We start from the raw sequence: 61608 nt of genomic DNA, 5'->3' as shown, positions 1-61608 counted from the left end.
ACCGAAATGTGAAGTAGGAAGTTGCATAGGCAGCAACAATCTTCAAGTGGCTATATTTTGCCAAGAAAACCTAGAGTTATAATCTGTTTTTCATGCCTTCTTCAAGCATCTGCATAATGAGTCCGATATTCTGGCATGTCCAAAATTCTCTGACAAAAAATTTTACAATGGAAAAATTTTAAGACACTGTTTTGGTAATATTGATGTGTAGTCTTCTGACGTGTAGCAAAGTCTTTCTTCTAAAGTGTATGCATCGATCGCATGGTTTTGACGATAACAAAAACATTAATAGAAACTAAATACAAGACTGCCGTCGGGGAACCAGCGATAATATTGATTGCTATAATAAAATCTTATATTATATGAAACAATTGCGGTTATAAATCGTTTTCGACTCAAAAACGTTTTTGTCCATACTTTTTGGTTGTGTAACTTAAAGGATCGGGATGTTTCCTTCTCCTGCTGCGTTTCCTGCATTAGTTAAATAACCATTTTTAAAGTATCAATAGACATAAATTGCCTTCAGTCGCAGTGTCGAAGTAAAACAGGCGGATGTGTGTCAGCGCAAAAATAATGGGTGATCTCTAAAGAAACTTTTCGCCAAACAAGGAACATAAAGGGTTTTCACAAAAACCGAGGTGACCTAGGCTTAGCTATAAATAGTCTTTGCCAAAAGTAGCCAGGCTGCATGGGTTGGTTCACAGTCGTATATTAAAGCTATTATGCCAGCCCTCAAGCTCTAAATCTCTGTACGATAAACAAAAGCTATGTCCTCATCTTCAAATAAGTTCTTGATCTTTATCAAAGCCGTGAGTGCTCTAATATGCTAATTTGAAGCAAACCATACAGTCTGGCTACATTTCGCAAAGACTGTACACCAAAGACCCAGGAGCTACTGTCAACAACAGCACAGGGGATCTCGCTAACCTGGGACGATCCAGCTTGGGTACCAGCTGCGCGGTATTCATGTGGGCAGGACTTTTGAAACACATTGCTGTAAGTAAATGCGCGGCGCGTCAGTTTATTAGTTTCGTGCCAAGGATTAAGATGGCAACAGTACTTTATTTGTTCGCAGTGCTCATATCTAGCACATTTTTCACTGCCCAGAAAAAACAAACTGCTCTATTTACATATTCTTATTTTGTTATTGCGTACCTATGCCTATGTGTACCCAGTACCATGGCGACGGCCAGTGCTCAAGAAAACACGTAGAAGGGACATCATGTCATGAGGGGTTTGACATGAAGCATTACGGCCATGGTGACAGCTACAAGTACTCATGATAGGCATTAGTTCTTAGCTGTTTGGGCTTAGGTCCGGCGCTTTCTTAGACGGGATACGGGGGATGTTAAAATGACCGCGCTTGGTGTCGCATCTTTCCTGCTCGAGGTATCAGACTGCTCGAAAGTGTCACAACTTCTTAAAGTTTCATAGCCACTTTTGCACAATGCTCACTGAATGAATGCCACTTCGAACATACCAGACCGACCTGGCACAAGCATGACTTTACATGTAAAACGCTGCCCCAAAAATAATATATTTCGATTTTCCTTTTTCCCATTATTCAGTGGGAATAAAACTGTATAAACCTTGTCATTACTCATAGCCCAACAAATGTCTAAAAATTGAAACACTATTCACAGCAGTTGAGCACTTGATCTGCAGATGCGTGTGTGAAAGCGCATATTCTTTGCTAACGGCCAAATATAACAGGTGATGATTGACCGCGAGAAACAAAAGTACTGAGACCAGGAGAACGGTCGTTACGTGCTTACATAGTTCGCTCATTTCTATGCAGGAGCGCGCAAAGTCAGCTTTTGAGAGGTTCACCGCACTACTTACCTCTGAACAATTGAAAGCAGGCTTAGAGCTGCGCGATTGAGAGAGTTAGCTTGGGGCGGACGAACTGGCTGTTCCACTTAAAAGGCATGTGGAGCCTGCGGGCGAAGTAAGCGCGAGCATAAGCCCTCGAGGTGCAGATATTAAAAGGATAACAAAAGAGATAATACTGCACTAAAAGAATTTGGGGTATACCCATGCTCGCGTACAAAAAAGGAAAAAAAGCCGAGTGACGCTCCGCACCACAGAAAAAAAAAACAACAACGAAAACCACAGTTCTTCCAATGTGGGAGTCCGAATCATTAAGCAGCGCAATGTCTGTTCCCACGTGACGCCATCAGAGATAAGGAGGCACAGGCTTGCAGCGGCAAACTCATGGCGGCGTCTTAACGAGCGACAGACACCAGCTGTAAACTGCAGACAGTGAAACTTAGCTGTCAAGGCAAGGTGATAGACGCCATTGGGCACACTGGAGCGGAGATGATGGTTATCCGCGAGAGCAGCACACCGACTTAACTCCTCACTCCATACGGGAGTATCGACCTATTTTACGCATTCAGTCATTGAGGTTCTGCCAAGCAAGAGCTACTGCCTTTGTTTCTCCACCGAGAACCATCCTTGATTGAGAAGTCGGACGCTGACGTGCCCAATTCTATGTGCGCTTTCTGATGAGATTTTGTTTTCCGACTGCGTAATTTTCACTGACACATGGGAGAAGTTGGAGGAGCCTGGTAAAACAGAGCTTTCTGCGTGCAGGCAGTGGGCGTCCAGGCCTTCAAGCAGGTAACCAGGTTAAAGGTGCGAAATCCATGCACGATATACGAGGTGTGCAACATCGTCACTATATTGCCTCGCGATTTGCATAAATAGAGTCCGACCCAGGAAATCAAAATAACCAAGAGCAGGCACAAAGAAAATTTTGCATGGAGCAACAAAATGATGAGTCGCTCTGGCATGCATTGCAGAGCACCAAAAAGGGCAAGGCCGACATGACTCTAGTGGATGGCTCTCTCTATCACACAGATCAAGAACTCGTCGAGAGGGCCCAGGAGTTGGTGCTACCATAGACGCGTCGCAGCACCGTCCTTACCCTTGCGTATTAATCCCTGTGGGATGGTGATCTCTGCTTTCGCAAAACAAAAGAACGCATCAAATATGGTTTTTAGTGGCCGGGAACGGAGGCAGACATATGCGACTACTGTGACCAACATGGATAACCTGCTTGCTCAACGCAATGGATGCGCATTTGCAGATTTAGGCAACATCACACTCTTGAAACAAAATCTCGAAAAGCATGTCGATAACCTACACGCAGTGTTTATTACGCACTACGGAAGGCTCAAGGGCTATACCGGAGAAATATCAGGTGGCACATATTTTCACAAAATTCCTAAAACGCATCATTGGCAGTGGAAAGCATGGTCCCACAAAGCAAGAAGGACTTGAGCGTTATCAATCTGTACAATTACTACCGAATCTATGTCCCCAATTCCACCGCGAAAGCCAGGCCGATGAGGCAGCTCACCGGCAAAAGACAGGAAAATAGAATACCGTGCTCTACTGAGGCCGACGAGGCTTTAAAAAATCTCAAGCGTGCTTTATGCACAGCTATACGATTGACCACACCTCGATCGGGGAAGTCATAAACTTTTTCACTGCCGCATCGTCTGCCACCGTTTGCTTGGCTCGGTTAGCTGAGGACTGGTCGTAAATTCCGATCGCTTTCAAGAGTTACCGGTTCACGACAACGAGGATGAAATGGGCAATGATAGAGCGAGAAGCATTTCGGGCCCATCTGGGGCCTGAAGGAATTTCAAACATAGGTGTTTAGACTCCAGGTAACCGTAGCCACTCACCACAACCCGCTCTCGTACTTTACAAGCGCCGTGGCGCCGGGGGCGAAACTGGCGCTCTGGGCGTTGGTGCTTCGACGCTACAACATGGCCATTCGACATCGACGTAGCAGCCACGCTAACGCTGACGCGCTGTCTCGACTGTGTATTTCCTTCTGGGAGAAATGCTCGTCTGTGACACCATAGTGCCCGCTCGGAGGGTGTGACCGTAGGACTATGTGCGTGACTGTGCCTTGATAACTAGTGGACTTTAAAGAATGACTTTCCTCGCTAGGCATTCGGAAGTGGGGTGTTTACGCGCTCTCACGAGCTTTTGCGTGTTCACAATATGCGCATGCACGTGCCTATGGACGCATAGTTACCGAGTTTTGTGGGTCAATCTGTGAATGGTTTAAGCGAGTGTTGAAGGGGAGGTGTAAGGTTCGCCGCGTCATTATTTTTCTTTATGTTTCTTATTGTTTACTGTGAGAATGTCCGCGAGTTGGACAAAAACCTAGACTTTGGCTATACGGCAATGTACAGCGTTTCCTATAGCAGGTTTATAGAGAGGGAAGCGGGTCATAATAGGAACTGAATGCCCGCATGGGCCATTGAGCGTGGCAGACAGAGGTGTCACACGTTCTTGTTTCTGGGGCTGGCATCCGGTCTGTTTGAAATCCAGAAGGTTGATGTTCAACCCGTCGGTCTTCCCGGATGGAAGGGCTTTAGATACGCGATGTTACACAATCCACTAGTGAATGTGCGAAGGAGAGTTAGCAATTCTGATTTCACTTTCGACAAATTAGAAAGTTCCAAATTGATGGCAGGGGAAGCTCCAGTATATATATTTTAGTTTTATGTTTTAGGGAATATTTTCTCATTTAATCGCATCGCTACCGCACTGCTTTCCAGGGGTCGACTTTTCTGGAGCAAGGGGGGCAGAACTCATGTTCGAAAAGCCGTGGAGAAGGTCCAAGGGGAAGCCCTGAAAGTTTTTCCATGGCACGTCGTTCTTAATACTCTCTGTCTAGTTCGTCCCGAGAAATAATTTGTTTTTTCTCTGTGGAGTTTCTGTAAAGCCCGTAAGTTCGAAGAAGAAGAAGACAACGGAAAAGAAGTTATCTTCAACTTGGTGTATTCCTCGGCGTTAATTAAGATGAATAAAAGGCAAGGTTTGAGGTGTCGAGCATCAGCTGTAGCTATCCGGAGGCATCCGCTTTAGAATCCATGGTGTTGATGGTGATGATGATGGAATCGTTTATTGAAAACCAAAGAGTGCTTGGGTTACGGGAATAGTGGTGGGCTTTCTAGTCCGCTACAGCGTTGGCAAAAGTTGATAATCGTGCTCTTCCGGCCAAGGCTCATTGTTCCTCGAGGTCCGAGGTGGACAACATCGCCTCCCAGCCCTGACACGATGGCTGAATACGTCATTACTGCTATATTCTTGTGAAGCCGATACCTTATGATATAAGTATGAAAACTCGAAGGCAACGACAGAAAACTAACCTGACGTTCAGCAGTAGTTTAAGTAGAACATAATCATGTTATAGAAAGTTAAAGGCAAAGATTGGAGTGTTTGCAATGTTCAAGTGAAGGAGATGGAGCGCACTTTGCGCGAGCTTTTTGCGACCTCGGTACATGCTGAAGCATTACTGGCTAACATTACTGATGTGACGGATGTGGCCTGTTCTCGACAGTCGCTGCCTTATTATATCCTGCTCTGTGGGTGGGGTGAACTCTAACGTTGCTCTGGTTCTACTCAGTCATGAAGCCTCCTTTGTAATCTGCAGACACTGGGCTAATCGCTTTGGATTTTTAACACGATAGCGTTAAAGCCCCATTCTCCAGAAAATCTGTTGCCGGCGTTTTCGACGTTGTGAGCAAAAAATCACGGGCATGGCTCTGGCAGATGGTCTCCAGAGTGCAACCTAGAAGGCAGGTAGGCCACCTAGGTCACGAGACCTTAGGCGTCATTACACCCGGCCGACAGTAGCCGATAGCAGTTAAATTAAAGATTGGTAGCTCGGGAAGAGCAACCTGAGCCGCACAGTTGACGCAGCTGGGAGCACCTGACATCGCTAGGCAGTGGGGCATCGCTTAACCGCTGCCCTATTATGCCACCAGGGGCATAAGAATCCTAATGGGTATATGAAGGTAAAGTGTAGAATGGCCCCTGCATAACCATTCGCTGCATCTAAGCTACTGAATTCGCCTTTCTGGCATGCCGCTGCATAATAAACCTTTCTCTCTTGCACTGAGTTCTAAATAGCACTCTGCATGCATGGTTGTAATATTCCTCATCCGGTTATCAGCAAATCGGTACGGAATAAACATTCTTCTATTGTTCTCTGTCAACGTTTCTAGTGTACTTTTTCTTCCTTGATCATCTTTAACTAAAATATCTGTTCTACCAAAACAGAGACGCGAGAAGGTAAGGCATATTTTTTCACTGCGCAAACACCACCAGTGATTACTGGCCTCATTAGAAAAACACGAATTCAATTAATATTGCCAATTTGTGTTAACCCAATTTCAAAAGCTTGTGGTAAATCTCAAGAATGGAGCAGCTGCCTTCCTACCAATGGAATCGTGCGCAAGCAAGTTCCCGGGAATCACCTGCCTCCTTATTAGAAAGACAGCACCATGCTTTCTTAATATATCAAGGCATGAAAACTATTTGCCAGCAGGCACAGTAATGATGCGGACTATAATTACATGGCGCAGTACAGTTTAAAGCACCTGTCGATATCTGCGCTGTCCATCAGTTTCCACTATGCAGTCAGCGGAGCACTGGTTCCGATAAGGTGCGAAATTATTTAGTGAACAATTGAAAAAACAATGCATGAGCGCAGAGATATTAAAGAAATATTCATACGCTTATAAGCTGGCGAAAGCACAAAGACAGAGTAGCGGAGCGAGGCGCTGATTACTAAGCGAGTCACAAGAAAAGGTATTTATTGCAAATCCTATATTAATAAGATGAAGGAGCGACCACTAGATATAAGGATTCATTGCACACTAGAAAGCCAGTAACGTACTATGTGCGGATTGTGGTCAACTCATCCAAGCCGTGCACATAAAGTGCGGATTGTGTTCCATGATCGTGCGAAGATGTCCCGGTTTCTCATTATAGCATCATTCTTCCATCTTGTAAATAGCTTGGTACTGCGCAGAAACTTTCGTTATGAAGTCCCAAAAAGATGTGCTCTGTCAACGCTGTTAGCCATTCCTCGTATGACGCCTTTCAGAGCATGTATCACGACGAGACCTTTCCCTCTGTTGTCACTGCCGAACGTCGCAGTTTGAGTGCACAATGCTCCTATTCTAAGCGGGGGTTGTTCTGTCTCTCTTTTTTTAGCTATTAGTAAGTGTTAGCACAGCAGAGACTTAAGTTCCAGCTGCTACGAAAACACTGCCGGCTGAAGCGATATGCCCCGCAGGTGTTCGTTTCTATTCTGAATACGACTGCCGACAGCACTTCGCCGGCACATTGGAAAAAGCGGTGCCACGAGGGAAAGATGACTGCCAGCAACCGCCGCAAAGTTGCCTTCTTCACAGCTTCCGCTGCCCTCTTCTTTTTGGGTTGTCACCTGACGATATTGCGAAATGTCAACTGGAAGAAGAGCTGGAGTGAGTGCATTCCTTTTCGCTTGGTGAACGTTTCGCAGAGCGGCAGACTTTCCGTTAGTACGCAAGCTGTAGCTAAGCAGTGTTAAGCCCCAACGCCCCGCGTCGCACGCCTTATTGATTGCAATTTTTTGTAAATGGCAAAACGTTCTATTCCGCTCTCGTTTTGGGCAGGCGTTTAAATTTTAGCCACTTTGGCCTCATGACGGCTGCTTTCGAATAAGAAACGAATGAAAACTAAATATGAAAATTAGTGGTCTTTAATGCGGCCGACGCCGATTATTGCATGAGGTGCACTTAACGGCGTACCCGGTAAACAATAGTGTATGCGGCAACAGGCACGCATCGCCTTCGCTTCGAAAAGAGTAACAAGGAATATTCAGCCCATTCATTTGCCTAAGTTTCCCTCCCATGAAATCAAGGCTACGCGAAAGGCTGGTAGTGAATATCGACCACTCATGTTTGTTTGTTTTTTTACGCGGAAAGAAAAACTTCCAATTCTACAACAACATGAACCTTCGGTTTCGACACAGAAAAATCTTTTTTCATAAGAATCTAAGCGATAATTCGAGGCTGGAAATTCGGCTCTCGCTACGTTTAGAATGTTGGTTTTTGATAAACTGGCTGGTATTTTGAACACTTCGTTAACCAGGCACGTAGTCAGGATATCTTTGAGGGACGGCCCAAAGTAACTTTCTGAAGGAACGGGAGGTGAATTTCATTTCACTAAAGAGGGAGAGGATGTGCGTAGATATGTACCTGTAGTCAGTGATTAGGAATTGTGCTAGAAAGTTAATGGTTAGGAAGCAGTTATTTTCAGTGGCTGAAAAGTTTTCGCGCAAAAGAAATGTCTCCTAGTTGTTCAGTAGAAACTGTTCATCTGAGGAAAAATAAAGAAGATATACCATCGTATGAGATGCAAGGCTGAGCTAGTAATTTTAAATGGACCTTATAATGAATACCTCTGAAGCTGGTAAGAACAGAGTATAAAAATCAGCCTATCCATTTTTGTAATTGTGTGCAGTGTAGTTCGCGACGCATTCGAACTTTAAATGAAATTTCGGCCAATTTCACTGCCTAAAGATGAACAACTTACAAATGAATGACCATTAAGCGTACATGTGAAGGGAAAAAAAAGGTGCTCGTTAGGGCATGCATGACGAAAAGCCAACAACCACCGAAACCAAGGAGCAATTGGGATTCCGTTATTAATTTTGTAGTTTTTATCAATAAGAGGTAAACAAAAGAAGAACAAAAAGCAACCACATGCCGCTGGTGCGATCCGAACCAACGACAACCCAATTTCGTGTACAGTGCACTACCAACTGAGCTACGGCGGTGGTTGTACAAACTGCTGATTTGAAAGGGTGTTTATGTGTGGTGTAAGTGAACCTTGAGTGTTCACCAGCGCCACCCTCACTCAGAGCGGCAGACGTAGAACGCCCGCTATTACCGCGAGTGCGGTAATAGCGGCCTTCGGGTCCAATGCTTTTAATACGTTAGGGCCTTAAGTGCAAGTCGTAACTTGCCCTACTGCACGATACTGCGCGCTTAGCCATGATAAACCATCGCCTAATCTTTAGGTTCTTTTCATCATAACAGCATGATGCTTGACTCCCGCATACAAGCGTTTCGCAAACGCACGGTGCCTTAAAGGGAAGCTGAAACGGTTTTTTGATAATTCGAGGTTATTCAAGAATTCGAATCTATAAAGCTTCTAGATGAACCATGCAAAGCATTTTTGCACCAGCGTTTAAAATGGTGACATAATCGTCGATTAAAACCGCGACGATGTTCAGGCTTCTCCTCATTACGTTGGAGGAGTGCGAGGAAACTCGGCAATGACGTCATTATCGCCGAAACTTCAGATGTCCGCTGCTTACGCCTGCATGCTGCTGTGCGTCGTCAGATGGCGCCAAACAATGCATTGTGAGCGTCACCTTCAATGGCGTCGGTCTTCTTCCATGGAATAACCCTTTATTCGCTGGAAACGTAGTGCTGTCATACGTTACGTCATTATCGGGGCCTCTGCCCATCGCTATACACTTCAGAGAAGCCTGAACACCGACGAAGACTTTATTCGGTCATTACGCCACCATTTGAAATGCTAGAGCAAAACGATTTCGTAGGCTTTACCAGCACATTTCGCACATTCGGCAACCTTAAACTCATAGAATTCTAAAACCGCTTCAGTTGCCCTTTAAGGGCGCTGCTGTCTCTATGACGTGCTCACTACAATAACAGCCAAACCATTTTATTTTGTGATGGATACAGTAATGTGCCGAAATTGTTTTAGAGCGAAGCTCCTTGGCGCCCGTTTCTGCGTATCGCGGCGTCGCCGTCGCCGTTGCCCATTGTAACCAGCAGTGGACACCCTTTAAGCTTCGAAACCAATGGAGCGGGAGCTTGGAAAGAAGAGGGCAAAAGTGGTGAATTGGTTTTTGTGTAAAGGAAATGGCGCACTATCTGTCTCACACATCTGGGTGGATACCTGAACTAGAGGGAAGGCGCATGAGTGCCCTCTTAGAACAGTGGACACCTCAAACGTGCTTTAAGCTATCTGGCGTGGCGGTAGTGACAGATGTGCGTTGCATGCGTTGACATTGACAACGTTGTGCCAGAAATGCGGCGCTAAAGCCATAGGCCTTCGGCGTTCGTTCTGTGCATTGGCGTTGGCGTTGACAACGTTTTACACTCCGATCATTTTAAGTTCTAAGAGGATTCTGGTGTGGGCTAGTTGGTTCATGCTTAATAATCCTGTGTTTTTCGTGTTCCTTCTGTCCTCGTTCCGTAGCGCTGTTGTGAATCATTTTAAGGTCAGGAAATATGCTTAACTGGCTCCCTAGGACAGTGGACGCCTGAATCACGCCTATGGGTACGTGGGGTGATGATAGAGATATGTGGGCTGTATGCGTTAGCGCTGACAACGGTCAGCGAAATCTCGCGATCAACCATTAACTGCCACCTGCCAGGGTGGTAGGGTGGGTGGGAACTTTAATGTAGATATGAAAACAAACAAACAGGAATTCCTTACCAGTCAAGTGGGAGAACAACCCATTCCTCTCGCTCGCAAGGCCTCCCAGGGCTTTGACAACCTCGCGAAATACTTGCATAGAACTCTTCTTTGAGAACCAGGCATTTGTGCAGCAAGTGGAACATATATTTATCTATTTCTCCGATCACAAATCTTCCTTCATGACAATCAAGAACTGTTCGCGGAGTGTTTCTTGAGGAAGGAATATGTGTAAAAAATAACAAATTGTGTGTAATTGTACACAGATGTCTTCCTCGAATTCGTTGCCTCAATCTATCGAAAAGCTGGAACAGCTGATGTGCTGCTCTGAAATTTCGCATTAGGAAGTAACGTAATCGTCGGCAATTTTTTTCAGTACTTTCATATATGTACCAGCTCTACATTATTAATTCGTCTTCGAAGTGGATAGAGGGTGGGTAACGTAAAACTTGTTATTCAACCGTATGAATTTAATTGCACGGCCTACCTGAGGGAAAACAAAACTCGATGTTTCCTATTTGCCTGTGGTTAAGTACATTCCAGCAAGCCTACGTTTGCACTACGCAGCTGTCATGAAAAATAGGCTGGATGCGGCTTACAGATACACAATACTTTTTTTTGCTAGTTAGAAAAATTAGGCGTTGATTAAAATAAACCATTTTACTTTCAGGTATTGCAAGGAGCACAGGTGGGCTCTCATACTTCAACCACAAGTGGTACAACGAAAGCGTCATTAAAGGCAAGTGTACCAAACGCTGCCTGAAGTCCGCAGCTCCACCTTAACGCCATAGAGTGTGTGCTAACGCAAATGTCGCCAGTATTGCGAATTAAAAATGCTTCTACTATCTCCCTGACAGTTCGATTCTTCTGTAGAAAGATATTGTTCCGTGATGCAATCCTTAACACCCTTCCTGAGCCCAATGTGAGGGGTAGAGTAGGTTGATGGTTTGTGACGTTTAACATCCCGAAGCGACTAAGGCTTGGCGGGATGCCGTTGTGGAGGACTCCGGAAAATTTCGAACATCGTTAGTTATAATGCTCGAGATAGCATAAAGTAGTCTTTCCCCACAGAGTATTGAACTGGCAAATCTATGAAATTTAATCAGTAAGCGCAAGGTAGCCGACATCAAAAAATTTAATATGGGGAGAATCGAGCGTGCTCTAAAGTAGGGAGGTAGCTCAAAAGCGATGAAGAGGAAAGTAGGCATCAAACGTCTGTTGCTTGAGGACTGACTTCCGGTTTGTCCTTTTTCTTGTTCCAAGCACTATGACGAATTGTTCTACCAATTACCACCGGACGTGAGATCACCGGTGTGCTGCCGGAAGAATAAAATAATCTTCATTTCTGAGGCGATCACGAAATTTTTAAAACCAAAATCCTAGTTTCCAGTGATGAAGGCCTAATATTAAGTTTCGTACGGGCTACGGGTGGGCACACATAAGGGTTAGGAGCGTGTTGGGCGCTCGATCCTGACTGTCTCTTCGGTTCAGGGGGGGGGGGGGTAGAATCGCGGACGACCTGAATGCTGGTAATAGGTTGCTCACTTACCACCAGGTTGAAGTCACCAATTACAGGACGGATTGCGAAGCTGGGGTGCGAATGACCGAACTAATGCATATCTGCATATCGCGGTCCAAGCAGTTTTCCTGAAGAAATCGATCCGTGGGGACATGAGTGATGTCAGCCAGCGAAGGGGTCGGAAAGCGACACTAGGCAGTGGTCTGACACGTAGAGAGCGGTGGCGGCGGCCCCAAAGATGTGTGGCCGCTGGCCCAAGTTCACCGGTATCCGTAACACCCCATAAGCCCCGTAACGAGCTCCGCAGCCCGACAATACCCTCGAGCGGACCTTTCTACTCCGCAGCTAAGCCACTGTTTCTCCCCACTATCTTGAACTGTCTTCTTTGTCCTGTCGCTAGCTGTTTCTCGTCTTAATCATTTGTGTAGTGTTTTTTATCGCAAGCTGTGTTTTAAATTCATTATCCCTGTTCTTCTTCCTCATATATTAACGCGTATGTTGCGATCGTAGCTGTGATCTTATAGATTGTCTCGTGCCTGACCAAGTGACGGTATTTAAAAGTGTTTTTTACTGAAATCGTCTCCGCCTTATGCCTCCGGCGATCGGCGAATCAGACTTGGCCTCTGTTGCCGGTCACCAGTCCGAACTTGCTCTTTCGCACGCAGGGTGGCGAAGTTTGCCGCTCCACCCCTTCCAAACTTACAGGCAGTGCAGCGGTGAACAGTTAGGCCAATTAGTTATAATTTAGACGCGAACCAAGCTTCAAGCCACCCAAAATATCCTGCCATAATGTAAATAAGCACTTGAATTCTTATCAGGCAATTCCACTACCCCGCAAACTGTATGGAAGTCGCACTTGTTGAGTCATTGCACAATCATTGATAAATGGCCGTGATACGGGTAGAATTTGCTAATGAGGGCCATAAACTGATAATCCTATGAAGGATTCCCTGCGATGCTTCCTCAGAAAGCACTGCCATACAAATAAATAAAAAAAGGCAGGAGAATGTGTGCTGAAACTTGTGCTCGATTCGTTGTAGAGATAGCGCTATGTGGCCCCTGACGTACACCTCAAATATAAGTGGTTCGCTCGGTCCCGGTCTACAAAGCCTCCCTCCTCGGGTAGCTCTATCCCCTGAATATGTGGCTGTTAAACCTTCCGATCAGTATCAACAGGGTGCTTTCACACGACCTTGTGTTACGAGCGCAATGGAGCACTGTGACCTCAGGCGTCTGTGAATGATGTTGTGACACCGCGCAAAGAATCCTTTGTATTGGGACTATGCGCCAGCGTCAGTAAAGGTGCGACAACGTGAGGTAAAAAGTATCTAAAAGCGCACACCGTTATTTGTCCGGAAAGTGGTAGAAACGATCATGGCTTCGATAAATTACGCTGCCTAAAACCCAAAGGCGCGGAAAACACGCCTCGGTACTCTTGACTTCGCCCGAGGGCACGTTCATCCCCCTGCTTTGCAGTTATTGAGAATGTGCACACAAAATTCTTCTAGGCGTATTGAGTCCGTGTGGGTATCGGCTTACTCTGGCAATCCCGAAATTAAGGCCGCCGATAAGACAGCCCTAGGACTTATTTGCCTGGCAAATGGCGACCCCAGCCGGGATTTCTCGATGAAACGGGCGCACACATTCTCAGAACTCACAGAACAAGCACGCCTTGCCCGTCGACTCTACCTCCCTCCTCACTCCCGCCTATCACACTCCCAACAAATCTCCTCCGCAGGGACAGCCCACCATCGGAACATAGGAGGAATGGGAGGCCCTCCTTGAGTCGTAAGACCCGGACACGCAACTTCAGTGTGTGAATAGGGGTGCGAGTGCCATGACCCTGCGTGGCCTGGACACATGCGCGTAATGTGAGGGCTGTGCGGGTAGCCCTAAGGTCTTGAAAGGTACAAAATCGCTTGCTAATAAAGTTTTTTCATCCATCGGCAGTCTCGTTGGTGTGGCACTTGCAACAGTCATCTGCGTTCGAGAAGAACGCCCTGAAGCCCTTGTATCGGTTTGAAAGGTACAGTGAAGAGAGCTCTATTAATATTTTTTTTTATAGCAAAATCCGATAGTTCGGCATTTCATGGCTTTGTTGCGACTTGGCCGGCAGCGAAAGATGCATTTATTTCTATGAAATTTGGATTCGAAGTTGAAAAAGTTTTTCCCGCCGCTCTGATTCAAACTTGGGATTCTCTTATCACGACACAGGACTAAGTGACGTCAAACATGACGTGCACATGACGCAACTCAGACTCCGTGATTTCTGTCAGCCAGCAGAGCGGCCTAGCCGCAGCCGAAATGAAAGCTACCGCCGGCCGCACGTTGAAGGCATCTATCGGCTATTGCGGCCGTCGTTACCGTCGCTTCGTTTACATTTGCACCGGCGTTTTGCCAGCGTTACGATGGATCCCGTTCTCGAAGTCGTCAACGAAGTTATCGCAAATAGACACCTTTAGCATACCATGTACCTTGTAACCGTTAGCGGAATACCGGGAGGCCGCCTACCGCCGGTGAGCAGGCGCTGAATGGTCCCGATGCTGCAGGCGCTCGCGTAGCTGCCGGGTACGTGGCGCCATCTGGTGACCTCAAGGAGATTTGCGCATGCATTGGCTGCGCCTCAGTGATTCATGGCTTCTCGTGTCCCAGTGCAAGGGTTCTAGCAACACTGTTTTGTCCTATGATGTCATCCCGCTTGTACTTGCGAGTTTGGCCTGTGGCGGCGATACCTGTATTTTGGTTCTTGTTCTATTCTACGTTGCAAAAGCTTTGTTCTCAATATGAGTGGCGTTTTTGTAATCAGGAGGTGGTATTCTGTCGATACAAGCCAACTTCAATTTCTCCTCAGTGTCCCTTTAAAGAATCACATTGGCCATTGGCATTGCAAAACTGTAATGCACTTTTAATATTGGTATTTATATCTGCAATTGTGCAGCTGCAAAGTCCCTGCAAAAGGCTAGGAATGCACGTATTGCAAAGGCTGACACATGCAGCATTTAAGTAGACATGCAATTATTTATCTCCTTAATTATTTATACGTTTCCATTTCATTTCTTTCCAGGACTGGTGAACATGGGCAACCATAACATATGGTTTCTTGAAACTTCCTACCGGCGGAACCTCACCCCCAGAGAGGCCTGCAGCATCGAGTCCGCCTGCCGGTACAACAGCGGCCACACAGTGAATCTTCTCACGATGGGAAACATCACTAACGCCAGCTGCCCGTATTACAAAATCCTCTCCAGGCTGCATAACTTCCAATCAGCGCAGCTTAACGTTAGAGAAGAGCTTGCAGAAACTCCCCTGGCTGGCTTGTACGCCAGAGGAACAGTTCATAAAAGTCCTTTCAAGACCACGCACCTCAGTGACTTCCTTCGTTATGCAGTGCTCTGGAAACGCGGCGGCGTCTATCTGGATACTGACGTGATCGTTATGAAGCCATTGGCAGGGATAAGAAACAGTTTAGTATACCAGTCCGATAAGCGGCAAGGCGAGGTTAACAACGCTGTACTATTCTTTAGCGCACGCCATCCAGTTCTTGGAGCGATCATGGAGACGTGCGCGCTCGTCTATAATCCCTATGTGTGGGCCACGTGTGGTCCAGAGCTAGCGTCGAAGCTTCCTTTGGACCCCTGGTTGTCTCAGCGCGTCAATTTCCTCGGCAGGTCGACGTTCATGCCGGTTTCGTACAGCCAGTGGCGCGACTTGTTTTTTCCCAGTGCGGCATCGACGGTCTTAAAAGCGATAAACGGCAGCTACGGCGTTCACTTGTGGAACAAGCTGAGTAAAGGACAGCCTGTTGTGCTCGGATCTGGTTGCATGATGGAAGTCTTGGCAAAGACCCATTGTCCAAGAGTATACAGACTGGCATCCCGTAGGCCGTATTTCTAAACGAAATGTTACATACCAATGTTTCACTTCTATGAAGCTAAAATCCCTCCAATCGTTTTACCTGTATATTCTCCGAACGGTGAGGAAAACCTGCTGTTGATAAGATCGTCCGGATTGCTTCCGGCAGGATGGGTGATGCAAAAGGCTGAAGCGAACCCGATAAATGCTTTTGCACGTATATTTAGCAGTCGCGATGGCAAAAGACGATTTACTACTGGAGAAGTAGTGAGAGTTCACTCTGAAATCTTGTTTCGATATGCGGCCAAGCGAGAAAGACTTCCGTTGTCCTATGTGGCATGGTCTTGATTTGAACAGCGAAGGTATTGTTGATTTGTTTTCCTCTCCCTTGTATCTCATATACAATACAGTGCGTTACAAAGCATTGTAGTGAATCGTTTGCAAGGCCCTGGTCATGAAAGCTTATCTTCTGCTTTTTATTTTGTCGTTTGTTAGTGACCATTCAGTAAAACGGAGTACAGCTAGGGAAGATGTTGACTCGGATTGCTGTATGGAGACGTGCTCCTTCGAGGAGTGTTCAATTTCCCATGCGATGGAAGTTCAATGCTTTCGGCGACATATCTCTACCCCTTTTGTTCGAAGCCGCATGACGGAAGTAATTGAACTGATTAATGAAACAACGCGTACGTTGAGCCATTCCTAAATCGGGAGCACGAAATTTAGCCTAAAATTATAGCTATGCGTCCAACACGATGCCATTTTGCAAATTTGGGCTGCACGTACTGTTCAGCGATGTTCTCCATTATCTTCACAAATTCTTTTAAATGAACAGCAAACAGTCGGGGTATCGCACATGACTTTTCTGTGCCACATAATTAGCGAAACTGTTTCAGAATATAGCCTGTTCGTTGGACAAAAGATATTTTGCTCATTGCTTGTTTTTCGATCTCAAGAATGCATTCGGCATGCAACTAATACTTGATTATGAGATACGTTCTCGTGCGTCAACATTGATCATAAATTAATAGCTTGGATCAAGGTTCTGTTGATATTAAATATTTACAAAGGATGACGATTAGTGCTCAGATGTTAGAAGTTGACACCTTGCTCGTCTATCAAGGGCCAGTTGTGAGGCATCTTTTGTTTTTATTTTTTGGAGGACATGACCATATCAGTGCTGAGCAGAAATTGATGGTATACGAGAATGCTTGTGCGCGTTTTATTCGAGACTGACTAGGTTCTTAAACTAAATATTTTAAAACTTACGTGCAAAGCCGGTATTCATCGCAACCAATATTTGTTTTTCCTGCAGATGATTGAAAAGGAATTACACATGAAAATTAGAAGAAATGGAATGCAGAACCGATGCGCTGAAAATGTTACGCTTCCCAGAAAAAAAACGAAATAATGGATTAGGTAATCCCAGGGAGTAATGGATTTTATGTCATCATGAAACTTCAACAAAAACATGAGCGAAACACTGTGCGACCAAACGCTGAAGCTAGTGTATGCCAATAAGGTATACACGCCTCTGTGCAGCACCACTCAGACCAGAGAACTGAATAATAGCGAAACGAAATTTGCGATTAATACAATTGGCTTACAAAACAACAGCAAAGCAGTGACAGTCCTACATTCTTAACTGCATGGTCTTTGAAAGACAGAACCTTTTTTGTGGAGAACACATTTCTTGTTACTCATATTGGTTGTTACTTCCATTGGTAAGGCGATCCATACTTTTGTGCTGTGATACAGGAACTGCTGTTGGCCGTATGTGTTTCTGGTAACTGTTAAATTAAAGTATAGGTCAGTGGCATTTCTAGTACTACGAGAAGGAATCACAAACATACTGAGTAATAAAGAGTGATTCTAACGAATACATTAATGAATTGACTAAAAAGGCGACTTTCATTTTGGGGCATAACGTGAAAAGTATTTTCACCTTACAAATAAGTGACTGCATAATAGTAACGGACCTGAAAACGTAATTATTCTCACCACTGGGTCGAAATATATTTTAAATGTATAAGCCAATGATTCGCACCAGTACATGATAGAAAAACGAAAAATAGAGATGTAAATTTTTAATACAGAAAGATCAAAACATGCCCTCGCCTTTAAGACACCATAGCACGCTCACACTAGCTTAGAAAATGTTGTATAATGTGTAGCTTCCAGTTGAATTTACTGCCTAGTGTACTGTCCAGAGACCTCTCATCAAGATATATTTGTAGAGGTTCACTATGGTGTACGTTTAATGCTGGAAACCAAGATAAAACGCGAATCAATTCTGTAATAAAAGTGTGCATTATACCACGTATTCATTAGCCTTTTAAAAATAGTGCGGCATAATCAGCGTACTTACATGACTGCTTCGGCAGACGCAAGACTTGAGGGGAAATCTTTAACATGTAGTGAAAATAAAATAGTTCCGAGAACGGATCCGTGAGGCGCACCGATTATAACAGAACAAACTAAAGACATAAGCAATTAATTCTAACGTACCGCTGTCGGTTACATAGGTAGCTAGAAAACAAGACCAGAGCATTGTCCCTGAATCCATTTTATTCAAGTTTCTTTAGGAGTATCGAATGAATAACTGTGTCGAAAGCCCTCTTGAGGTCTCGAAATTTTACTATGGCAACTTTATCACTGTGAAGTAATGCATTTATATTTCGTAACAAATCCTGCTGATAACGAGGAGTGACAGTTTCAGACGGCGTGGTGAGATTGAGTGAGAATGTTCTTTGGATTAAGGTACTCTTCTAATTGAATTAAGTGCAGTATTATTGACAAGCAGAGCCGGAATTGGTCAATAGTTGCCAGATTCTTTAACATCACCACTTTTATATATAGGATATACTTTTGCAGCCTTCAGCAGCTTGGTCTATGCACCATGCTCTATACCACAATTGAATACGGCTGGCTGCAAGCACAGGACAGAGCAGGTCGTTATTCCTTAGGGCCTTAAAGGTGCACTGAAGAGGAATCTGAACTCGTCTTTTTGCCGCGGGAACTCAATCTTCACGTTCCGAGCATTCTTAGAAACATCGATTTATTGCCCTGTGTGACTGATTTTCCTAATTAAATCGAATTAACATCCGGCTCCCGCCTTTTTTTTCTCTCTCGTACGGTGGGCGGAGTCGACCAACGCGTGGAGTGCCTTTCAGCCAGTCCCGCGGCGGCTTGCCGCTCTGCCATCGGCGGAGTAATACGTAGTAGTCCATAGAAGCAAATAGTCCGCGCGTATTTTTGTTTCTGCGGGCTTATTTCGCGGCTATATTATCTGCGAATGAAACTATTTATTCACGGAAACCTAAAAAGAAAATAAAGCGAAAGCAAAGCCTCCACGGAGCTGGCTGCAAGGCACTCCACGCGTTGGTCGACTCCGCCTACCGTACGAGGGAGAATTAAAAAAAAAAAAGGCGGGAGCCGGACGTTAATTCGATTTAATAAGAAAAATCAGCCACACAGGGCAATAAATCGAAGTTTCTGAGAATGCTCAGAACGTGTAGATCGAGTTTCGGCGGCAAAAAGACGAGTTCAGATTCCTCTTCAGTGCACCTTTAGTACCACCGTGCGAACTCGCTTTGGTGGCAGTTATATGAGCTAATATGTTTTGCACTGTAGTAACTTTGATATGTTTATGGCTAAACGTTCAACGTATTAACGGGCGAACAACATCGCATGTCTCATGAAGTTTACAGTGAGCTAGTCCTAGTGTAATGTTGTAAAGATATGTTTTGAAAATATCAGCGTCTTCAGCGGCAATCCGGTCAGGAGTAATGTGTCTTTTTTCTGTGCTGTAATGAAATTATTCATGTTTTCCTATATCTTTTAGTGCTACCAGGAGCTCTTTTTGCCAACGGTTTCTTGAGATCTTCTTCCCTTTCTCAATCATTACGATGACCTAATATCTGGAGTTAGAAATCCACTCTACTTAATGTGAATTTTTTTTTGCTCTTTCCGCTTGACGTGCCGTTTATTCTTTTCCTTACTGGAGCTGAGCATCTTCTTTGTCTTCCATGCAAATAGCAGTTCATCATACTTCTCATAATTTTATGTAATGCACTCAGAAATCACAGTGCACACAGTATTCACAAAATTATCGCATTCGGTATTATTACTGAAATTGAATATATCTGTGGAATTTATTTTACACTTATTGTCACAATGCAGCAATAATTATTTCGTATTTTACATACAATGGCTCTTTCCATCTGTTTTAGTGATGGCTGTTTTCATCCTCATGTTAAAATGTAAAGAAAGGAGACTGATCTGTTTTACGTGTACTGTACACACCTGAAAAGACATTTTTGTTGTATAGGATATGTTCAACGATGGTGGCCGAGGTTATCGCAATTCTCCTCGGTACTCATATTTTATTTCCTTTCTTTTGTGATTCTAATAAAAGTGCGTAATTATAACTAGGTGCGGATACGTGTCTTTGTTAAAGGAAACGGTAATTTGTACAGATTGTTCGTTTCTGTCGTACAAAGCGCAAAAAAATGGTCCCCATATTACTGCAAAACATTGCAAAGTTGAACTCCTTGATCGGTATATTAAGCCTACTTCCATGCACTAGACAGTGTCATATAAGGTTATTCAATGCTATTAATTACTTATCACTTGTGGCATTTTAGTGAAGGTCAATTCCTGACTAATATATAGAGCGTATATAAAGGAACGCTTGCACCATGTGGCGGCATGTTTCTTAGGTTAGAGAGGAACTTTTAGCTCACGGGTCACGACGCCGACGGCGTCGTCGGATTTCCTGCGACACGAGCTCCCTAGCCCTTTCGCGTTAGAAGTGGTCGAGGGCACCGTGGTCGAGGGCTCGAGGCAGGACTGAACCGCTCTCTCTTGGGTCCGGAGCCGAGCGCACTACCCCAGGAATATGGAAGAGCATGGCTTGAGTGCGATGAAAGGTGGCTTTGTGCGAGCGCCTCTCACCAATGTCTAGTCTACAGAGCAGCCAACAATACCCACTTCCTTAAGATGTCCAGTCAGCGTCACTAATTAATGTCGCCAAATAACAAATCCTCTGCGTGCAAAGAATCGAAAGCAGCTTGACGTCTGGCAGTGGCGCTGGCATGCAGCGGCCACCGGAACTACGAACCCGGCAGGGTACGCCGCAGCGCCAAGAGAAGGCGCGCGATATGGGGCCGCCTTAAAGTCCCTCAATGAAGCCGCCTGGCCGGTGGCGGGGGTTAAAACTTTTATTCAGCGAAACGAGATAAGGAGGCAGAAATGGCCCTTTACATAGGTGCAGTCCTTATTCCAGGGCCCGCTAGACGAGGCCGCTACTCACGCCCGTTGAACAAGCGCCCTTTGAGACTACCCACGAGCAGTTCAGCAGGGCTGCCTCCCATGCCTCTCGGGAAGGAGATTCGTTTGGTGGAAGGGAAGGATTCTCCTGACAGGCCCAAACCATGTGGAAATTATCGGACACATCTCTACAGCGAAAGCAGTGCCCTTCAATGTTGGGGTCAAAATGTTTCGCTATTTCAGGACACAACAAAGTGTTGGTCTGCAGATGCCGCAGAGTTCGCTCATCGGCTCTACTCAGGCCCTTAGCAGGGACCCGGAAAAGCCGATGGCGTTCTCAATAGTACTCTAGAATTTCCCTGAACCGCAGAACCAGTTGCCCAATCTTTGTGCCAGGGGAGCCTGGATGAGGTGCCCGGTAGGTATGCGCTCCAGCGACTGCGTCCGCCGCCCCGTTACCTATAATGCCCCGATAGCCCGGAGTCCACCTGCCAGATTAATTGCACAGCGTTTCGCCCCAGGTATTTAGCGCAGAGGGGTCCTCGCATGCTACCGCGTTCACATCACACTGCTGCTAAAAATGCGCTTTCAAAGATATTTTTATCTATCTCTCTTGGGGAGCGTGGTCACTGTGCAACCGCTATAGATATTTATCAGAGCACATAGATATCTTTTCTAGCGCCTGGTTACCCAGTGCATCCAGGAATGCCTGGGTTTCAACTGTGTAAAAACCTGTCTCCTGATTTATAAAGGCGCACTACCAATTTTTAAAAATAGAAGTTTTGAGGAAAACAAACTTTTCCGTTATATCGAAGTTACGTTAATTGACACCAGTGTTCGCCAAAACGTCCAAAACAAGCGAATCGTGTTTGCTTGTAACGTGGTTAACGAAATTCTAATAGTTAACGTTTTAGGTATTATCGATAGGCACCCGGTTGCAATCAGAGGTGTCTAACCGGCCGTGAGTAATAGACATATCATTTTTCAGAGCTTCAAAAACGCGATTACCCTCGTCGATGTGGATCAACTGATTTGGGCCATATCTTGCGCCATTCGATAACAGCATGCCTTCGGTGTTCCCGAGGTGACGTCAATCAAATCGCAATACTGCGTGACGCGCGCACGACAAGACGTTCTCTGCTCCGCCCGCACCGAAGAAGCGAAGGACCAAAGGAGCAAGGAACGGGGAGCAGCACAGCACGGGAGGGGCAGAGATTGTCGCGTGGTACGTCCATCGGGGAGTAACGCGATTGGTTTGACATCATTTTGCGCCCTGCGGCTCGCACGCGGCTCTCAAATGACGCAAGAAATGGTGGAAATTATGGTTGAGCCACACCACCTAGGGTACTCGCGTTTTCGCGATTCTCAATACTGTAATCGCTATCGCTAACGGCCGACTATAAATCTCTGACTGCAAGCGGGCGTTTATCGGTAATAGTTAGAAATAACCTATTCGAATTCACTTATTGACTTTCCACGTTAACATAATTCACGTTTTTTTATGACACTCGCCTACACTGGCATTACTATGCCTCAAAAAGCTTCTCTTCACCTCAGAAACCCTATTATTAAAAACTAGTTGCGTGCTTCACCTGAAACGCCTGGTATATATAGAATGTATATATCTGGCCCTTCTATCTGTCTCCAGATTGACGGTGAGTATATGGTTGATTGTCGAGTAGCCTTTACGAAAGCCAACCTAAATCTTTGGTTGACTTTACTCCAAGCTTGATCTAATTCAGCTAGCGATTATCCAAGCACCTTGCAAACAACGGGCCGTAAGCGGAGCGGTCCGTAGTTTTTCAAGTCATTTACGTCCCCTTAATAACAGACTAAAAGGACGTTAGCGTCCTCCAAGATTCCGTTACGCTCGAGGTCATGAGACACTACGTATACAGGGTGGCAAGTCTACCTAGCAAGTGTCCCCATAGTTCATCAATAAATCTGCAGTTGCATGATCGTTACAAACATTGCATTCCCTATTCTTTACCTACTCTTTCGTTGCAGACTGGATGTCCAATTCGTCCACACCCCTGGTGTCATCATTAGCATACGGATTAATTCGGCTACGGTTGAGATCTTCGCAGCATTCTTCGGCTATTTTAACTATCTTATCCATATCAATATTATCATTGCCCTCATTGTTTCTTGGGGCGTACATCTGATCTTTGCCAATAATTAGTCTCAGCTTGACAGCTTGTAGACTGCCTCCCTTATTCCAAGCCTCTTTGTTCCTCCCCATATTATACCTCCTTATGTCGTTTACCTTACGCTTATTTATTGCACAGCTTTGACAGTCATGCCAGCTGCATCCAAACTATGCGGTGAGAGACTTTCATAATTTGGCGTTTATTGATCAGGACTTCTATTTCTTGAGAGGGCCTGCCAGCATCGTAATTGGCTATCATGCCACCCACTTTTATGGCGCGCTCCTTTCAGATATTTGTAAGGTTTCATTCATGTGCTGAAAATGTCGCCCGTTAAAGCGCATTATTGCTTGCCGTCTTTCGCGCTTAAAATCTAGGCCGATTCGAGACTTAACCATCCTATGGCCAATTCATCTCACCTTTGCTGAGCCCCTCCACATCCTGTACTATGCCAGGATACGACCACTTTGTGAAGTCTTTCAAATTTACTCTCATCGTTCAGGCTTTTCCAAGAGCAGTTGCTGCCCTCCCATTTGTGGGAAAAAGGGAAAATTGTCGGTCAGTTATTTAGTCCGGTGAGCTCTACTATTTAAGCCCACGAGCTATACTCCTCGAACCTGTGCCGTAGTCTTCCACTGCCAGGTCGCTTACCTGTCAAGTCGGACGTCAGGACAGCGCACTGCGTTTCTTTGTTTACTCTACTCCCCGGCATGCGCTCTTTCTGGCCACACAATTTCAGATTTTTCCCATGCGCAGCCTCAGAGTGGTTTGCACTGCACCGGCTACACGAATGGCATTTTCCAATATTCCAAAAACTGATATAGATACCTATTGCAGTGGGTTAGGAGATTCTCGGTGAATAAGGAACCTAAGAGTAAAAGTTGAAAAGTTAAAAAGTTAAAACTTCACTGTTCAGTATTAAGTAACCAGCCTGCCAGTCAGCACGTCTTAGGTGCATAATGACGCGCGCACCCCTGACAATGCTATGGCGAAAAAAGCGGTCTTCAAACTCAGAAAGCCCATCATTAAAAATTGCCTACCGCTTAGCTCAAACACCCTGTATGCTTCATCTTAACTCCTAATTCATTAAGCTCAATGACATCCCATTCAATACCCACTAGTCCCTCCAACATTACTGCTAAGCTTCCCTCAATGGTAAGGTTCTAGAGTTAAACGATACAAGGTTCAGTTTTCAATGGTGGCTGCAGCAGCGTTTCTATGGCTCCTTCCGGCTACGCTGACGTGCGGAAACGAGAGACACACTTGTTGTCGAAAAAATGAGATTGAAAATTGCACATTTATCTCCCCGCCCTTCGATTCAAATTCGGGCTGTCAAGACCAAAGAATCTTTTGTGGGCACTGATTGAGAATGTATGGAGTTTTTTTCATAGCCTAAAATAATCCTGCACGTCACCCAAGTTTGTTTGCGAAGCCCACCAATGCGGGCGTTACCTGTGGTCAGTTTTTAATTTTTCTCAGCATAAAAAGCACCGTTTTCATTGACAGTAGTATCCTTCTCATTAGAATACGGTAATTTATCGCTAGAGGCTGACTACAGCAGCAGTTCTCATCCACGGATGTATGGTAAGCTGGTCGTTTTTGTTTGGTGTTACTCAGCATTTGTCGCTGTCTTCGCTGACATCAAATTCACGTCCCGCCGCTCAATTTTTAGAATCCACCACTCGAAAGATGACACCTCGGTTAAGTGCCGCCAAGAGGAGCCGCCGACCGTCGACATGCATGACTCGCCCTGCGGCTAAGTGGCCGGCAGATGTTCCTTTTAAGCATAAATGCTTCTAGCAGCCCTTCTGCGCCAACTCAAGGGGACACCATCCGAACCTGAAGAAGAACATTATGCCAGACTTGTGAGCCACATTCCGAAGTTTCCCGTCCGACTGAGGCGGACAGAAAATTTTACTATGCCCACAGTCCTGAGCGAGATTCGGAACAGGGCCGCCGCAAACAGAGGAGCTTCGTTTTCCGGTGCCCTACCCGCGCGCCATCCTCTCAAATGGTTTTTATGTACCCTGCATGGAAGAAAAGAAAAACCTGACTTCCCCTCATCATGTCTTACGTACTTAACCAGGCCACATCTTGCGAGCTGCAAATACCCAAACGCGTCAAGGAAGGCCAACCATTCAGGAGGTTGACGTTGCGCAGCAAATATTCAACAAGAAACACTGCTTTCTGAGGAGACGTGTACCTCGCTGTATGCACTAGTTCTGCGTGTCAATCCATCATGCCGTCCTTGCACAGGCTAAACAAGGAGCACAAAAAGGTGACTCGGAATCACTGAGTCTTCCGTTACAAGCAGGAATCTTATAGTCTATGTTGTGATCTCCACGTCCTTCATATGAGTCCTGTGAAGAATGTCCACAAAGATGTCATCATCACGACAGAAGAAAAGACAGCGATCAATAGTTTTTTATTGCTGCCACAGGCGGCGACTGTCTGACCATAGGGCAAACTTCCTTTTAGTGCGAAGCGATGTCTTGGCAAATATGGTCGATCGGCTAAGTTTATTATGTTTTTGCTTCTATTCATTATCAGTACGCTGAACTCTCGTTAATACAGCTTTGTCACGAAAACTTAGGCAAGCCTTCTGGTACACTAGCACAGGATGTAAAAACTCGACAAAACTCTCCGTCATCTGCTTTCGGGAGAGGCTGTATATGAATGCCAAGGTAAAGCGAACAGTGCCGAAATCGAATGCGTCAGCAGCTTATTTAAAAAACAAAACTTCCCAAAGCTCCCTGAAAACTATCTCCTTTCATTCCAAAGAAAAGCGGCGCATGAAAAATTACTCCTCTGTTAAATACAGCTACCCGGGAGAGGCGATTTCACGTTTTGGAAAAGGAAATTCATGGAACATATTCGTGCATACACACGTGCGCAAGGTCACCTCTACCAAACACTAGAAGGGATGAAGGAATTGTCTCAACGCATTGACTCCCGTTGAGAGCGCCACACATAGGCGGTAAAATTTGTACCCAGCACGTGACACTTCTCTCACGTCGATCAGCCGAATTTTCGGCCGATCGAAGCCTGCATTTCACGCTTCACCAGCAAGATTTGCGAATTCATTTGGACCGACTATTACGTATCATATCTAGGGAAACCGCGAGGTAATGTTAGTGATTCAAATTCACAGCTTATATCACCACAATGATTTCGCTTTGTACTCCATTCGCTGAACGAAATCCCTCTGATTTACCAAGTACTGAAATAGCGCCCGACATTTCACATAACCTTCTAATTACATTCAATGCCTTCACCACAATCATTTTGAAAAAATGACGGCGATTCCACCTGCATGGGCCAAAATCATTATTTCACATTCAGGTAGTAAGAAGCCACGAAAAGCTTAGAGATTATGCTGCTGAGACATTGGGGCTGGAGATATGAAGCGAATAACAAAGGTGATAGGGGGGAGTCCTGTCGTAGAGGTGATTTAAGACAAGCAGGTTTGAGAAGCTCTTTTTTACCATCAGCCTGATAATGGCCTAGTAATATAGTGATATGCTTCTAAGGAATGCATCACCATTGTTTGTACGCTTCAAGACTGCAAAGAAGGACTCATAGCAAACGTTATCAAAAGGCTTCGCCAGACCCATCTCAATGAATGCAACTTGCCTGGCCTTATCTGCTACTATCACCAGCATCAAGCGTGTCATTGATCTAGGTTTGTATGATACGTTTCTAGATACCAGAGGCCTGATGCGACCCTGTTAAGGGCACTGCCACAAGCTGCAGACAGGAAGAAAGCACCTTTACCTTCGCAAATATCTTGAAGACCACATTACATAAGGATTCTGCATGACATCCTTAGCTGTAGGCTGTCCTGTGTATCCATGCGGTAAGACCAAAATAATAAGTGCTGAAAATTGACTTTGTTATTTCTGTTTGGCCAGTAACCAATGCCTTTCTTTACGCCTTGTGTGGCATGCGACTGCAATTAACCTTTATGTTGGAGGCTTCAGAGGTAACATGGACTTGCTGCCTAGCAAGCTTACAAGACACGAGATAGCTGTTCCTTCCAAGTGAAATTTGTTTTACCGTGAGGTCATTTTCCATGTGTTTTATTTCAGCATTTTCTATTTTTATGTCCTTAGTAGCAGGTATCTTTTATTTAGACAGTAAAATGTTTCACTTATAATTCAAGCAATTTTATTCTCTTCTTTTTCACTGAGAACAGCGATTGAATAGATAACCAACAACATTTTTTCTTTTTATTTCTCCACAAGGAATGGAGAATATTACGTGTTGTTCTACTATAATTGCGTTGAATTAAGGATGTTTGACCTCATAAAAGTTTTATCTCACCGCAGGAATAGCAGAAATATATCCTGCAGGCAAAATTAAAGGCATGTTACGAAGAGCCCACGCTTGATGTCTCAAGAGCGATAGGAATCGAAGAAAATGCAAATGACATGCAAGTTTGAGAGAACAAATATATTTATTCATGGTGTGATAGCAAACCGGCTGCTGTGCTGTCTCTTGCCGCTCTTACCTGACATTTGGCCTGTACCAGCAAATTGACGCATGAGATGACAAAGCAGTTTCTGTTCCGCTCTTGATGTACAAATGTTTTTTTTTTGAAAAGAAACCGCTATGTCAACTTATACACCAATCACTTGGTACCCAGATCTCTGCTCAGCGCAAACATGCCTACAATATGCAGACAACAGGTCAAATGTGAGGTAAGAGCGGCAAGAGACAGCACAGCAACACACATCCTCATTACCAACATTCATTGTCCCAAGCGCGCAATACATTTTTATTTTCTCGACATTGAGTTCTTATCGCTTGTGAGACATCGAGCGTGGCTCTTTGTAAGGTGTCTTTTCCTTAATAGCGTCGTGGCTCTTCGTAAAGTGTATTTCGCTTAACATCATTCCATTACCGCAGACTCACAAAGGCTGAAACACTTTTCCAGGCCCCCCTTAGCCTATCACTCGCATTACATTGCAGCAGCTACAAAACATTTAGAACACTTATATACAGCAAAGCTTGGTATCACCTAAAAGTCTACAAAACGTCTAGGGGAACGTCGTCTAACTGGTAGGCAGCGTTTAATTAGCCTAAGCTGCAGAAGTCTTGGACTGTGGGCGGCTATATAACAGCTTAACTTATTTTAGATGCCAGAACGCCTTGGTGTAGTAGACTTTCAGATTGCTGCTACCACTTTTTGTTTTGTGGCTATGCTGCGTTAAACAGCGAAAGCAGCCTGGGGCGCTAAGCACCAGGCCCAGCATGACAAAGAAAAGCCGCTGTGTGTGGCAGCACTTCAAGCACGAAAAGCGGCAAATGAAGGTAAGCACGCTGTCAAAGTACGAAAACTGGCTTATCGCAGAGGCTGCTCAAATCGCGAAAGCAGCCACAGACACTATGTGCGTAGGCTTAATCAGAAATCAGAAGCGGGCAAAGATGGTGCTCGCGCTGCATTCAGTAAGCTTGGCCGATCCCCGAGTGCGGTTACCCCCATCTGGGAAGCATCCTAGAAGGCGGTATGCTGCAAAGAAGACCGTAGATTGTTTAAGACGATGCCTCTGAAGTGCACGGCCGGTGCGGTGTGGCTCCTTGCTTACCTTCTAATACAATGAAAACTAAACATTTTTACAGATTTGCCTGCCTGGTTGGGCTTGAGCACTCATAATAAACTCTTTTACATCTCCAACAAAAAACTTTCCCTTGAAACCCTAAGTTTCGGAGCCGGCTCGGCTCTAATGCGAAAGGCGCGAAAGGTGCGGGTTATGCGGGTTAGTGATGCTAAAGGCGCGGTTCGGGGTGGTAGGGGAATGGAGAGGCGTTAAGGCTGTGAGTCCCGTTGTCGGACGGCGGTGAGGCGATCAATGGCGACTTTTCTTCTTTGAGCTGCAGAGCGAAGTCCCTGCGCATGTACTTCAGGCAGGTTACCCTTTGTGGTGTTGATATTGTTTGGGGTAGTTTGGATGCGGCAGGATTCGAGTAAGAGCCTTTTTTGGTTTCTATTCCGAGAATGCTGGTTTCGGTTTGGTTTATGAGGTTTACCGTCCCAAAGCGACTCAGAATATGAGGGACGCCATAGTGAAGGGTTCCGGAAATTTAGACCACCTGGGGTTCTTTAACGTGCACTGACCTCGCACAGCCCACAGGCCTCTAGAATTTTGCCTCCATCGAAATTCGACCGCCGCGGCCAACATACAACCCGCGTCTATCGGGTCAGTAGCCGAGCACCATAACCACAGAGCCACCGTGGCGCCCAGAATGAATGCTGGTTTCTTCGAAGTTGATTCTTTGGTCTCATTCTTCGGAATGTTCGACTACAGGACTGCGCTTTCTTTCGAAGTTGGGGTCGTTGTTTATACTAGTTGGGGTCGTTGTTTATATGAACTAATACTAGCAGTAGATTTGAACATTGATTTGAGCAGAACTTCTGCGCCACAGGTGGAATTTCGCAGATTGCTTGACGCAAATGGATTTTCCAATGTTATACATAACCCAACGCGCATTCAGGACCTTTCCTCGACGTTAATTGATGTCTTCATAACAAACATTCATGACTCAAAGCTTATATCGGGTGTTGTAGGCGCACATATAAGTGATCACTTACCGATATTCTTGATGACCACTCACTCGACTCACACGCTAGAATTACAAGAAAATATTCCTGTAAGAGTAAGAGACATAAATGATTTCACTCTAGATACTTTTCGTTGCAATATAGCAAAGGCCGACTGGTCAGATATTTTGAGCATAAAGGACCCTGAAGCTGCTTACAGCTGCTTTCACACAAAATTTGTCAGTATTTGTGATGAGCATTTTTTGTATAAATCATTCAAACCGTCACGCAGAGCAAAAAAAACCGTGGATCACAAGGAACTGCATAAAAGAAATGCACAGGAAAAGTAAATTGTACCAAGTGTTTGTAAAGAATAAAAACGATAACACGCTCAAAGAGTTCAAAGCACAAAGAAACAAAGTAAACAGCCTACTGCGCTACGAAAAAAGAAGGTATTTCCACAAATTATTCAATAGTGAAGTAATGAAAAAACCTGACCTCGTTTGGCAGCACCTTAATCGCGTTCTCAATCGTAGCCCTGAATGTGCAAGCAAAACACACTCGATTACTTTAGAAGGCGAAGTAATATCAAACGCACGTTTGGCCAATTCATTCAATGAATATTTTCTATCGCTATCAAGCAGTACTAATCATTCAAGCTGCGTGCAATATTTAGGTGCAGGGACGAGCGACAGTGCGTTTTTAGCGCCAACTAATACAAATGAAGTCTTCAGCACTTTCATGTCAGTCAAAAACAGCAACTGCTGTGACGTTGACGGGCTTCAAATACTACCGGTCAAACATGTCTTAGACCTCATCTCTCCTGTACTCGAACATATTTTTAACCTCGTTTTTCAGCATGGCATTTTTCCGAAACAGTTGCAGCTTGGAAAGGTAACAGTTTTGCACAAAGGCGGTGACTAAAACGAACTCACAAATTACAGGCCTATTTCAATTTTACCAGTTTTTTCAAAAGGTCTGGAAAAAATAATCGATTCTCGCGTAATGTCATTCGCAACAAAACATAAACTAATCACAGATGCGCAATTTGGGTTTATGAAAGGGCTGTCTATCGAGACGGCACTTTTGACACAGACGGAAATAATATTAGACGCTTTCGAGCGAGAAATGTGCGCATTAGGCATATTTATAGATTATTCTAAGGCCTTCGACACCATTAACCACAATACACTGTTATTAAAGTTGCAACATTATGGCTTCCGTGGCGTTTTTCTTCAGTTGCTAAAATCCTATCTTCAATACCGCCGCCAGCAAGTTGTTATCATTAATCATTTGTCTGATGTACGAGCAGTTGACGCAGGAGTACCTCAGGGAAGTATTTTGGGGCATCTGCTGTTTTCTTTTTACATCAATGATCTGGTAAACATTGACAACACAGCAAAATTCATCATATACGCTGATGATACCAGCATACTTTTAATAGGGTCTGATGCCGAGCTTCTTATCTCACGCGCAAATGTACTTCTAAATAAACTACATTCCTGGAGTATCGTTAATTCGCTTGCCATAAACAACAGTAAAACAAAAGCTGTTTTTTTCAGGCCGAAAAACCGTAACATAGACACGCAAGCCATACTCCATCTTGGCACTGCAAATATTCAGATAGCGTCGCAAGTTAAATGTCTTGGTATTCTGTTCGAAACAAATATGTCCTGGAATGCTCACATAGATGCAGTTGCAACTAAAATTTGTCGCATTACAGGGATCCTGGGCAAATTACGATATTTTGCTCCTGTTTGCATTAAACGCCTTATTTTCAGTGCCCTTTTTACTTCACATATTAACTACTGTCACCTAGTGTGGGATACAACTACTTTGTCAAATATTACTAAACTTCACCTCCTACAAAAAAAGGCAATTCGTATAGTTGCAAACGCTGCATACGATAGTCACACTGCTCCTTTCTTCGGGGAACTAAACATTATCGCACTTCCTGACATTTATAAAACATGGCTCCTTAAGCGTTATTCTAACGGAATTAAACAGAATAAAAACATTTTAGGCGGCATAGCAAACGTCGCACCTAAACGAAAAACACGGAATACCCGCAGTACTGAACTGTGGGAAATACCTCGAGCCCGCACTAACTATGGTTACCAGATGATACATAATATGCTCCCGTCGCTTCTAAACAAACGAGTTGTTTCCTAGCCAATACTGTTTTTTTTTTGTAAATATGTCATGGCCACAATAATTGCACTTCCTACCTTTTTCTGTATTGCACGGTACATTGTATACTTCATTAAACATTCTCCTAATCTTGTAAATGTCTTTGCTTGTGTCTCGATCTTGTGCCACATCCTCCCATGTCTGATGCGTTGTGTTTCTATTCTAGTTTTGTTGCCAATGCCATGGTTTTAGGGGTCGTGAACCCCGTCAAGCCCAGTTAGAGGCTTTTCGTTCACGGTCCTCAGCATCTGTAATGTTGATGTTGGAATAAAATGATGATGATGATGATGTTGCTGAATTCTTTCTTTTAGATTTTTGGTTTCGCCGAAGTAGCTTGCATCGCAGTCGGCGCAAGGAGTTTTGTAGATAATGCCTTGGGCTCTTTCTCTCAGTGGCTGGTCTTTGGGAACAGGCAGGCAAAGCCCAACAGTGTTTGTAAGTTCGTGCACAACCAGTAACCCCCTCTTGAATTAGAAGAGGCGCGTGAATCCTTGCTCCACTCTGGGTGATTCCCCTCGTATTTGGACCGATCAGCAAGTACCATTGTTTGTGAAAGCTCGAAGGCGGCCGGTGCGTATTCATTCGCTTGTTTAATTTGTTGCGTTTAAATCCGAGGTTATACGTCGCCTAGGCAGTCTTTCGCGTATTGAAAAACTCGGGCGACTTTGAAAACTGCTGGTCGAGCTATAAGTGAGCGGTGATTCCTTCTCATCTTGGAGCGTTAAAAATTCAGCAAATTGTGTGAAATTGTCAATGTTTGCTTGCATTGAAACCTGACTTTACTCAATTTTCAATATTTTTGGTGACCTCAGTAGCTTCTAAACGCAAAACAGCAGTAGTGTTCTGAAAGATAACTAAGTGTATATTTTTTCCTTACCCATTCAGATATGGCGTCTTGCAAAATTAGGAGTTCCCTTATGCACTAACATCTGCTAATAGTTGGAAGCTTGTTCTCTCTTACCAGCTTCGGTATATATTTCGCAAAACATAAATATGGTACTTCGCGTAGTTTCTTCAGGCGGCGCTGTACAAGCCATACCTGCAACGACCGCAGGATGCTTCTTGAATGTCTACACGTACGGCCATCATATGCGAAAAAATTCATTTCGGAACACACACGATAATGAGCCTTTTGCGACTTTGGATAGGCAGTGAGCGAAAGCTTAGTAAATTTACCTAATATTAACGCGAAACACGTCATTTGTACCATATGAAGCAGTCTCGTTCAGAATCCCGCCGCACTGCCTTTCTTGGTTAATTGCTAGTCTCCAGTGGATGGAAGGCCTGTTGCGTTTTTTTTTTTTTTTTACACTACCATGAGCCGATGCCTGCTTGCTCTCGGGCCGAGAGATCGCCCACAACCACATTTTTTAACCGAACGAAAGAACGAACTCTGGGAAGCGCTAATCAGTTAGAAATTGTGTAGAAATGTTGCGGAGAACGGACGCTGCTGGGGCTCTCCGAGATTACTCAATGTACGGAAGCGGCTCCTCGAAAGATGAACCATCAGTTGTCCGGATGTCGCCAGCCCTGTAAGATAATGTACCCCCGACAACGTGTACGCCGAGAATGACGCTGTTCGCCGCGAACATGACCGGCGGACTCAGTGTAACACGGGCGGAGGCGCAGCGGAATTCTAACAAGCTTGCAGCCAACGTGAGTAGGACGCCTCCTCTGAAGACTTCGCAGAGCCTTTCCGGTCAGGCAAGCTTCGTAAACGCGGGCCGATGTATAGTATCTATTAAGGTGCATGATTTTTTTGCCGAAATTTTTGTACTGCTGTCTCTGTTGCCTGCCGCCGGCTTCCAGGCCTCGTCAGGCTGTTGCTACACCTTTTTGCCTCGGAGACCGTCAACGGTGTGAAATGTTGAAATTAAGGATGACTTTAATTGAACAGAATTAATTTCGATGCGCCTTGAAATTTGCCTCCGACGGCGGCTAATTTCGCTTTCTGAGGCTGGAAGCCATTCCCTTTGCTTGGAGAATGTGTTGCCGCTTCGAAGACCGGGTGCCTTCGGATGTTGCGGGCGTGAAACTTGTATTGATGTGACTTGTATTTTCCTCCTTTCACGCCTGTCTTTGCACTGTCGCTACAACTTGACCTTGTAGTTCGGAAACCGGCATAAATTGTTTGGGAGGTGGTGTGAGAGCCATGCAGCGCGTTGTTTTGTTTGCGCTCGTTGTCTAAGCTGTCCGGAGCTAAGCTCCCAAATAATGAGTCGCAAACGGCTGCATTAAGGCACTCGGGATGGCTATTAATGGGGCCCTAAAGGAAAACTTCAAGCTTTGCAGGACAGATATATTATTCTTCGAGATTACTACCACCGTTTTTTCTGCGTCGAAAAGTCGCCGCGTAACTCAATATATCTCAAATGAAACTCTCGAAATTCTTGCACATTAAAAGCGCCCAAGAAAAATGAGCATGGCGTCACTTCTATGAGGCATTAGCCATGGTGCTCTCCGAAAGGCACCCGCCAGTGGAATCCGCCGTCACGGCGGCAAGTAAGTGCAGGACGCTTCAGCACACCCCATTTCTGACGGGCTTTTAGCTGCATCGCGTTGGTCGGCGTTTCGTTGCAGCTCACGCCTATCGTCGGTCGGTCGGTCAGTCGGCCGGTCTGTGGGTCGGTCGGTCGGTCGGTCGGTCGGTCGGTCGGTCGGTCGGTCGGTCGGTCGGTCGGTCGGTCGGTCGGTCGGTCGGTCGGTCGGTCGGTCGGTCGGTCGGTCGGTCGGTCGGTCGGTCGGTCGGTCGGTCGGTCGGTCGGTCGGTCGGTCGGTCGGTCGGTCGGTCGGTCGGTCGGTCGGTCGGTCGGTCGGTCGGTCGGTCGGTCGGTCGGTCGGTCGGTCGGTCGGTCGGTCGGTCGGTCGGTCGGTCGGTCGGTCGGTCGGTCGGTCGGTCGGTCGGTCGGTCGGTCGGTTGGTTGGTTGGTTGGTTGGTTGGTTTATGGGGTTTAACGTCCCAAAGCGACTAAGGCTATGGGAGACGCCGTAGTGGAGGGCTCCGGAAATTTCGACCACCTGGGATTCTTTAACGTGCACTGACATCGCGCAGTACACAGGCCTCTAGAATTTCTCTTTCAAAGAAATTCAACCGCCGCGGCCGGCATCGAACCCCCGCCTTTCGGCTTCTTTGCGTTATATTGATACCAGTGTTGGCAGACGTTGAAAACAAGCGAATCATGTTAACTAGTAACGTACTTAACTAAATTTTAATTTTTAACGTTTCAGTGACAGCTGATCCCGATCATGAAAGGGAAATAACTAGAAGAATAAGAATGGGGTGGAGCGCATATGGCAGGTTCTCTCAGATCATGAATGGCAGTAGTAAATTTCAGGTTCTCTTCCTTCGTTGCACCAGGGGTGCCCCGCCAGAGACAGTTTGTTTAACTGGAAGACTGAAGCTGTTCTTCGCACCAGGGGTGCCCCGTCAGAGACGGTCTTACGATGAGTTGAGATGCAGGGATAAAGGGAGTACTTGAAGTTTATGTACAGATATTTACATCACATACAAATTTAGGCACTGGAGACAAATTAAGCGGCAAAAAGATACAAAACAATAAAAAGGTGGAACTGGCTAAAACTAGGGGAGGCGCCTACTCGGCGTAGCCGAAGATGCATAGCACCTTACCTTAGCCCAGAACCCTTTTTCCGGCTCCGGGGCCCGGTTTTAAAGCCTTAAAGGCCCGGCCCACATTTGGTAGCTTCCAATCATGTTGCATTCTTAACATGATTGGCTCTTCAAGGGCATGACCAGCCCTCGAGCTTCTATAAGGTAAACCACCCTCTCCATATCAAAATAAAAGCAAAAACAAACACAAGCACTCAGTCGTGCCAGCACGTGCAGGGTAGAACATTCTCCCCCGCAAAATAAAAGTAAAAACAAAAACAAAACACACTCGTGCGAGCACGTGCCATCGGTTTCCCCAATGACCCCCCGACCTTGGCGTCGTCTCGGAATTGGGGATTATCGGGATTAAGCGGGCAGTTAGCGCTGTAACTGCCACTGCGAGCTCAGACCTGCGTTCCAAGGCGACTTAGCCTTCCCAAGGCTGTTTATTCGGCGCCTCACCGACACCCGGTCAGTAGTGTCACCCAACTCAGGCCTTTGCTGCTGCCGGCTAGCTCGGCGTAGCCGAAGATGCATAGCACCTGACCTTAGCTCAGAACCTTTTTCCGACTCCGAGGCCCGGTTTTAAAACCCGAAAACCCGGCCCACATTTGGTAGCTTCCAATCATGTTACACTGTTCACATGATTGGTTTATCGAGAGCCTGGCCAGCCCTCCAGCTCCCGTAAGGTAAAGCACCCTCTCCACCACAAAATACAACTAAAAACAAACACAAACACACAGTCGGGCCAGCACGTGCGATCGATTTCCTCCGATGACCCTCGACTTTGGCGTCGTCCCAGAATTATGGATTATCGGGCTTAAACGGTCAGTTACCGCTGTAACTGCCACTGCGAGCTCGGACCCGCGTACCAAGGCGACTTAGCATTCCCGAGGCTTACTAGCTATCCGGCGCCTCACCGACACCCGGTCAGTCGCGTCACCCAACTCAGGCCTTCGCAGCTCGCGGCTAGCCGCGCTGTCGCCAGCTATTCGTCGTTTTTATTTTCCCCCCTCGTCAACGGCGCCCTGACACCGTCCCGTCCGGCAGTGCTTAATCTGCAGAAGGTCCGCATACTCTTCGAAACCGACGTTCGTCGCGAGTTTGTGTCGCATATCTGGTGTTCGCCGAGACGAGGGGGCGATCACCGTGCGGCGGCTCTCACCGCTCCCTGAATAGCCGGCGGGAATTGGCCCCAAAGGGCGATGGACGCCCCAGCGGCACCGGCGCCTCCGCGCGCGCATCGTTCCACGAAAGGTGACACTTCGCTTCAAGCGGACCCCTCCGTCCCCTCCCGCCGGAGAGGGCGGGAGTCCATTGAAGACGGCAGCGGCGCGGTGCTGAGAAAAGATTAGCGGCGGTTCTAATGACCCCGCGTGCACTACCGATACCTTACACACCCTTGCCAAGATTGTACAAAGGGCCCGAATGGCACTTTTAGAATTCATAATAAAAAGGGATCGGTATCTGTCACGAAACCCCCGTGCAGGTGACATACTACAGTGCAGCACTTAATTAGTACATCAGCACTGGCACCAACAAAACCCTCGCCGGACGAGAAACATAAACAAAATGAACACATTCAAGTACGCGTTTCACACATTCAAATGCAGCGCTTTGACCGAAGTCCAAGTTGTCGCACTGCGACCAGTTGCACCTGCATGCACACAGTCGTCCTCCTCGCGAATGAACCCACACACAAACAGTCGCGATCGGAGCGTTCTTTAGCACTCGTACGATGTCCGTAGGTGGCCACGTGAGCCTCCTTAGTCGCACCGAGTGACCCTGTGTGCGTTCGAGCCACCACGTGTCTAATTCGACACGATTAACGCCTAATGGCCTCTCTGCTCATTAGGCTGGTGCCACAACGGGGCGAAATTTCAAAAGTTGCTGCCCTCCAGGATCGAAAACGTCCTGATCCTCGATAGGTCCGAACCCCTGACGACGCGACGCCCCTAAGGGCACGCTTTCCCCGGCGCGCCAGTACGAACCGCGTGCTGCGTAAGGAACATATCCCTTGCCCAGTTCAACTGTAACAGTGCTGCCGGCTTTGCCTCACTTAATTTGGCGTACCGCAGCACGGAACGTACTGTTCCACGCGCCGACTTTCAGAGTGAAAGCTATGCGCCTGCCTCCTTGTACTTTGTCTCGTTTGGAGCTATTTGCACCGTTCCTGAACGGGCAAACATTTAAATCGCCGCTCCCTGCTTGACAGGCGCTTGCCGGCTTCGCGGCATCGTCTGCTGCACGAGCTTCATCGCAGTCTCTTGACCCGAATTTGCCTTGTAGCAAGTCGCCACGCATCTCCTTGTCCTCGAAGGACCTGGTGGGACACCCGTCGGGTGCGTTCAACAAGTGCGCGGCGCTCAATCCCGTCGGCCCATCAGGCCCACCTTCGCTCTCTGCCTCGGATGGAAGGCTCCTGCCATCAATAACGCTACGGGGCACTTCATGCCCCATGCCTGACACAGTGTGCCGTTGCGGCAACATTAGATTTCCTGCTGTCACTAGCTCGCCGATCTGACGTCTGTCGTCGCTGGCCGTTTCATGCTGACCGCACGGCTCTTTTTCGCGGCTTGCTGGAGACCTCGTTTTCTGAATTGTCAGAGCAACTTCCGTGGTCCCAAACCAACAGTCCTGAACTCGCGTCGTCGCACCTGGTCTCATCAGGGGCAGAGCTAACTTGAGCGGCTGGATCGTCGAAGTGCGCGATCACCGCCTCCAATACCGCTGTGCTGCGTGCCCTCAGGATACATTCTTCACTTGCGATGCGATTCCAGCTTCGCAGAAAATTGGCTCACTTTTTACTTCTGCCTGGCTGTTTTCTTGACCCGTGCTTGACAGGCATATGCCTTTGCCTTCCAGCACTGGCGGCCTCTCCGCTCGGGACTCGGAGCAGTTCTCCCTGGCTAGTTGACTAGCTCTCCTAACCTCCTTGGCTTAGTCAGCTCGAGCTCTAGCTGCTGGCGCTTTGTTTCTAACACCTCCAAATCCAGAGGTTTTTCCTCCCATAGCGGCGCCTTTCCATCATTGACTTTTGCAATTTCAGCCTGGAAATAAGCTAAAAGCGCCTTCGCCAAGTCTACTCGGTACCTCACATCGAGTGAGGGCCGGCATGGATAACTCTCCATACCGCCGTCTGTACCCCTCAACTGTCCTACCGGCTCGAACACATGCACAGGGACGTGACCAATGCGACGAAAGAAACTCACAGTTTCGATACGTCGATCCGCATTTCCAGCTCTCTGGTGTCGGAGTCCACCGTCACTTTCACCGCACGCTGCGATGAGCTGTCGCACGCCGCTGGTCCTGTGCACTTTGTCGTCACTTGCTGGAGACCCGTCGGTGACCGTCGAGTTCTCGACGCGCTGTTTTCCTTGACCGGATGCAGTCTCGCGTCGCTGGACTACTGCCGTGGTCCTTGTCGCTGTCTCTCCCTGCAGGTCATTTCTCGAACGCTGACCTGTTGCCTGGTCGTCGCCCCTTTCCCTTCCGTCAGTCTTCTTCCTGCGCCGTCTTCCGATGGCCGCAGGGTCCTGTCGACTGCGCCATAAATTTCAGGTTCTCTTCCTACCTTGCACCAGGGGTGCCCCACCAGAGGCGGTTTGTTTAACTGGAAGACTGAAGATGTTCTTCGCACCAGGGGTGCCCCGTCACCCCCGACCTTGGCGTCGTCTCGGAATTGGGGATTATCGGGATTAAGCGGGCAGTTACCGCTGTAACTGCCACTGCGAGCCCGGACCTGCGTTCCAAGGCGACTTAGCCTTCCCAAGGCTGTTTAGTCGGCGCCTCACCGACACTCGGTCAGTAGTGTCACCCAACTCAGGCCTTCGCTGCTCCCGGCTAGCCGCGCTGTCGCCGGCTATTCCTCATCTCTATTGCCCCCTTCGTCAACGGCGCCCTGACGCCGTTCCGTTCGGCAGTGCTTAATCCTCAGGAATTCTGCAGCCTTTTTCGAATCAGACGTTCGTCGCGAGCTTGTGTCTCGGCTGGTGTCCGTTGAGACGAGGGGATTAAGACAAGGGGGGGGTTGTCGTTGTGTGGCGGCTCTTCAGCCCCAAGCTGTCACCGCTCTTTTACCTAGCCAGCGCGAATCGGTACTGCGGGGCGAGGGACATCCCTACTTCCCGGCGCCTTCGCGAGCGGCCGCGTTTCGTGAACGGAGCTTCGCTCTCGAGCACACCCCACCGCCCAGTCCCGTCGCGTGGTGGGGGCGGGCCCATTGAAGACGGCAGCGGCGGGGTGCTAAGAAAGAATGACCGGCCGCATGACCCCGCACGCACTACCGATACCTTACAGCAGTTTACCAATATACTCAAGAGAAAAGTATACAACAGCTGTATCTTAGCGGTACTCACCTATGGGGCAGAAACGTGGAGGCTGACAAAGAGGGTTCAGCTTAAGTTAAGAACAACGCAGCGACGTATGGAAAGAAAAATGATAGGTGCAACGTTAAGAGATCGGAAGAGGGCGGAGTGGGTGAGAGAACAAACACGGATTAATGACATCCTAGTCGAAATCAAGAGGAAGAAGTGGGCTTGGGCATGGCATGTAATGCGAAGGCTGGTCCTTAAGGGTAACGGAATGGATTACAGGAGAAGGTAAGTGTATAAAGGGGCAGGCAGAAAGTTAGGTGGGTGGATGAGCTTAAGTAATTTGCGGGAGTACGGTGGCCGCAACTGGTGAAGGACTGGGTTAATTGGAGAGACATGGGAGAGGCCTTTGCTCTGCAGTGGGCGTAGTCAGGCTGATGGTGATTATGATGAACGTTTTAGGTAATATCCGTAGGCACCCGGTTGCAATCAGAGATTTTTAGCAGGCCGTGGCTATAACCATATCAGTTTTCAGTATTTAAAAGACGCGAATACTCTCGATGCTGTGGATCAACTAATTTTAGCCATTTCTTGCGCCATTCGAAAACCGCATGCCTTCGGTGTGCTCAAAGTGAGGTCAATGAAATCGCAATACTGCATGACGGACGTGCGCACCACAAGACATTCTCTGCTCCGCCCGCGTTGGAGCAGCGTAGGAGTGAGGAACGGGGAGAATCACAGCACTGGAGGGGCAGAGATTGCAGAGTGGTAGGTGCGTCAGGGAGTGGCGCGATTTCATTGACATTATTTTCCGCTATGCCGCAGGAACGCGGCTCTCGAATGACGCGAAAAATGGTGGAAATTATAGTTGAGCCCCAGCAGAAAGGAGAATCGCGTTTACCAGATTCTAGGTACTGTTATTGCTATCCCTAAAGGTTGGTTATAAATCTAACTTTCAAGCGAACGCTAATCAGTAATAGCTAGAAGTAACCTATTAGAATTCACTTAATTACTTTACAGGTTAACATGATTCACCTGCTTTTTGACGTCCGCCTACACTGGCATTACTATGCCTCAAGAAGTTTCTCTTCAGCTCAGAAACTTTATTATTAAAAGTTAGTTTGCAGGCTTCCCTGAAACTCCTGGTATATACAGAATGTGTATATCTGGCGCTTCGACCTCTCACCTTATTGATGGTGTGTATATGGTACATTGTCGAGCAGGCAGCCTTTACGAAAGCCAGCCTAATTCTTTGGTTGACTTTACTCTAAGCTTGATCTAATTCGACTACCGATTACCGTAACAAGCACCTTGCAAACAATGGGCCGTAAGGAGAGCGGTCCGTAGCTTTTCAAGTCATGCACGTCCCCTTTCTAACAGATTAAAATGACGTTAGCTTTCCTCCAATATTCCGGATACTTTCGAGGCCATGAGACACTGGGCATGCACGGTGGCAAGTCTCCCTAGCACTGTGTCCCCATCGTACACCAAGAAATCTGCAGTTACATGATACCGCTCAGCGTTGCATTCCCTGTTCTTTACATAATCTTTCGTTGCGGACCGGATGTCCAATTCGTCCACACCCCTGGTGTCATCATTGACATCCTGAATAATTCGGCTACGATTGAGATCTGCGTGGAATTCATCTGCTGTTTTAGTATATCTTTTCATACCAATAATATAATCGCCCTCGTTCTCTCTTGGGATGTACACCTGGTCTTTTAGTCAATGATTTACAGCTTGTAGGCTGCCTCCCTTATCTCGAGCCTGTTCGTTACATGTCATATATACTTCCTTATGTCGTTTACCAATTATTGATCATCTTTGACAGTTCTGCCAGTTCTATCCCAACTATGTGGTTAGAGACTATCATCGTTTGGCGTTTCTGGATCAGGTCTCCCGTCTACTGAGAGGGCTTTCCGGTATCGTAATTATGTGTCCTGCCGCCTACTTTTATGGCGCGCTCCGTGAAGATATTTGTGACGTTTCATTCATGTCCTGACAACAACCTTTGTTAAAGCGCACTATATCTCCAGCGAGATCCTGAATTTCTCTATTATACCTCAATAATTATATATTGAGCTATATTATACCTATTAGAGCGCAGCTCTTTGGCGTCCGTTCCTGGGTTTCGCGTCGTCGGCGGCGTCGGCCTCGTAACCAGCTCCGCCCGCCTTTCATCCGCAGCTGGGGTTGACTCACTATCGGCGTCAGCGGCATCAGTCAGTCGCTGCTATCTCTTCCCTCCTCCCTTTATCGTGTTGTCCGCTTGCATCGCGCGCTTCTGCCCCCATCGTTTGCCGCTGGGTGTACACGCCGCCCCCCTCCCCCCTCTTCCTGCGAGTCTCCGGTTGTCAAAGCGCCGGCTCGAACTTAATTCCTTTCTTCGCTCCTCCTCCAATGCAACCCCTATGCGGTGGCAATCAGAGAGCCAGATCGGTGGCGGCGGATCTGTATATGTGCACCGCCCGAGCCGAAATTGCCGCTGCCGTTCGCCCTGTGCGGTGGCAATCAGAGAGCCAGATAGGTGGCGGCGGATCTGTATATGTGCACCGCCCGAGCCGAAATTGCCGCTGCCGTTCGCCACTGCGAAATTATCTGCCAGTTCTTTCTGAGCCATGAGCGAGACGACCGATGGAAGTCCTCCGTCTGCTAAAAAAAAAATTCTGTGATAGCGCATACATGTGTTGCTCGATTTCTTTGCCTCAATCTATCGAAAAGGTGAAACAGCTTATTTGCTGCGCTCAAATTTCGCATTAGGAAGTAACGTAATCGTCGGTAATTTTTTTTCTTTCATGCTGTTTCAGTTTCACCAGGCAAGCGACGTCTGTGACGTAAAACACGCGTTCAGGTCTCGTGAGGTATACAAAAACTGCAGTATGGTCGTTGCTTTCTTCGTTTTCATTCGCATCGACTCGTACGCAAGCCTGCCAAAAAGTTGGTACGACAGAAATGAACAGGCAGCGATTATATCGCAGTTTTTGCACCCCTCACCCTCAGGTGACCTCGTATCGTCTGTGACGTTACAACCATCGTTCGGTTTTTGAAACCGAAACTACACCAGGAAAAAAATTCAGTTACACAGTATTCAGCTGGTGTATGCCAATTATACATCGTGACTCATGTACACCATTGTCCAGCGCATTACTCCAAAGAAAAAAAAAGATATGCATCCCAGAATTTGGTGCTTCCTTTAATAAAAATTTACTCACTCGCTCACTCCCGGACCTACGTTTTGTTCGCTGTAATGTTTCAGGTAGTGCCGTTGTGTGTGCGATGGATGAATGTGTAAATACTAGCTTCGCGAAAACAGAAATCGCCTTGAAGCACTGAATGGAACGGGCCACCTTACAGAATGTCATAAAAAATTCAGGGGGCACTTTGGCTCTCTAAAGTGCTCAATTATACATCAGCTTCTTAACAACACTTTTAAGATCGATTCATCAAAGTACATTTCACTGTCACAAAAACGTGCATTAAGAAACCAGCACGCGTATACGCTAACCGAGTATCCTTATCACAGTAACACTTTCAAAGATTATTTCTTCCCACTAGCAGCAAGACAATGGAACCGTCTAGACGCATCTATAACTAACGCTGATTCATTTTCAAATTTTTGTGTTTTAAAACAACAGTTGTGGTTCGAAAGCTTTTTTCTACTTCAAGGAGTATACGATGTGTTATGCCCATGTTTATATTATGTTTCTGTTTCTGAACTAGCACGCTTTTTCTTTGGATTGCTTGTGGAAATCTGTCAAACTTCTTTTCAGTTTTCTGAGCTATGTATTGTCTAGATTATTGTTGCCCTTTGCACAGCCGCTTTTTGAAATGTTTATCATTTACCCTGTACTATACATGTAATGCCCACCTGCTAAGGTCTCAACCAGAGACTGGCAGTATCTCAAATAAATAAATAAATAAATAAATAAATAAATAAATAAATAAATAAATACCACTAGGACGTTGATGGGCTTCTTTCTCACTGTTTGCCGTCGTTCGCGGTTAGAATCTAGGCCTAAGGCGGCTTTGTAGGCCTGCTGTATCATGCTATCCAATTTGTCCTTTTCTGTTTTGGCATATTTGAGAAAAGGGGTGGCATAGAGTATCCTGCTTAGCGCAAATGCCTAAACTAGTCGGCATAAATCTCTTTTCCTCACCCCTTGTCTTCGATTAGCTATGCGGCGGATTAATCGCGCCGTCACTTCTAGCGTGCATTTTAGCTTAATGAACGTGTCATTATTCTTTCCATTTGTTTATAAATATAACCCCAGTAATATCATGGCTTGTACCTCTTTGACGGATTCTACATTGAGATAGACGCTTTTTGTGAGGTGGGAGGGAGAGAGGTTGTAGTTCTCCTACGTCTTTGATTATGTCTTATCGTGTAAATTTGAGATTTTTGCTCAGAACAAGTGAGGCCGGATTCCCATGCGCATGCCTGAATGATGACCACTGCTTCTTGGAGTGTGTCTTCAATGTATCCTTCGCATCCTTCGGTTACCCAAAGCGTGATATCACCTGCATAGCGATGCATTCTACCATCAGCCTAAATGAAAACTACCGCCGTCCTGACATCAACGGCCTCTATCAGCCGTCGTCGCTTCGTTTACGTTCGCACCAGCGTTACGATGGATCTCGTTTCCGATTTCAACACCCAAGTTTCGCAAAACACAAAGGCGAGCAAAGATATTATACATTACGTTTTTTGCTCACTTCCCTCATACCAACATTTATTCCTATTAACAACGCGTACAATTGAAAGGTAAATACAGTTACCTTTCTAATGAGCTAAAACTTGTTTTTATATCGTAAGCCGCAGAACTACCGCGAGAGCACAAACGTTGCGAAAAATGGCCAGTGCCCGCGAAAGCGCCAGATTGCCGCCTCAAATAGTTTTATATAGGTCACGGCATAAACTGCATGATTCTCCCTATCTAAACTTACCATTGAAATTTTCTTTTGTCCCTACAGATTTTCATGTAGTATTTTGGGACCTGACAACAGAAGTTCTTGCAGCAACAACAGAATTTTCTATAGCATTGTCCAGTCTGCTGTCGTAACGACTGAGCTATAGATCTGTCGTGGCAACGATTATCGTTGCAAAACTATTGAAAAATTCATCGTAACGACAGGACGACTTATGTTGCTTTGCAGATGGAATCCAGAGTAAATTTAGCCTTCACCATGAAGAGTAATCAATAACGCCTCAAGGCTTTATAGGCAGTGAACCAAAGCTGAGCAAATTTACCTAATATTCAAGCGAAACACGTCATTTGTACCAAGTGCAACAGCCTCGTTCAGAGTCCTGCCGCACTGCATTTCTTCATTAATTGCTAGGCTCCAGTGAATGGAAGGCGTGGTGCGTTTTTTTTTTTTACACTACCATGAGCCGATGCCTGCTTGCTCTAGGGCCGAGAGATCGCCCACAACCACATTTTTTAACCGAACGAAAGAACGAACTCTGGGAAGCGCTAATCAGTTAGAAATTGTGTAGAAATGTTGCGGAGAACGGACCCTGCTGGGGCTCTCCGAGATTACTCAATGTACGGAAGCGGCTCCTCGAAAGATGAGCCATCAGTTGTCCGGATGTCGCCAGCCCTGTAAGATAATGTACCCTCGACAACGTGTACGCCGAGAATGACGCTGTTCGCCGCGAACATGACCGGCGGGCTCAGTGTAACACGGGCGGAGGCGCAGTGGAATTCTAACAAGCTTGCAGCCAACGTGAGTAGGACGCCTCCTCTGAAGACTTCGCAGAGCCTTTCCGGTCAGGCAAGCTTCGTAAACGCGGGCCGATGTATAGTATCTATTAAGGTGCATGATTTGTTTTTGCCGAAATTTTTGTACTGCTGTCTCTGTTGCCTGCCGCCGGCTTCGAGGGCTCGTCAGGCTGTTGCTCCAACTTTTTGCCTGGGAGACCGTCAACGATGTGAAATGTTGAAATTAAAGATGTCTTGAATTGAACTGAATTAATTTCGAGGTGCCTTGAAATTTTCCTCCGATGGCGGCTAATTTGTCTTTCTGAGGCTGGCAGCCATTCGCTTTGCTTAGAGAATGTGTTGCCGCTTCGAAGACCGGATGCCTTCGAAAGTTGCGGGCGTGAAACTTGTATTTATGTGTTTTGTATTTTTCTCTTTTGGCGCCTGTCTTTGCACTGTCACTACAACTTGACCTTGTAGTTCGGAATCAAGCATAAATTGTTTGGCAGGGGATGTGAGAGGAATGCTGCGCGTTGTTTATTGTTTGCGCTCGTTGTCTAAGCTGTCTGGAGCTAAGCTCCCAAATCATGAGTCCAAAACAGCTGCATTAAGGCACTCGGGATAGCTATTAATGGGATCCTCAAGGAAAACTTCAAGCTTTGCAGGACAGATATATTATTCCTCGAGATTACTACCACCGTTTTTTCTGCGCCCAAAAGTGGCTGCGTAGCTCAATATATCTGAAATGAAACTCTCTAAATTGTTGTACATTCAAAGCGCCCAAGAAAATGAGCACAGTGGCGTCACTTCTATGAGACATTTTCCATGAAGCTATCCGAGAGGAGCCCGTCAGTAGAATCAGCCGTCACAGCGGCAAGTAAGTGCAGGACGCTTCATTTTTGCGCTAGTCTCTACCATATGCAACATCAACTAGCCCGACAGAACGCACTTCTCAACTGTACCCTTCGGGGGTTCGGAAGAAGCTACACAAAGTTATAGAGGGCAAACGGAGACAGCAGAACTTTTGAATAAGTTTACGCATGTACGGCGACTACAACACGAGAATTTGACCTTCAGTGCTATATGCGTCGTTGTGAAAAGGCACTGGATAGGCCTGCCCAGACCCGAGGCGTCAAGACCGGTCCCGCTATATTATCACTCTACTGAGCCAGAGCCTGTTCTCGCAACAGCTCAAGAGGTAAATTGCTCACTGCGTGCAGATACTCCTGTACAGAAGTAATGAAGTTGTCGGCAAAGACGCTAAAATCGCAACAACGCTTGAAAAAATTGGTTTGATATACACAAGAAGAAGAGAAGAGTTCACCGTTTCGCTTTTTGAACAGGAATCTCGTCAGTAAGAAGCTCCGATGTTCTGAGATCCAAGCAAAGCACGCAGTTAACTAGACTGCCTTCCAGAATGGTTGCTTGCTGCGCTAGTAGGTAAGATATACGGGAGAAACAAAACATACCAAGTATCCCAAAGCACGACCTTAGTAATTGCGCGATACTTAAAACACGGACGTATGAAAATCTTTTAAAACCGGAAAAATCATCATATACAGCCGCAGTAAGCAGGCGCGCGTGGTATTCAACTGTTCCGCTGTGAAGCTAAATGTCGAACAGAGAGGTTTTTCAGCATCGTAGCTACAGCCTGATGCCTCTCGACAAACACGGATATTTGTAGGTGAAAAAAGGTCTCGGTATTATCACACAGAGAAGCACCGAGTTGGCATTTCCCGTGGGTGCAGGTGCTTTTCAGGCATACGATGACAAGAGCAGACCGCAGAAAGCTGTGCTTTGTATTGGCAAACAACGCAGTTCTGCACTCCAGGCGACCAAGGATAACAGCTGCAGAGATCTGCGCGACGAGTACTTTCACACTCGACAGTCGCGCTAGTCGGTAAAGGAATATATTCAGGTAAGCTCACGCCACAGTCGTTGTAATTGTCTAGAACGTAAAAAGGGTGCGTTTATACTTTTAACACATTCACTACAGTTCAGGGTCATCAATGGGTCGATTTAAAGCTCCCTAAGCACTGCTCTCCATCCAGGCAAAAAAGAACCCCTACACGCTCAACATAATACGTCACCTGTGCAGTGTAAGTATTTTGAGGTACGTAATCTTTGTTTTGCTAAAGAAAAACTAGATACCGTAGCCTGGATACACTTTCCGAGTTGTCTGCATGCTTTAGATTGAACAACGGCGTGGTTTGCTTGTGAGTTGCAGAAATCTTACAGGGTATCCTTCCGTCCTTCTTCGTCTCAAGTCTCCGTAAGAAAATGCCAAAAGGAGTGTAGGGGAGGGTGAACAAATGGCTTTTCTCGGCAAGCGTTTTTAAGAACGGGGTTACAATGGTTTGTTACAAAAGTAAATTTTAACTTCTACGTACCAATTTTAGCATGATCTCGAATCAAACACTACAGATTTGTTTTGGGGGTGCTCAAAAAAGTAAAATCTCCCAAGCTAGGCATTTAATATTGTCACGGCTAGGAATGTGGCAATATTTTACTACAACCATCCATGCTTCGTAGAAAATAATTTGCACTTTACTCCTTCTTTTTCGAATTTGAGTTTTAGCTTTTCCATGGCGGGGCACACAAATGTGTACGCTACTGCTTTGTGTCTGCTTAGGTTACTGCTGGGGTATGATGTGCTACAAATGGCTGGAGTTTATATTTTGAGCTATTTGCAATAAGCCACTTAGAGCCATTTCTGGCCCGATATACAACATTAACTAAAAGAATAACGTTTTTTAAGATGGACTTCTCCGCGTGTGACGTAAGTAGCGGTGTGGCTTCTGAACGTTTGTGCATCTGTTCTCTTGTTTGTCATGCTTTAGGGCTTTCAAAAGCTTTCAAAATACGATGAATTCCTTCCACAATCACTTTTTACGTAAATCACTCGAGAGAAGTCTTTTTGACCTCCAGTAAACAGCGTATAGTCATGACGGTGGAGACATCGGGACCCAACAAAAATTGCATAATTATTCATGATGGAGAAGAACTTTTGCATCTGCTATCTTGGCCGTTGGCTACAGAAATTACAGATTTTTAAAGCGCTCCTCCGACAGACTAACAGTTCTCGGCTAAGGTGCTTAGAGTTCATTTGACCCGTAAAATGATGTTTGAAAGGGAAAGTTTAATTATTTAAACTTGTTACTGGACTATTTGATGCAGTTCTTGGTATGCCTTCAGTATAGAAAATGGAGCACATGGAAAGAAAGTGAAGAAAAAAGCGCCTTGCAAACTGCGCCTTTCCTGTCATCTTCCTGTGCCACGCTTACCTCATACGTAGTTTGATTATTACACAATGATATCTTCATAATAACGCAATTATGCGATTTCAAAAATATTCTTCGAAATTAAGTTAGTTACGGTCCTCTAACAGCGACGAAGGCTTGATTTTACTAACTTAGATGAACGTAGTTTTTCCGAACGAACAAAATATGTGTGTATTTCACAAATATACGGCGGATTACTTTACCTTTCACTAATACAATCTTTTTTTGCTTATATATTGCATTCAAACTTGGCCCGCTATGTAAGCGCCATGACAGTAGCGTAAAAGTTATGGTTTTTTTGAAGTTTATTTTTTAGTGACAAAACAATGACGACAGGAAGAAATAAGGAGGGAATGAAAGAAAGAAGAAAAAAGGAACAAAGAAGGAAATGAAGAAATAAAGAGAGAAAGATGGAATGAAGAAAAATAAATAAATAAAGAAAGAAATAGAGAAAGAAAGTAAGAAAGAAAGGCAGAAGAAAGAAGGAAAGAAACAAACAAAGAGAGAAAGAAAGAAAAAAGAAAGAAAAGAATAAAGAAGAATTAATGACTGAAAGAATGAATGAATGAATGAATGAATGAATGAATGAATGAATGAATGAATGAATGAATGAATGAATGAATGAATTAGAGAAGGAAAGCTGTTTTCTTGCAGAAGCATGAGAAGCCATTATTTTAGTCCTTTCAAACAGCTCATCTCGCGAGTAGAAAACTTTGAAAATGCCCTCTTGGGAACTTTTATTTAGTTCATGTGTTGTCGTCTTCGTTGTGTCCTCGTCTCGAGCGCTGCAGTTTTTCATCATGAGCAACCAACTCGCCCAAACATCCACCCTGATCAAGTTATTTATTTGTTTCAATTCGCTAATAATTGCTTTAATCAACCACTCAGTATGTTGTTGATTCAATCGAAAGGAGCCTTTACTGCCCAACCTGCACCCAGACTAGATCACCATTCATATCATATTCATAACATTCATATGGTTGGCATCCCTTTCTGCAGATCAAAAACTTTTTCCAGTCATTCGTACCACTCACATCGAATGAGTGGAATCGCCTGCCTTCTTCAACGGCCACCATCACCGATCATCAATTATTCAAGAATGTCATAGCTGACATTGTATAACTCGGATTTATTTTGTACTGTGTTATCGTGTTGTTTTCCTTTTTTTCTATTTCCTGAACGCCTTAGCTAATAATGTATGTGTCGAAATCATGTTTGTACCTTTTCTGCTTTATTAACTCCTGTTTCTTGATTACATTTTTTTGTTTTGTAACTACTCCCTTCTGTAATGCCGTAATGGCCCTGAGGATATAATAAATAAATAAATACCTAAATAAATAAACCGTTCACTCAAAATTCTGAACCGTTCACTCATATAGTGCGAACTTAAGACAGTGAAGGATTCAGAACCTAAAAACAATAAAGTTACAGCAGTGACTACTCCTCATAAGAAATGCGCGTGCGTATGTTTGATACGCATTTACAAAAATCATGGCAAGTGTAACTTACAATGAAGTTTTAAGGATATCATCAGATAACGGACACATTTGAGCTTGCGAAAAGAAAATTTAGCTGCAACGAAGCCTGTGCAGAACAAGATAAGAGCACGAGGTTGACGTTTAATTCCTACATTTGCTAGGTGTTGATTCCATGAGTGGGCGTTTTTTTTTCTGGCTGTTTGTTTCTCTTCCTCAGCATAGCCCAACTAGTTCAACAAAGCACCTAACTTTCTCCTTTGTTCATGCAGGAGCTGACACCGATATGAACCAGACGCCAACCCGACAAGGGCTGCTCCAGAAAGTATTTTCGAAAGTGAGCGTGCCCTTCAGATTGCGACTGCTCTTAGTCCCTTGCTTCGTTCTTGCTGTAGTCGGCACCACCTGGACCTTCCGGCGCCGCACCAGCTGTAGAGCAAGCTGGCAAGACAGTTTGAGTGAGTATGCGGTGACGCTGGCGCTCGGAGCGCACCAAGGCATCAGAAAAACTGCCCCTGTTACAGATACCTGTGCTGTCTAGCGTGAGGAACAATCCCGATCCTAAGCCAGCCGACAGCCCGTACTCTGATATCGTTTTATCAGGTTGTTACTTCCGTGATGGCCATTAGGGGCGCTGCATGAATTGTCAGTATTAATTCTGAACACCTAAAATTGGTATTTTTTCACCTTCACTAACGCCGCACAGCTTGCGGACGCATTTTTCAAGCCTCCCACAAAATTCAGTTGCCGCGGCATGTATTCTACTGTGCAACCTCTCCTTAAAAAAATGAGCGTTTTGTTTCTGGCGTCATGTTCATGCGTTCCTTGTGACACATTAGAGAGTCACCACGAAGTCAGGTATTGAAGTCTTTCAACAATAAAAACTCAGCAGAGACTTTTTTGCAGTAACACAGCAGATTTCCTTAAGTCATTGGCGATCAGCCACTCAAGTGACTTTCCTCGCCGTTAACCCCCCTCCAGAAATATACCACAAAAAATGCAGATGTTATTTCACACGAATTTCTCTCATGCCATTATACTTCAAGAACTCGCACGTTGTTTTCATGCATTCCTTTGTGGTACTCGCAAAAGCATGCATGAAATAAATAGAGCAAGCGGCGGAGGCATTGCAGGGGGGGGGGGGGGGGGGCATAATTTATGCTTTTACGTATGACAGTGTCGGCAGTCTGGAAAGAGGTTGATTACTGGCCACTGAAGGCTTTCCTGAAAAAAAAAAACATGCTTGTAGACAGCTATTGAAACATTGCACGCAAAATTCGACACTTTTTTTTTGTTCTTTAGTGTCCAGATGAGTGGTCGTTATCTCTGATCGTTATCCGATGCGATGAAAGTATCTCACGGTGGTGTTAATATGAGCGACTAAAAAACGTGCTACTAGCAAGATTGAACGGAAGAACATTTTTTTTTTGTTTGCGAAGTGCAGAACATAGGCTCGAAGACGCTGTGAAACAGCAACGAACAACGTAATATGAAAGGCTCGCTCAATCGCAGGCTCCTTAGAGTGCAGGAAGCTGCGAGCGTAAGCGCGCGCTGTTTTCTATCTTACTCCGAACAGGGCAAAAAGGAACGCAACAAGAAGAAAACCCAAGTGACAAGCATGCGATGTACCAATGTGCAAGATAAAAAAGAAGACAGCGCAGACTCTCGATCTTCAGTCACCTCATCACATGTGTACATTATTGACACGTTTAGCTGGGTTAAAAAGACGTGTGTAGCTACCATTCTCTCAGGTTGTGAAGCTACCTAACGCATTATTCCAGTAATTTATGCCCCGCAGTGCAGTTCTGCACAACGGTGTAGTCTGTACCAAGGATTAGGAGCGCTAAGATAGTAAAACGGACAGTTGTCGTTCTGAGATTTGTAGTTTCCCAAGCGGTTTGATACGGCCAATGCGCTGCTCGTCAAGGCTCGGAATACGTTGGCACTCCCAACAGGCCTGAAAGGACCTTCTGAGAAGTGTTGTTTTCTCGTGCGAGCATGTAGATGCTGTCGCTACATTTTCACGCAATGGAAACAACAGGAAACAACTCTGGCCGCACATATCAGGCCAGATAAGTTGACCTGCCAGGGTTTCGTGCTTGTGGGGATTCATTCATGAAGTGTATTTGTCTGTTCGTTTGCTACTTGTTCGTTTTTCCCCCGAGTTTATTTTTTCGGCGTCGAGGAAATGGTTGTACAAGGACTTAATCTGTATGCCCTTTCCTCCGCCACTGTGTCGCTCTGTGTATTTTGGGTTACAGGACATGACGTACTCAAGGGAATACGAAAAATGCCCCTCTCACTAGGTACAAAAAATGTTTCTTTAAGCTACACTCTGAGACATTAAAAGTTAGAAAATGGCTAGAGATAAAGGCATTTTGCGTGTCTACGGTGAACTGCCGCCTTTATGATGCCCCTGAAACGATTAAGCATTGTTTCATCCATTGTAAAGACGCAATACTCTTCTGGGACATCATGCAACAGACATTGAAAAAAAGACAATCTGACGCCGCATTCTGTACGGTTTCTCACTGCACTACCATTTGTTGATGAGCCCTTAGATATGTTGTTTATAATTCGATTACACAGCCTATAAAAAACACGCATGATAGACCGACATTATGAATCTGTTGTTTCTGCCAAAAACCATTTCTGTAGGATGACTGCACACCTAAAAGAATTGTATGCCCAGACCGAGTATGAACCCGAGTGGTACTTACTCTTAGTGCTGTGTTGTTCATGGCCTTTTTTCTAGTTCTTTGTTGCTTAGATGTGTCGTGTTATGATGCAGTCGCTATGTGCTCCGAATTGACTCTTTTCTCTTGCTTATGTGTTGGTGTGATGTGCCACTGTATGTAATAACTCATGTGCATAAAACTTCGCATCATTGTCATAAACACATGTTGAACAAAGAAAAAAGTGGCGTGGTGTAGTGGTTAGCACTTTGCGATGGTGAGATGAAGGTCGGGGTTAGAATCCCGATCTTCTTCATCTTTATTTTTCTTTTTTGCTTCATTTTTTTTATTCTGCCTCTTATTTTGCAATACTGACTCCCATAGTTGGATCCGGTTTTTCAACGGCCGATAAGACATGAGAGAGTCAAGAACAAATCATCAGAAATGCATACATTAAGAACACACTAAAACCACGGTGACCAGTTCGTTTTTGAAAGCCATTAGGAATTCATTTCCAAAATCACTAGAAAGTCATGAGAAAAGCATAAGATCCCAATCACAAAAGTCACTAGACTTTCTAAAGAAAGTCATTAGATGTTTTCTTGGCCACAACTGCCGGAGACGATAGCCACTACGCCATGACAAGGGGTAGTGAGGCTAAAGATGCACGGTCTAGAAACTGACATAAAATGTTCGATCAAGGTGAAAAGTCGTCAGTTCATAGATTTTCTGCTGAGATGTCAATCGGGATATTCATGGCGCTCTAGAAGCTCCGAAGTTCCTAAAAGGAACGTACTGACTTTTTTCCCGTTCCCAGGTGTATAGACCACCACCGGTACTCTATATTATACCACACAGCAGTTCCGAGGTCAAAGCCCTGTGGCCTTTTGACGTTTCACCAACGCTCTACTTTTAACGAAAAATATTTGCGTGCGCCTTTTAAACATCAAAGGAAGCGAAATCTTTCAGTTGCTCAGTCCGTTACCTATCACAGTCGATAATTTATGCGTAGATTATTGATCTTGTAGTGCCAGCACCGGCTGAGAAAACATGAGACCAACCCTTTGTTAATTTTAAGCATCGCCATGTTTTAACACACGCGTGAACGTTAACGCAGGTATCCGAAAATTCCGCAACAAGAACCCAGATAATTGTTAACGATCCACTTCTGTGGCATAAATCAATGCAGGGCGCACGTCAGTGCACTCGTACTGGTGCACGGCGGTGAAAGGTGAACAAAGTAAGATTGGCCTTTTTTCTTGCACTTCGTGGCCCTCTTATGGCCTTTTTTTACAAAATGATAAAGGCTGCCCTTCTTTTAAGCATGAACTATGTCGTTGTATACACCTGCATGATATAGTGTCACTATTTTCATGTCTTTTGTATGTAACCGCAAATCTCTGTATTAACACACATCTTGATTTACAGGAATATACAAGAGGGTCAAGAATGAGAATTTCAGTAAGTATTCGTATGATTGAGCACTTTTCAAGTAATGCGCAGGACGTGACAAGGAATGCAAAGGTCTGCTTAGAATTGGATATCGTCCAGTGTGCGGCTACGTTGATCCTCCTATGTGCACTGTATCTACGCAGCAAAATGTCGTGAGGTACGAGGACGCGGTGTAGCGCTGGATATTCAGTAGCTGCAGTCTACACGTGCGCTGCGATATGAAATAGAATCTGTGCGAGCGGGATACATTAAAGAGAGGATCTAATCTCTACATTCTAAAACTACACAACGGTTAACGGAAGCACCGGTGGGTTGGGCGTCACCTTTATTCCGCTTTAATGATATGCTAGCACTGACATCATAGTCTTTGCACACATGTGTCTCCAAGTGTTCCATGTATGTGAGTGCGGCTGTACCAGCCACGAGTCGGACCCAGAACCCCGAACTATATGCTCAACAGGAGACTGAGGCACATAAGGAAGATCAAAGAGATTAGCACTTCGAAAGACAACTGTGTAAGGTATAAGCCTTACATAGTTCATCTTTTCGTGAATCATCTTTTCAGATTATTCACGCTTCACCAGTGTCACAGTATTAAAACAACGTGCCGAGCTGGAACCGCTATCATGGCGACGCCATTTCGCTCGCCTAACCTTACTTCACAAACTGTATCGCCATCCCACCCTTCACGACGACTTCTTTTTGTCACACCCTGCAGTATTTCCTCGCCGCGACCACGATAACAAAATAAAATGCATCACAAGCCGTTCATTGCTCTACGCGAAATCATTCATTCCTCGCACTGTAATAGATTGGAATAACTTGCCATCACACATAGCCACTGAGGTTAACCTACAATCGTTTCAGCATTCGTTAAAGCTAACCATGGACTAACAGATTTGGTATTTTTGTTGTATTATGTGCATTTACTGAGTATTTTATTCTGCCTTATTTGTTGTGTTACTTGTGTACATTACTAGCTTTAATTCATTATTACGTGTATTTTGTTTCAAGTGCCTGTACTATATTTTTATGGTTGTATACCCCCCCCTATGTAATACCCTCGCGCGAGGGCCCTTAGGGGTACTGTAAAGAAATAAATAATAATAATAAGCATATGCCCAAAAGGTAAAAGGCATTCGAAGGAGGGCAACAGTAAAGTGTACACTTAGCAGCCGCCTGCCCGAGTGTCGCGGTTATCATTATGTAAATATAAAATCAGATATGTCCGTGGCCGCGCGGAAGACTGAGAATTTGCACCATGCACCAGTGTCGATAGAGAAACAAAGAAACTAGTGTTGGGCACTTTTCCGAAGCATCAGTGGCGGGCTGTTGTCTGTCAGCTGGCTCCTAAAGCTGTAGATCATATTGAAAAGGACGAGATGTGAAAATAAAATTCGTAAGAAAGCTATATCGGCATAAGCAGCGTGTCACCGTGGCAGTCGCGTTCGGCGGCGTTCGGGCAAGCAACAGAAGCGTGTATCAACCATCACTGCGTCTTGGAAGCATTTGGAGCAGCACTGCTTTCCTGTAATATAATGCAAATTATTAAGAGGTTTGCATGTGGCTGCCAATGTTTATAAGCGCTTTTCTAAGTTTCATTTCCGGGATATAATTTAGGCTTGTGCGCTCGCTACCCATGAACTAGAACTACTACCTGCTCTTTAACACTCACGGTTTGCAACTAACACTCGTGGTGTAGCAATTGAATTTTTTTAATCCTTATCAATTGGTGAGACTTGTGCACGCGGATTGTACACCAGTGTAGACATGGTGCGCGTGATAGAGCTCAATTAAAGACGAGTAAACTACTCGTAAAATCGACTATTCAATTTTTTTTAGGTTCAAGATTTTGTTGTGTTATTTAAGGCCATGACCATCATGAGCGAGCCCAGGTTTTCAATATTCTGAACTGATATTGATGGGAAATACCGACCGAAAAAATAAAGTTTTTAAGCTCACCCACTTTGCTTTTCCGCGTTTCACATGGATAAAAAGGCATCGCTGCGTATGGTGCTGGCGAAATTATGTCGACTTGCTCTACGTGATTACAAACTACGTCTTTATTTGCCGCATTAGAAATGAGAGCAACGTCATTTTTTTTATATGCAATGCGCGAAAGCCAACTTAACGAATTGTCAGAGAGGTCTTTTTTCCATTTCATTTTCGAACCACAATGCTGATTCAGACAATTTAACCACTGATCCCCTACTGAAAAAAGTTCTATGATGCAATAACCTCTGTCAGTTTATCATACAAATATCATAGACTTATCATACAAATCATAGAAAATTATCATTCAAATGTCGTACATTCCGGTAAAATCACAGTCATCATAGAGATGTCATAGAATATCATACGGATTGTATGATATATCATACAGATTGTATGATATTCTATGATGAATGATCTATGAGGTTGTTGCATCATAGAAGTTTTTTCAGCATGGTCTCGGATTCACTATTGTTATTTAACACTATTCTCCACAGTTCTGGGAGGCTGCTTGAAAAAAAAAGATATCTGAGCATGCTCAAAAAGTTAGCGGGACACATTAGCTCCGCCTTTAAGGCTGCGACGAGATAGCGTTAACAGACACCTTTAGCATATCGTGCACCGCGCTACCGTTATCGGAGTAGCGGGAGCCCGCGCGTCTTGTGTGTGCATGTGCAGATCGCCTTGAGGCCACCAGATGGCGCCAGGTACCCGGCATCTGCGCGTACACCTGCTGCATAGAGATTAGTCAGCGGGTTCGCACTGGCGGTGTGCGAGCTCCCGCTGTTCCGGCAACCAACACGGTACATAGTACGCTAAAGCTGTCTAATGCTTCCCGTGAGCGGTTTGTCTTCACACACAGCCACTTTTTTTTTGTTCACACTCAATCATTTATCACATCACCGCACATTTTCCACATCCTTCTCTGAACTCTACCACACTGCAATTTGGGCACATAATGTTGCTCTAAAGAGTATTTCACTAATTAGCGCATGTACGCCTCCACTTCACTCCTCCAATTACCATATTACTATGCTCCAAAAATTAAGCAATACCAACACCCCACCCCCCCTTGTACCTCAGCCATGTGAAGCATGCGAAAGCGGCTCCATGGCGCAGTTGATAGCTTGCCTGGTGCGACACAGGGAGGTGGTTTCAAATCCCGACTAAAATTGATAAGAAATTTTCATTGCATAAAACACAATACACAATAAATTTAGGTCATTTCAGATGCGCATAGACTTTTGAATCGCATTCGAAGTCCTTTCTTCAATTAATTTTATTCCAGATTTCCATGCGTGTCCTGGGTTCCTCAGCACACCACCCCCGCTGGGCCGATGGGGGGTTTAGCGCTGAACGACAGCCTTAACGCCGTAGCGTTAAAACATCCTGCTAGCATTATCCTACTGGTCTTTAAAATGCCTCATTAGATGTCTTTTTTCTTTGTTCGCAGAAGAGAATAATGTAACCAACAACAACATCTGGTTCCTGGAAACTTCTTCCCGCCGCACGTTGACTGCCAGGGAGGCCTGCAGTATCGAGTCGGCGTGCGTTCACAACTCGGACTACACCATCCACATGCTTTCGACCGGAAACATAACCGACGACAAGTGCCCGTACCACCGTGTGCTTTCTAGACTTCGCAACTTCCGCTCAGAGCCTCTGAACGCAAGTTCGGAGCTGGCCGCGACTCCCCTGGCCTCACTGTACACAGAAGGAGCCGTTCTGAGAGGCCCATACTCTGCAGCGCACCTGAGCGATTTTCTTAGGTACGCTGTGCTTTGGAAGCGAGGTGGTGTGTATCTCGACACCGACGTCATAGTATTTAAGTCACTAAGTGGCATCACAAACAGTGCCGTGTACCAAGACGACGATGGTGTCGTGGCCAACGGGATACTATTCTTCGACCGGCAGCACCCTGTTCTTGAAGCCCTCATGCAGATGTGCGCGGACGATTACAATCCAGATGTGTGGGCCACCTGTGGCCCTGTGATCATGTCGCTACTGCCAAGGCACCTTCTACTCCGCGATTACGTGAACTTTCTGGACAAGACGACTTTCCTGGCAGTCCCATATCAGGAATGGGAGAGTTTCTTTGAAAGTAGCCGGACGCAGTGGGTCATGGGGATGACAAATGGCAGCTACGGCGCACATTTTTGGAACAAACTGAGTAAAGAGAGGCGCGTAAAGCCGGGATCCAGTTGCGCGATGGACGTCATGGCTAGGGTCCACTGTCCCCGTGTGTACCAGCTCGCGTCCGTGCAGTCAAACTTATGATGTATACGTATACTTTAAAATGCGATAATTCAATTACTTAACACGACCGTGTAATCAGTCACAAAGGCTTCGACGGGGTGACTGTTGAGGTTCTTCTGTCGCGTTCTAGAAAAATCCGGATAGTGGGTCGATCTGCAGTACCAGTTTATGTCAACAGGAGCAGGCGTTTTGATTTTTTTTTTGTTATACATCTTCAGTACCAGTTTTTAGCCCATGTGGCTCTTCGGAGGGCAGTCACTTGAGGCCAGAAATTACGGACGACTGAGCGTGGTTGGGACAAATACGAATTAGGGGAGCTATCACTTCGGTGTTCACTTCGGTTTCGGCTCGAGGCTCGGTTCTCAATGTCAACCAGCGTTCAGAGTATCATAAGCGAAATCGATGAGCGAAATTGGTAAGGGAGGTGTTATTGCTAGCAAACTAAATCTGGAGGGGACGATTAAGCTTCGTCGTAAGGGTGTCAAGCTGTTGCGTTAATCGGTTATTACTCATAGCCATTCTCTACTTTTCACTCATAGATCGCTGGCAATAGTCACACCACTACTGCCGCCGTGCTATAGCGGTTGAACGATACACCACTGGCGGTACAACCTGGCAGTGGTGACCCAGCAACCTGCGTTGCTAGGAGACAGTGCAGAAATCGGAGAATGGAGGTCTCGGTGCTTGCGTACACAAATGACTTGTAGCTCGATTGCCTGTTCCATATTGGCTAAGACGAATCACCGTTTGTCTGTGCTCGCTGATTCATAATGTCAAACACTTTTTCGTGTGCGAGCACTAAAACCCTTAATCACAGATTTCGCCGATGTTTATTTCTCTGAAGCTTCTCCATGGCCTTGAAGTTGCTCAGGAAGAGCAACATGCATCACACAAGTCCCACTGGTGGCAGCACCTGCCATAGCTGGGCGGCAGTGTATGGCTTAACCCCTGCACTACAACGCCAAGAGTGGTATGAATACACACAGAGATCTATGAGTGTAATGCGGAGAATGACCAGTTCCGCAGTTATGGCCATTATTAACTTATTGCCGCTATCACCTCGCACCCTGAAGGCGGAGCTTAAATCCAATTTTGCCGTTCTTTTTCTGAAAGGTGATGGTTCCAGCTAGATGTAACTGGCACCAGGTTCTATAGTTCCATAGCGCGAAATGAAGGGTAAAGTCATGACATAAGCGCAGCTTGACCTGCCTGCTTAACCTGGAATACGGAGCCTCCAACCAAAAAGTAAAAACCAGGGTGGTAGGGTTTCTAATTCAAATGGACCTAACCACGCTCAATATTCCGTCATTTTAATGCGATAACACCTTTAGTGAGCCTTCCCCGCAGGTAGATGTGTGTTTGTCTGTGTGTGTTTGTTTTTTTGTCTGAAGCCTTCTTTATGGCAGGCTGCCCACCTGCCCAGCAGGTTGTGGGCTACTTGCCCAGGTGTATATATAGGTATATTATATACGCCTTGCAACTGTCCACCGAATTGTGAGTAAATTGCCCACCGTGGCAGGTGGCAGTTCAATTTATGATTGGCCGAGAAAGGTTGCTCGGGAAGAGCTACCTGGGTCTCACAAGACTTACCCATGGCAGGAGCTGCCACTGCATAGTAGTGGCGCCTCTCTTGACGGCTTTACCGTCGCGTTAACATCCACGGATTTATGAATATAACGTAGAGAATGAGCAGTTCTACATATATGGGCATTAACCGATCACCGCTATTGGAACCTATTTCCATCCGTGTGTAAAGGATCCTAACACGGTAATCGAAGCGAAAACCGAAGTCTTATCCCACCTAATTCGCATACGGCCTAACTAAGCAAATCGTCCGTCAATTGTTTTTTTTTTTGTTATCTTGCAAGTCACCATATATTTCCGAAGCTTAAATACCGAATGGGACAATCTAGTGCTGTTTAACTGCTACAAGCACTTGGGAGGTTGGAAGAGTCCTCCAGGAATGGCCTTCGAATTATTAAGCTCAGACAGCTCCGTCACAGTTGGCATCGTGTATGCGAAGTGAGACCAGTATATTGGTTTTCTTTTTGCCTAGTAGTTCTTTAAGTCTGCTTCACGTTTTCTTTCAGTCATAAGACATGGAAATATTTCCCATATAAGAATCAATATTTGCCGTAATAAGGTCAGCACCTAACTTAATGAACAAATGTTCAGTTCCAACAAAACGTGAAAAAGTCGACTTTCTTCCTGTATGCGGCCTTATAGTTGTTTGGAATTCTATGGCTTTCTTGATCTTCTCTTTATTTTGAAATTAAACTGCGGATATGCTTCCTTAAAATGATTTTGAATAGTTGATAATAAATTTAAGTTTGGTTTGGTTCTCCTTTCCTAAAAGATTGCGCCAATCGATGCTAGCGCAGAGACATCGAAATACTGATAAGCTAGTTCATTATTGCTTTTGAATACTGTGCTTTGTGGTAAGCTAAGTTTATTGTTGTTTTTGAATACTGCAGTCTGTGGTTTACTCGCGTACTGTTTAGGTTGACCTGGAACTACAGCAAACACAGGCACATGCAGCAGTTTCCTATATGTCTCAGGTTACTGAGGTTCCACAGACAAATAAAGAACAAACGTACCACTATCAAATCAGTAAATATTGTCATATTTCATAAGTGCCGTACACACAATAAAGGCCATTACTTCTTTCTTCACCCTTTTCATCATTAGGAATTGGCGCTGCAGAGAAATGCTTTCGCCTCCATTATTTGCCCTGTCTCTGTCGTCAAGCATCTGTGCGCTGTCTCTCACATGCTATATCATTCTCCAATGATCTCTGCCCTAGAGTGTAAATATCGCCATGATGCTGCGCGCCCTAGGGACGAAGCCAAATAAGACGTAACCAATTATTGGGTAAGCATGTGTGTTGGCCATGAGCAGGAAGTTTACTACCTTCTACTTCGTACAACGCTACAAAATGACCAAAAAAGGTCATCAAAGAAACAGAAAGAGCTGCTGGAACGAAAGCTGCCTTAGGTTCGTTGGCAATTCTCACGAAAGTGGCATCCTCTG

The 61608-nt window shown here is 45.5% G+C and overlaps 2 protein-coding genes across 2 annotated transcripts; both read left to right on the top strand.

Moving 5' to 3' along the window:
* The first annotated feature begins 6964 nt into the window (after positions 1–6964).
* On the top strand, positions 6965–18719 carry LOC149343418 (lactosylceramide 4-alpha-galactosyltransferase-like). Its single transcript, XM_089545907.1, has 3 exons — positions 6965–7301; positions 10982–11050; positions 14895–18719. The coding sequence occupies exons 1-3, from the start codon at positions 7190–7192 to the stop codon at positions 15722–15724; spliced, it is 1011 nt and encodes a 336-aa protein (XP_089402033.1). The 5' UTR covers positions 6965–7189; the 3' UTR covers positions 15725–18719.
* A 15559-nt stretch (positions 18720–34278) lies between these two features.
* LOC149343417 (alpha1,4-N-acetylgalactosaminyltransferase 2-like) lies at positions 34279–58996 on the top strand. The gene is made up of 3 exons (XM_089546961.1): positions 34279–34330; positions 54307–54339; positions 57776–58996. The coding sequence occupies exons 1-3, from the start codon at positions 34279–34281 to the stop codon at positions 58597–58599; spliced, it is 909 nt and encodes a 302-aa protein (XP_089403087.1). The 3' UTR covers positions 58600–58996.
* Positions 58997–61608: the final 2612 nt, after the last annotated feature.

Source organism: Amblyomma mixtum, chromosome 5 (genome assembly GCF_055824585.1).
Source record: "Amblyomma mixtum isolate Tamu chromosome 5, ASM5582458v1, whole genome shotgun sequence".
NCBI classification, from domain to species: domain Eukaryota; kingdom Metazoa; phylum Arthropoda; class Arachnida; order Ixodida; family Ixodidae; genus Amblyomma; species Amblyomma mixtum.
Note: the sequence above shows the minus strand (reverse complement) of the source record. Positions and strands in the feature narration are given on the sequence as shown.

Coding starts and splice junctions, on each gene's coding strand:
- LOC149343418 (XM_089545907.1), top strand. CDS start 7,190: ATGACTGCCAGCAACCGCCGCAAAGTTGCCTTCTTCACAGCTTCCGCT. Junction 7,302..10,981: donor CAACTGGAAGAAGAGCTGGA/GTGAGTGCATTC, acceptor TTTTACTTTCAG/GTATTGCAAGGAGCACAGGT. Junction 11,051..14,894: donor CAACGAAAGCGTCATTAAAG/GCAAGTGTACCA, acceptor ATTTCTTTCCAG/GACTGGTGAACATGGGCAAC.
- LOC149343417 (XM_089546961.1), top strand. CDS start 34,279: ATGGTGCTCTCCGAAAGGCACCCGCCAGTGGAATCCGCCGTCACGGCG. Junction 34,331..54,306: donor ATCCGCCGTCACGGCGGCAA/GTAAGTGCAGGA, acceptor CTTGATTTACAG/GAATATACAAGAGGGTCAAG. Junction 54,340..57,775: donor GGTCAAGAATGAGAATTTCA/GTAAGTATTCGT, acceptor CTTTGTTCGCAG/AAGAGAATAATGTAACCAAC.